This window comes from Plectropomus leopardus, chromosome 21 (genome assembly GCF_008729295.1).
Source record: "Plectropomus leopardus isolate mb chromosome 21, YSFRI_Pleo_2.0, whole genome shotgun sequence".
In the NCBI taxonomy this organism is placed as follows: Eukaryota; Metazoa; Chordata; class Actinopteri; order Perciformes; family Serranidae; genus Plectropomus; species Plectropomus leopardus.
This window is the reverse complement of record NC_056483.1, coordinates 25,932,956-25,993,903: the sequence shown is the minus strand read 5'-3', so window position 1 is coordinate 25,993,903 and position 60,948 is coordinate 25,932,956. Positions and strand designations below refer to the sequence as shown.

General features: G+C 40.8%; 3 protein-coding genes across 3 annotated transcripts in view; 2 read left to right on the top strand and 1 right to left on the bottom strand.

Moving 5' to 3' along the window:
- Window positions 1-12,257: 12,257 nt before the first annotated feature.
- On the bottom strand, window positions 12,258-27,168 carry plag1 (pleiomorphic adenoma gene 1). Its single transcript, XM_042510470.1, has 3 exons — window positions 27,050-27,168; window positions 15,250-15,606; window positions 12,258-15,043 (listed from the first exon to the last, which is right to left on the bottom strand). The coding sequence occupies exons 2-3, from the start codon at window positions 15,495-15,497 to the stop codon at window positions 13,888-13,890; spliced, it is 1,404 nt and encodes a 467-aa protein (XP_042366404.1). The 5' UTR covers window positions 15,498-15,606; window positions 27,050-27,168; the 3' UTR covers window positions 12,258-13,887.
- Window positions 27,169-27,552: 384 nt separating this feature from the next.
- On the top strand, window positions 27,553-34,276 carry chchd7 (coiled-coil-helix-coiled-coil-helix domain containing 7). The gene is made up of 4 exons (XM_042510803.1): window positions 27,553-27,829; window positions 28,947-29,006; window positions 29,124-29,222; window positions 33,631-34,276. The coding sequence occupies exons 2-4, from the start codon at window positions 28,953-28,955 to the stop codon at window positions 33,733-33,735; spliced, it is 258 nt and encodes an 85-aa protein (XP_042366737.1). The 5' UTR covers window positions 27,553-27,829; window positions 28,947-28,952; the 3' UTR covers window positions 33,736-34,276.
- A 25,266-nt stretch (window positions 34,277-59,542) lies between these two features.
- Window positions 59,543-60,948, top strand: part of alg14 (ALG14 UDP-N-acetylglucosaminyltransferase subunit) — an 11,629-nt gene continuing 10,223 nt past the window's right edge. The window contains exon 1 of the mRNA XM_042510649.1: window positions 59,543-59,978. Coding sequence (XP_042366583.1) covers window positions 59,834-59,978 — 145 coding nt within the window. The 5' untranslated portion in view covers window positions 59,543-59,833. The remainder of the gene's footprint in view (window positions 59,979-60,948) is intronic.

Genomic DNA, 60,948 nt, shown 5'->3' with positions numbered 1-60,948 from the left:
TTATTTCTGAGGTAGGGTATTAATGCAAAACACAAACTTTGCAAAGAATACATTTCTGGACGTTCACAAGGTCCCCTGCTGTTAAAAAAAAATTTTTTTAAAAATCACTGGAACAGAAGTTGCTGCTGTGGAAAGGTTTGCTTTTGCTTGAGGGGAAAGCAGAGAGAACGAGTTTGAAGAACTAGGCTAAGTTGGTCTTTTCACACTTGTGGGTGATAAGTTGGGCTCTCAATTTGGCTGGGGGGGTTGCAGCTTGTCAGTGTGGTTTGGCTGTGTAGTTGTTCGTTACAGAGTAACATGCGTAGGCTGGGCTGACAGGAGCTCCTCACTATGATGCCGGCTCACATGCAGCATAATGTTAGTTGTACTTTTTGTGTAGTTCAACACCCTCTTTCAGTATTTTCAGACTGTTTTTGTCTTTTCTGTTATCTTTGCGCCTTTATTACTATATGACTGAAGGAAGTTCAAATGCTGCAACACTGCTGATTTGAAACTGGAAGGTGCATCTTTTTTTTTTCAATATTGCCTGTTGCGGAGCCTTTGCGGAGTGAGTTGTCTCTTGTGTCAGACATGATGTAGGACGTTGAACACGTAGTGACGTGATACGTCGAGCAAGGGAAGTCAAAAGTAGATTACACCCTGTGCTGTTCAAAAAAAGTGTTGCCGTTAATTTTTCATTTAACTGATTTGATTCTCACATATTTTGAGTGGATTTTTTAAGTGCCTTGCGATGCATCGTTACATCCCTAATGAGCAGTGATAACACAGAGAACACAAAAAGTATGTCAATCTACCCTCACTCACACCCTGCAAACACTCATCATCCCGATGTCACACAGCCATCACACACACACACACACACACACACACACACACACACACACACACACACACACACACACACACACACACACACACACACCACACACACACACACACACACATCTGTTTACACAGTTTTTTACTGGACCTCTCTTTTTGCCTCTTTTCCTGCACACTAATCAAATTGAATGCTTGTTGTTTCCCCTTTTTATTGTTTTGTTTTTGTTAAATTCTGTTTTCACTTCACTTTAGTTTTGTCTGTTTATATGTCCCTGCACTTGCCTACATGTATTTTACAATTTAAAAAAATAACAGAAACTGTACTCACAAACATTTTGTGCAAAAATGGAGGTTCATTTTGAAAAGAGAGAATGCATGTTATGATCGTCAACTGACATGCTATTCTGAACATCCGAAAGACACTCAGGTTTTTTTTTTTTACATGAAGGGCCATTTTCCAAACATCAGTGGGCCTCTTTGGTGACCTGGAAGTGAGAATGTGATGCAGGAACAGATGATCACATTCTTATCAATACATCAGTGCAAGATGCTGATGACAACGTGGGATAATACTCAGAGTGCTGCATCATCCAATCAGTCCACTTGTGCTTAACTAAATGACTCTTTTGTTCTGTTCCTTTGTGGCTGATCAAGATGTAGCTGAGGAGAACATGGAGAGAGCTAAAGAGCTCAACTCCTTTTTCAACCGGCTACAACTCCCTGCCTGCCCCCACCTGGCTCAGGTGAAATTTGACTCAGGGCAGCTAACGGAACTTTACCCTCTTTACCTGTCAGACTGCTGACCTGTCATGCTGAAATAGTAAAAAAAAAAAAAAAAAAAGATGAAGAAGAATTCCACACAAATATCTAAAAGGATATAATGATGAAGTTTTGACATTGTATATCCAATAGGTCAAAGGTCAACTGTGACATCATAATGTTCTGCAAAGACATGTTTCTGACCATTACTCAACATGGGGCGGCAAGGTGGTGTCCCCAAGAGGGTCCCCGTTTCAATCCCGAGTTGGATCGAGGTTCAGTCCGTGGCGGAGTTTGCACGTTCTTTCCGTGCCTGCATGGGTTTTCTCCGGGTTCTCGGGGCTTCCTCCCACATTCTAAAGACATGCAGGTCAGGTAAAGTGGTGACTCTAAATTGCCCGTAGGTGTGACTGTGAGCATGAAAGGTTGTCTATCTTTATGTGTCAGCCCTGCGGTAGTCTGGCGACCTGTCCAGGGTGTACCCAGCTTCGCAGCCAATAAAGGCTGAGATTGGCTCCAGCCCCCTGCAAACCTTGCGAGGACAAGCTGTTACGGACAATGAATGCATGAATGAATGAATGAATGAAACTTAACACTGTGTTGATTGCGTGGATCTGTGTTGCCAGGGGGAAAATGTGTTTTCACTGACATGGACGTAAACTGTGAATGCAACTTAACAGGTAGGTAGCTTGTAAGTATTTCTGAACTAAATCTTTAAAGTCATCCTGCTGCTGTTGGATATCAACACAAAGAGAAGTCTGAAAAAGGTGTACACTACTTCTCACACAAAAGTTGTGACCTGAAACTGACCCATGCATATAAAATTTTGGAGACCGGGTATATTGGCGACACAGAAGGTGAGGAGGTGACTTTAAGCCAGACTGTAGGAATTAAATGTGAGAGGCATCATTATATGTATAATGATGTCAGTCACACATTGAATTTTACTTCATATCACAGGTTAAAGTGTATACTGTAAAACTTCAGATATAAGCCTAGTCCCATTTAAATGGCCAGTCCTTTTTATGAGCCCAGTGTGGCTCCATATTTTGACAAATACAGGCCTGTCTCAGATCGAGGCCCAGTTACCACGCAGTTCATTTTTTATAGAAGATATTTGGCCTGCTGATGGTGCTGCTCAGACAATGCATACATATATAAATGTTTTAAACATTTGTCAATATGGACATGCTACACACATGGTTGGCTATGTAAGATTCTCTATAATTCAATTATTAAGTTTGTTTTACTTTAACCATGAGCACCAAAAAAGAAGTAATACAAGCATACAACAAAAGATGCAAAAAAAGGGGGGTTTTAAAAGAACAATTTAAATGTATTTCCATCTTTGCTGAGCAACAGTTTTTGTGTAAAAGGAAATTAGAGCCCATATAGATGCCTGTCCCAAATATAAACCTGTTGAGTTAAGTGGATTTAGCAAATTATAGCCCGGGCTAATAACTGAAGTTTTACAGTTGGCTATATAACGTATAAGCTGAATTTCAAACCGAAACCGAAACAAACCGTACCTAACCTGCTACTGACCAGGTTAAGTATGCTGCAGAAGTTACCATGGCGACCTAACCAGTTAAAAAGAGAGCCACTCTTGTAGGGTGGACAACATACTTCGCTACAACACTAATACTTCGTGGTACAGCCCTCTGGTGTCTGTTGACCCAACGTGTGGTGAAAAACTACAATAGGCTAAACCACAAAGTAGCAAACCCAGCACTTCCTCATTTAATAGGATTTGTTGACAATCTAGGAGTGGAGAAAAAACTCAAGACTAAACTCCAGTTAAGCCACTAAAGCAAGTGGGTTTAGGAGGGTATAGCTCAAATGCTGACTTAGCTCTAACATCTCAGTAGCAAGACCTGCTGTTACAGTGACATTTCAGTATAAGTCCAGCTGCAGATTCGGTTTAAAATATAACATCCAACCACTACCAGTTTAAGCAGAATTTAATCTCATTGCATTGTTTAAGGCTGCAGACATTTTGTTTGGATAGTTCTAGTCACAAAATCATATTTAATGTTTTTGGCATAAAAAAATGTCACTTTAAATGTCCTTGGCATCTGAGCCCAAAAAGATCCAAAAAAAAAAAACCTACCAATTTACACACAAGCAAACATACACAAAATAATAGTAAATGACACATTTTTTAGAAATGACCAAAAGACCTATAGTTGGACCCTTCTCTTGTGTTTATTGAACTTTTATCACATTGTGTAAAAACACTGGAGTTGATGATTGCAGCTCCTCTCATTCATAGCAGCAAGGTATGTAAATCAATCAGGTTACACTGCCAGACAATAAATAATCTGCCTCTTTGGATGTCAATGTTTCAAAACACAACTGTTGAAGTTATACACATATATATATATGTATATATATATGTATGTATGTATGTATGTATGTATACATGTGTGTGTATACATACATACATATACACACACACACACACACACACACACACACACACAAACACACACACATATATATATATATATATATATATATATATATATATATATGGTACTGTGTTGATACCCTCATATAACATACATGTTTTTGGCCATTTACACTTAGGTCCATTATGTTGCAATATAGCCAGGGCAACAACACCAACAACACTGTTGATTCTGTGACGTGACTTTCTGTTGAGTGGCTTTTTCGAGGCCTTCCTCACACAGTTTTAATCATCTCTCCCCACAAAATAATGTCTGAAAATATTGTTTTCTGTCATTTCTGTCAAAACAAAATTGGATTCACAAAAATAGATGAATCGAGGTAAATTTTAAATTGCTCAATGTACCTTATTTGACAATTGATTCATAGAAAATTGCTAAAATGTTTCCTTGAAGCAACATCGCACCATGATGGAATCTCACCATGACAGTTTTTGATTCTGTGTATTTAAAGTCATCATAATTTGCTTTTATCTTGATAAATTCACCTAGATAAGTTTAATACTATTAATTTCACATACGTTGGTGCTATGAAACTGTATAGTTAACTATAACAGTGCACTTTGTGAGCCCTCTCTGCAGAGCACACTGTATGCTTCCATTACAGAATGACTGCAATATTACTTTATAACTCTTCAAAGGAGAAAATCACTACCAGTTCATGATGATAAGGATTCAGATAATTTAGAAGTTTGGAAGACAACAAGCTGCTAACAAAACAGCAGCAACAAAGTAAATGGTGGCAGCATACAGTCTGTCAGGAAAGATGCATACAGAAAACTGAAAACAATATTCAATGATCTTGTTTTGGAGATGGTTCAGATTGTTCTGTTTGATCAAGTGTTTAAGTTTGCTGAAATATACGATGCATTCATTCCTCTGGGCTGTTTCCCAGTGCTACAATGCTGTCTGAGGGCAACGATTGGACAAACTTATGAAAGAGTTAATTCTTAATGGGTTTTTTTTCAAATGGCATGAATTTAACCATCATGAATATCTTCCATAAGTACTGTATAACATCTAAAATTTAAAAAAACAATCCTCTTTTGTAAAAATTTCTTACCATTTAATACAGTGTTGCTTTAAGCCAACATACCAACCAAGTGTACATCCAAAAAGTATATTTTCTGAAACTATATTTTAATTTTGTTTACTTGCTCAATTTTATAACATAAAACATAACAGCAACTGGCATCATAATGTGTACCATAGAGGGGGTACCATATATATATATATATATATATACACATACACACATTTATATACATATATATATACACACACACACACACATTTATATACACATATATATAATGTGTGTGTGTGTGTGTGTGTGTGTGTGTGTGTGTGTGTGTGTGCGTGCGTGTGTTTGTGTTTGTAAGAATTACTTTTCCTATATTAATAACAGTAGTATTTAAAATAGATTTGAAGTAAAACATTGACAGTTAGTAGTGGGTCCATCATTGTCACATGCATTGTTGACAAAACAATGACAATAACAAAACCAACATGGCTGGAATGCAGTTCATTTCTGATTTTCCTCAGCTCACTTTAAATGGGGTTACACAGAGTTGTGTTGCTCAGCATCAGCACCGATGTCTTCATGTCATTTCACCCAGTGCACTCTCCCACCATGACTCAGTTCCCCAGTATTGCAACACATGGGGGAGGGGTCATGTGATATTACAGGCATGTCTGTAAAAAGACTACAAAAGTCACAGTACAATAAAAATACATGTCGCTATATGGTACAACAAGGCACACATGCCAACTTTTCAGCAAAACTGGATAATTTGTACAAACGATACATTTAAGAACTAGAACAGAGGTCTGTAGCACCTTAAGGAGCTTTAGAAGTATGTTAGCAGCTTGATCCAATACCAAAAATATATTGCAGTATTGCAGTGTTTCTTACATACACATTCAGTAAAGTTCACTGGTACCACTAAAGCTTATAAAGAAGTTTGACATGAACGGTTAAAGGTCTGTGCTTCCCACTGAAGAGCATCTCCATCCCATCAGCGCACGGCGGGGGACGAAATTCGGCTTTGTCCATTTGTTTTCCCCAACACAGTTTAGATAAGCTATAAATGATGATGTTGATCTGATACCACACTCCAAATCTGGATCTACTGTTTCCACTGTGTATAGGTTGTTTTTCTCTTAACTAGTCCCAGGGTTTATTGCTTTTATAAGTCCCATATCAAATCAAATCCCTGGCTTCTGTCATACTGTCCACTGAAGTTAAACATCAAGTTGAAACTAAAATCAGCTGATTGGAAACTTTGTAATCATTAACCAGCTTTCAGGCAGAAAGCACTAAGACATCAAGTAATATTCTTTCATCATGTCACACTGAGGTCGAAGGATAACAGAAGAGGACAGAATCACCAGGAGTTATTGACCATACAGTATAGCGTGTTTGTCTTTTGAACAAGTAATTAAACCACCTATAAAAAGTTGATCATTAAAGTCATTAAGTTCTATGTAACCATCCATTTAAGCTTTATTATTGTCTGTGCTCTCTCCTAAACCAACAGCTGAAAAGTCAAAGAAGGCCTCCTGAAAAATAAAGCCAACTAATGTCCTTTTTTTGTTAAAAAAAATCCCTCAATGAGATACACAGAACACTTGTGCAAGTAAAGCAAAAATGACACTTTGATAGGAAAAACACTGTCAAACTTGTACCTGTAAAAATAAAAACATTTTATATTGTATTTACATGTTATTGTTCTCTAAAAGAGCTTAATATATCTTCTATACATTTGTAATAAAAGTTTTAAACAAAAAGTATTGGAGAAAATATATGCATTCAATTTACAAAAAGTGCTATGATTACAAATACAGTTTGCTAACTTTTCTTGTAAAACCACAAACCTTCACAAGAGACAAAGAGCAAACCTCCATAAATGTTTTGAAACATTACACATTCAACTCTACATTTCACATAACCTTGAATAATATTGTCTCCATTCATGTACTGTCCTTCACCTAGGAGAAAGTTAACACTTGTAGTTCATCATCATTTTTGAATTTCAGAGCACAGAAAGAAGAGAAGTATTTGAGGTATAATAGAAACACTATTGGGTTATAAATGCATCAAGCATTTCATGGAACTAAGATGCCCCATCTGTTAACTGTGGTGCTGAGAGGCAAAAGGGGAGGGTGCAGCTGGAAAGTTCACATTTTTGCCATATAATGTGCCATCCAATGTCTTGGGAAAACAGAAAAAGGAGAATTTACCAATATGATGTCAGTGAGATTGATGTTTAATTGTAAAACCTTTTCTTTTCATCTTACTAAAGAAGCAACAATACTGTTGAGTATATGTGTAATGTTGAGCATGAGCATTCTTGATCTTGGGAAAAATAGTCAGATGAAATTCTATTGACTAAAGGTCCACTTACTAGATTTTGTGCCATCCTTAAAACAGCACGTCACAACTTCATCCGCAATTTGAGTTTGCTCAGTTTTTCAGGTCACTAGATGACAAGGGAATCAAGTATGGGATTTTTGCCACATGATACATTGGAAATGTCAAATGTTGTCCAGACATAAGATGCCTAACAAGAACGTTGTAAAAGCAAAACATAGTCTAAAGTTGCATGCTATGTGACCGAACCACAGAGTAAAATACGAGCTGCTGAGTCACAACAAGGCTAACCCCAAAAAAGCAACTGCAGAGAGAGATAACAGCAGCTGCTAATTACATGTCAACGCCATGCATCAGTGCTAACTGCAGTTTAACTATAATTCTGTTGGCAAAAATATCCTTTGAACTGTAATTTTTAACTCAACTGGCCCTCTTATTATCACAGAGGTGTTCTGCATCTGCTTGTTCCAACACGTCATTGAATGTGTATGATGTTTGTGCAGTCCAATATTTAAACCCAAATCTCCGTGTTTTTAACAGCCAATGTCTTTCAAAAATTCTAGATGTCTTGCGCTTCATTCCAGCAAATATCTGTCGAAATGTTGGAATGGTGTGAAAGGCAATGCCAGTGGATGTTACAGTTATGGTTAACCTGTGGGAAACAATGTAAAATATATGGTGTGCATTTGTGCCATTTTTCATATTTTCCACAAATAGCAGAAACATTTATGTACTGCATGAAAAAATACTTCACTTCTGCTTACAATGTGTGATTTGAATAACATTGTGTCCAAACTGATGACTGAGCAGTGAGGCAGCTGTGCATGACTTCAAGAGCAATTTTAGCCCCAAATCAGCATCACATATTTTTCCTCTTATATGTAGTGCTGTTTATCGATCTAGATTATTTTGTTATCAGTGTCAGAGATATTATCCATAGAGATATGTGCCCTCTGGGCTTGTGGTGCCTGTGGTGTTTTTTTTTTTCATTCATTTAAAAAACACCATGCCACTTCCAAATAAAAACTCAAAAAGCTTTTTGTGTCTCGCCATTTCATTGCAGGATGGGTCATGCTGTCACATGTGTGTTAGCATTATCAATGTGTTTCCATTCAAGTGTCCAAAACGTTACTGTTCTGCTCTTGCATCTAAAGGCTGCTTTACAGCAGTGTGGCTAAGGTTTTGGGCCCAAATGTGCATTAGCATGTTGGCTGTGTTTGCAGTCTCATCCCCTACAACAATGGAGCAATGTTTACACACCATCCAATTTGCTTGTTGTGCTAAGCTCAAGAATTCCATCCTGTGTTTCATATGACAGGCCTGCAAATACTGGTCCCTAATGGTACCCAGACTCAGATACAGAATTCATTCAGAATACCATCAGTCAAATTAGATCTGGCTGTCCAATGGAAATATTTGGTGATTCCTTCAGTTTTTCATGTAAAGTTTTGAAGTTTGAACAGTCTCTGCTTTCACGTCATATAGTATGCTAAACAAGCTAACGGCTCTAACGAGGGGTCGGAAATGTGCAGTGTTTTTTGCTGACACTAGATATCGAACAAAAGCCAGATACTATGTCAAATTAAGCTGCTCTGAGCCTTAAATTCAACACTTCTAAGAAGAGGGTCTCTCTTCTCCTCTGTGCTGCTGTTATTTTTACAATCCCATAGCCAAACAAGACTGCTGATATTGTTCGATTTTACAAAACCTAGATTGTTATTATTATTATTATTATTATTATTATTATTATTATTATTACATCAACTGAAGGACCAGAAGCATCAGATCAAAATCAGAGACCTAGTGGCAATAAAAGCCCCCTGCTGTGTTGCTTCAAGTCGCTGTGTTGGCCAAAAAGTTGAACATGAACACAACAAACTGACTGCCAACCAGCATGTATATTATGTGCCTCTGTGAGAAGAAACACCCCTCCATACCAGCAGACGGTGATCGCCTTTGATTGTCATTCAAACAGAGAAACAGGAGAATGGCCATAACGTTAGTTCACCATTAGTACTTTAACAACATCATCCAATATTGACAGAGGAAAACTTATTTAGCAACAGCTCAAACCATCAAGAGACGTTTCCGCTGAAGAGCTCAGTGACTCAAGTTTTTCCAGTTTAGCCGTTTGTTTACTTTCATTACTGCTGTTTCTCTTCCTGTGCGCTGAGCTCAACTGACAATCAAAGTGATTTCATTGGCCGTTGTGCTCTGCTGTTGCCGATGCTGATTAACCATGCTGACTGAGGTCATGGATGGTCACCATCAGTCCAACACTGACCAATGGCCGACTGTCAGCTTGGTGTGTCAGGGCCTTTAAAGAGCAAACAGCTACCTTAATGTGTGATTTGAAATCATCCAACATGGACGCAGTTCCTATTCTACTTCCTGAAATACTGCTATGAGTTATTACGTGCTTTGAGTACCTTTCACCTCCAGTATGTTAGAGTGAAGGCAGACATCTTAGAAATTGCTAATTCAGCTCATACTACTAGGGCAGCTGGGAAAATAGATTCATGGGATATGTATATAAGCTTTGAGCTGTGGGAAGGTTTTACTAATCCCAAAGCAGCTGAATATTTCTCCCACACATCCAACTGCATTTGAAGTGACAGTCCTTTAAAGTTATAAGTAGGAAAGACGACCTAGAAGAACAATCTAACTCCAACTTTCACCTCATCAATTTTAATTTTACATAATTCAAAGAAAGGTTGCTGTCAGTCTCGGCTCTTTCCAAGCACTGCCATGTTTACGTACTTCTACTCATCTCCACCTGGAAGATGCCCAAGCTCTTCTATCATCTGTCCATGAGGGCTCCAGAATATACAAAACAAAAAATCATACTGTGATTATTTTGACAGATATGCAATTGTGTTATGAGCATGATTTTAAAGGGAAAGGTAATTTTTCCATTTCATGTTCACAGAAAAAAAATTAAGTTAAAATGATGATTGTGTGATTTTTTTTCTGGAGTCTGAAACAAACAATCATTCAGTCTCTCTTTCATACTCAGTGCAGACTGATTGGGATTAATGTTATAGTGCTGCTTAGGAGGAGATGGACGGTATACTGCCAGCGCGTCATTGCATGTTGCAGGTTAAGGAGCTAAAATCAATGCCATAATCTGGGGGTTGTGTTTCCATCAATGCCCATCAGAGCCAGAGGCAATAAATAGCCGTGACTTCTGCAGAGTCATTTGACCCAGGTGTCAATGCCAATTGCACTTGGCTTTTAGAACCCCACATATGATTTGATATTACAGCAGTGTTCTTGGAATATGCAATTTTTTTCTAGCAGCAGAGTTAGCATACTCTGGGATGGTGAGTTGCCATTATTGCTAAAGAGCAATTACTGAATCCATTTTCACATTTGCATGAAAATCAGGAATCAAAAAATTTCTTTGTACTTGTACAACCAGTAGTTTCTTTGTTTTGGGGGTGACTTCCACTTTAATTTAAACACAAAGTACTGTGGAACCATACCAGAGGAAGTCAAGTCATGTGGCTGAGGACATTTACTTTCACCATCACACTACTGAGCTGATTCTTCACTGTGAAATGGTTTGGAGCTTAGTGAAGTTTACAATTTATTTGTATTATTTGGGATTTGTGGTTCAGGAGACCTGCATATCTTATTTTAGTGGAAGCAGAACATACTAACACGTTTTCCATTCAAGTCACACGTCACAAGCATCTGTACAAGTTGTACAATACTAGGTTAAAAGCTAGTATTTGGCTGGACCGTGTACAGTGGTTCCCAACCTTTCTCCTTCAGGGACTTCACTGAGTAAACTGATAACATATCTTAGGGATATTTAATATCATATTAAATTCATAACAATAATGGTAGAGAACAATTTATAAACTGTACAATTAACATAATTGCCTTACAGCACAGCAGGAAGTTTGTGTTAGATTAGATGTTATGATGTATTTTGAGCAAATTATTTCCTTTGCATATTGCATCAGAGATGACTTTTTCTGATATTTGTTGAAACTTTTCATAGGATTCTTTGTATTATGTACTTGTATTAACTACTTTTTCTTGTGTTAGCAAACCAATGCACACTGTCCAGGTAAATTCATATGTCATCAAAATGTGACACAAGTAAACTTAAATATTCTTGTGGGGACAAAGCAAAAGCAGATGAGTCAGTGTGTCGGTGAAGGAAGAGATCAAATAATTTTAAAGTATAGGAGTGGAGGTCTGTCAAATGATTCCATGCTCCCTTGATTTCTACAGACAAAAATACACTATCAAAAAATATTTTTTAAATATTTGGCTATCTCTCTTTTCATTCCATATCTAGCTCTTGGTTCCACGATTGACACTGGCTGGAATGTTTGATCACATTTTTGTTATATTTGAAATTGACCAAGCAATTGCTAATTTAATGTGCATACAATTGGTGTACATTGTAAAAATGGTTTTCTTGTAATATTAGATTTTTCAGGGCATCATCTGACACTGTATATGCTTTATTATCTGTGAGATATTGGGCAGAGGGTGTTATTTCCAAAGTCAGTCAAAAGGGCTCCAGTCAAAATAATAATTAATCTATGGAGACTCGCTTTTTCAAAAAGCACTGCGTTAGATTCAGACCTCATACTAATCTCAATCACTTTTCTAGATGTCAGTTTGCATTTTAATGCATCACTTTTGCACATCACCCTTGCAGTGACCTTTCATGGTACATAAAAACTGTTTCAGTCAGTACTTTCAAACAAAATAATTTAGCTACAGTTTTTACACTTTTAAGTTTGATGATTGGTAAAATACTTTTTTTGTAACCATTGAGAAAATAAGGCACAATGGCATTAGCATCAGGGAGTGGAACATCTCAGCAGCCACTTATTAAAAAAAGAAAATTAAGGCAGATTAAGGCTGCAGTAAACACAACTCTACTGGGAGTTGCTAAGTGACGTCCTCATACAAAGTGAAGGCTTATTTGTCTGTCTTTGGTTTCGTGTGCGGGGGTAACTCCAAAGACACACTTCAGCTTTCATAAACTGACACTACTGTTGGAAAATAAAGACATAACTTCACCAGAAAATAAACCAACTACCAAAATTACATGTACAGCTGTAATCCTGTTGTTCCATCGTTCCTACTCAGCAGCTTGTCTGGCTTTACAGATTTATCAAAAGGACCACATCAATGTTTTTGCATGTTTAAGCCTATTTACTATTAACCACATATACTTTCACTTTTTTTTAAATCATTTGAAGCAGTTTGAGATGTTTGATTGAGTGTTCTCCAATTTCAGGAAGTCGTCAGTCTTCTATAATGTCACTATGTATTGGAATTAAATTTTCAAAGACTTGAAATCTGGCTTCGTAATCCAGTGGAGTGAATATTAGGTCTGCTGCTGACAAGGCACACAGTACAGTAATGTTAGTGACTAAAACACAAGCACACACGACTCCTGGAATGAATTATATAACTCAAGTAAACTGAGTTCCATACAGATTAGAAAGTAATGAAACATAATAGCTGCCTGAGGCATTGCAAAAGAAATCATCCATAATCTGGTATGCTTTGTCAAATGGTCAGCTGTCAATTGTAGCACAGAATGCATTGTAGATGAAAATAGGCAAAAACATCCCAAAACTACAGTTTGGTCACTACCATATGTAAGACAGACATAAAATAAGGGTCAGCTACAATGGCAGGAGTCAGCATGCACTAAAAGTGCTGTTGGAACAGCAGGAACAACACAGAATCTGTTTTCTCAGGTTCATCTATTCTAAGGCATGGGGCGGAGTGTGGGGGGGGGTCCTAAGTAAATGTCACTGCAAATTCCTATTAGCATTCATCTATGTGAAAACTTCCAACAGACTGATTCATGTTTAAACTGACACAGCTCCTTCTGTCACATCCTGCCATCTCCACATTACTGCTCCATTCATGTCTGTGGTGGGTTTCTGCACTGCAGTGGGACACGTAGAGCTGTGCTGCACCACAACTGTGACGCAGAGCAGTGCTGACATTTGTGAGCACAGCCCCTGGCAGAATTTCAAAAGCTTGTGCTATGATTAAAAATGTTTAAGTATGATGTAACCTTAGGGTCCCCACAACATTTCTCTGGGCAATCAGAACAGATAATGTCAGGCTCTGAAACTTGCAAACAGCAAGAAGCTGAGGATTTGGATATTCTACCTGCATATCCACACAGCACAGAGGATCACCGGATTGGGATCGTGTGAACATGTCATTAGGTCAATGGTGGTGGTGAAGATTTGACAACTCGTCAATAAAAAACTTAATAGGTTAAAAAAAAAGATGTGTGTGTGTTTATGTGTTCATGTTGTCATATTAAATGAACTAAGTGCTAATATCTTGTGTTACCAGCATCTTGTTTGGGTTTTTGCTGAGGAACCTGTGGAGCTGGACATGTGGTGTAGGTGTGTGAGGGTGTTTGTGGGTGTCGGAGTGTGTGTGCCTGGTGCAGTACATACTGGATCACTGAAAAGCGTGGTGGAAGCGGGGCAGTGTGGTGGGTGGGTTGGATATGAAGGAGGAGGCCTCTGAGCCTTTGGGAGACTGGCTGGGCAGCTGGACGAGAAGTGTGGGCTCTTCATTGGGTGAGTAGGTTACACCTTGTCCCCCGTTCCCCCCTGCCTGGTTGTACGGGGGCCCATTGTGTGGCAGGAAGTTGAAAAGCTGAGAGAAGTCCATCAGAGAGGAGGACGAGGCCAGGGAGTCGCCTGTGGTGACTGCTGTCATTGGTGTGGAGATTTTGGACAGGGATACCACTTCGCTGGCTTCCTCCACTGAGCCCACTTGAGGCTCCAACTCAAGTTTTGAGGAGGAGAGGTGTGGATCCTGGGCTGCAGAGGATGAGGTGGGCATGCTGCTCTGCAGCTCCATCAGGTAGGTCTCCAGTTCTCCCTTTAGATTCTGCTCCCGCTCCTGTGGTGAGATGCTGTATGAGGTAAAGTTGGAGCCCAGTGGGAACTTAAAAGAAAAGGGGTGTGTGGGGGTGAGAAATGGCTCTGTGTCCAGGGTGGGGCCTGTGCACATGCTGAGCTGATGCAGCCTTGGTGGGGCCATCGCCGGGAGCTCGCCCTTGATGCCCCCAGACACCAAGTTGTAGACACCTGTCTCCAGCGAATCAGCTGGCTCAGTTTTTACCCTCAGCAGCTCCCGAGCATGACTCTTTTTCACATGGCGTGTCAGGTGGTCCTTCCTACCAAAGCGCTGGGCACAGTACTGACAAAGGAAGTCCTTGCGTCCAGTATGCACCACCATGTGTCGACGCACATCTTTTCGAGTGTAAAATCGCCGCTCACAGTGCTCACAGCGATGCTTTTTCTCTTTGGTTCCGCCAGAGGACTTGCCAGCATGTGTTCTGAGGTGTTCCAGAAGAACCCCGGTGCTGGGGAATGGCTGCAGGCAAACTTGGCAGGTGAGGTCTCCACTGTTGGCGGCATGGAGGGCAAGGTGGCGTTTGAAGCCAAGCTTGGTGTTGTAGCTCTTGCCACACTCCTGACAGGTGAATGCCTCCTTGTATGGGTCGTGAGTGTGTAGGTGATTCTTTAAGTGATCCTTGCGGTGGAACATTTTCTCACAGTATGAACACTTGTGGTTTTTTTCTGGCGAGTGAGTTGCCATATGCCTTGGAACACAGACACATTCTATGAGCACTCAGAATTGTTACAACCATGTTTACGTAGGCATGCTTTTCATTATACATAAACACAAGAGCTGAAAACTAGTATTCATCAACACATCATGGTGATTATTACTGAGCACTATGTTAGCAGAGGTCTAAAGAGAAAAACAACATGTTGCAGCATGTTGTGTACTGCAGCTTGTCTGTACCGTAGCAGCTTGTATTTGGAGACAAAAGCCTTGGCGCAGGCGGGGTGTGAGCAGCGATAGGGTCTCTCTCCTGTGTGAGAGTACGAGTGCACCTTCAACTTCTCCAGACTGTTGAAAGCTTTCTGACACTCCTGGCAAGGGAAGTTTTTTTTTGGCTTCCCCTCTGCTCTCCTGCGCCTCCCCGTAGATGGTGTGATCTTGGCTTTCTCCAGGATGTTGTCACAGTGGCCCTGGGTTCCCGTGGCCATGGCACTCTAAGGCTGACCAGCTACATGGACAGGGGCGCAGTGCCCAACTGGTACTGATACAGTTATTCTATCCAGTATAATGTTTTCAACACTGGCCGGACCCAGGGGCCTGAGGAAGAGAGAGAGGAAAAAGGTGATCTACTTGCTTCAGTTTTCTGTTGCTGGCAGTACAAACTATACTGCCATGCCTCCAAACACAGATCAGGTTACACTTACAGTTGACATCTATGTCAGTGAAAATATGAATGCTTCACACACATCTTCCCCCCGGCAGCACTGAAGATCTATACCAGCTCAGTTTCGAGTTGGGCATCCATGTTGTTGAATTATGGTCAAAAATATGAATTATGAGGTCACAGTGACCTTGACCTTTGACCTTCAACCCCCAAATTCTGACCAGATAATCCTTGATCCTCCGCTTTCACAAAAATGAGTTGAATGCAACGTCACCCTGGCCTTGGCCTTTGACCACAAAAATCTAATAAGTTCATCTTTGATTCCGGTTGAACTTTTGTGCCAAATTTGAGAAAATTCTTGTTTTTGAATTATTGTGTTCACAAGAATGAGACCAATGTAAGGGCTGCATAATCTTGACCTTTGACCTATGACCACCAAAATCTACTCAATTCATCCTTTAGTCCACTTGAATGTTTGTTTCAAATTTCAAGAAAATCCATCAAGGTATTATTAACAAGAATGAATAGTAAATGATAAATGGACTGTACTTGTATAGCATTTTTCTAGTCTTCTGACCACTTAAAGTGCTTTAACACTACATGTCACATTCATGCATTCACACACTGGTGGCCGAGGCTACCGCACAAGGTGCCACCTGCTACTCAGTAACCATCCATATGCACTCAAAATCCAATAGTGCAGCATCGGTTGATATTTGGGGTTTAGTATTTTGCCCAAGAATTATTTGACATGTTGACCTAAGAAGCTGGGGATCAGACCGCTGACCTTCCCATTAGGAGACAACCTGCTCTACCCCAAATCCACAGCCGTCCCATTATACATACCAGTCGAATGCAAGGTCAGCGTGACCTTGACCTTTGACCTATGACTACCTAAATCTAATCAGCTCATCCTTGAGTCTACTTGAACTTTCGTGCCAAATTTGAAGGAATTACTTTAAGGTGTTCTTGAGATATCTTATTTACAAGGATGAGACAAATGCAAGGTCACTGTGACCTTGACCATTGACCACCAAAATCTAATCAGGTTATCTTTGAGTAATACTATAATGTTTGTGCCAAATTTGAAGAAATTCCCTTAAGGTATCCCCTTGAGTCCAAGTCATGGTTTGTGCCAAATTTGAAAAAAAACCCCCCAAAAACTCATGTCTTGCGAGGTGTCCGAGTGCTTCGAAACGCACCCATAAATAAAATGTATTATTATTTCACCAAATCCTGCAAGAAAGTTTGTAACACTGGGCATGGATGACACTGGGTACATGGTGTAGTCCTTAGTGGCTCCCTCTTGTAGCACCACCTGCTGTTATGGAGGTACAATTACTGGGGACATTTGTGAGAAAATCCTCAGCATCATTCATGGTGGAAATTTCGAAAACAACCATAATAGCACAGTAAATACAGTAGCCTAAAAAGATGCAAGTAAAGTAATATCTCAAATAAGGCTTACTATGTTGAGTAAAGCCATCACTTGAAGATGAAATAAATTTACCAGTAAAACACCTATTATAATGGCATCAATTGAAATCATGTGGAAGAATCTACATTTTTTGCTTCATCAATTTTCTAAATTTATTCAGGGTCAGTATATCCAGCAAAAAGAGGCACAGCTTCTTCACACCATGCAATGACAAAGATCAACCTCAACTGTTCAAGGTCACAGCCATCAATGGTTTAGCTACACATGAATTCAGCATATTGCTTGTTCTGTGGGGACAGTGTCTTTATGCACGCTCGCAAAAACTGTTACTGCCATTTTAAGAAGGAGAAAGACGAAGGCAATAGAGTCAAATGATTCTAGTTGTAAGGTTCTCAAATTACAAGCTTAACAGTTTGTTTAAAAGGGACCTGATCCTGAGGTTTGGATCAAAGTGGTTCAGTGCTGGGGGAAAGGGAATAGAACATTAAAGCAGGTACTGGAAGACAAATATTATGCGAGACGAGATGACTGGTCTCCTGAAGTGTCTCTAATATTACACAGCAAAGTCAAACAGTTGCTGAGGGCAGCAGACATGGCCTTTAAATCAGGAGAAACCTCAGCCTACGGTATCGCCAGAGTCGACCTTAAGAAAGGTATCAGTTCTGTAAAACACCCTAACAAACCGGGTTTAAGAGTTTTTGCACTAGCATGCACTTGCAGCCCAGCCTGTTCTCATTTACAGGTCATCAAATACCAACTGGTTGTGTTATCAGCAACAAAAGCACTCTGAAGCATCTTTCTGAGACACACTGGGCTTCAAAAAAACTCAAATGCAAACCCATCCACAGCAACACCTGTCGCTGAGAACTGTAGTGTAAAAAGGGAGAAAGATTATGTAAGCCAGGAGGAGGTGGATGGGTAAAACAAATACAGGACTTTCACCCTGGCGGTCACAATTCGTGTCCTGTGTGAAACCAGAAGTCAATTTTGTTTTAACAAAATGTTGCATAACTCACATACCTACATCCTGTGTGAAACCAAAAGTCAGTCAAGTTGTTTTAACATAACGTGAAATAATTAACATTAGGTTAGCCTGGGTGGCTTCAGGATCATATGGGTAGACAGAACCAAAAGCTGGGGGAAGGTGCATGGCAGTGGTGTGTGAATGTAAATTAACTGTCTTTGGTGTACTAACATCAAGGTACACGGGAAGGTCTGCAATCCTGACCTGGAGTTGCTCACCCTTTCCACCCATGCCTTTTACCTACTGAAGGAGTTTTCATCTGTTGTGTGTAGCTGTGTGTATATTCTACCAAGCGCCAACATCAGGGCAGCAGCCCAGCAAATCACTCAAAACACACACATTATAATCAGTAAATCCTCTGACACCCTGGTGTTCCTCTTCAGTGAGTTTAACAGCTGTAGTCTCGATCAAGCTTTTCCAGCTTTTAACCAAGACTAAGCAAAATTCTGTATGGATACTCTCATACCTGTTAGGACTATCAAAACATACCCCACCTCAAAGAAGAAAAAACATGCCCTTGAGCAGAAATTCACAGGGCAAAAATGAATGATAAAAATAAACGAAAAGAATCTGCAAATATGAATACTTAACAAGCCTGTTTTTATGCATGTGCTTTATTAAGTTTCACGCAGTTTTATAACAGGCAGTCTGCTGCATCAACATGCGTAACCAGTAGCTTCTTCCATCTACAACATAGATCTGCAATGCTGGTCTAGTTAAATAAAGTTAATAAAATCAGGGATTTCAAAACTTAAGATTTTTTAAAGATAACTGATACAATTGAACTGTAATAACATAATAGAATCACATGATTTGATCACCTGCTATGATAATTTCACAACAGCCCTTTATGACAGGTAGAACAAAACATGGATGAGTGGCCCAAGAGCTCCCTTGTGGTTTGGTCAAGATATCTGGCAATTAATGAAAAAACATGACTTCGCCCTAAAAAAGTCTCTTGTCACAAAGGCTATGTGTGAAATACATAAAGCTAAGATGACTTACTTCTCAAAACTCAAAACTGCAAAGGGTAGTAGTTCCAAATTGTTGAAGCATATCAATTGTTAATCTAATTCAAACAATCCTAAGTATTAGAGAATAACAGAACTGAGAATAAACAATGATCCTACTTCTGATAATGCTACAGTTGCAAATGAATTCACTGAGTCTGTAAAGGAACTTAAAAACAATTTTAAACCGGTAGAAATGAAACCCAGTAAAGTGGACCAGGATGCATGCTCAAAAACTATTTTACATCAAAGAACTTAACCTTGAAAAATTAAGCAAAATTATTAATCAACTTAGCAGCTCAAAGGCCAAAGACATCCATAATCTTGATTCTGCACTGAAAAGAAAGTACAGAACACAACTTCTTGAGCCAATAACTCATCTTGTAAACTTGTCAATTAAGACAAGAACTTTCCCTGAGACCTGGAAAACAGCTGTTATCATTCCAATCTTTAAATCTGGTGAGCAAGACTTGACATACAGTTACAGACCAACTGAAATCCTTCCAGTTGTTTTCAAGACACTGGGAAAAAACGTAGCAGAGCAACTCATAATATAAATGGGACCCAACGACTCTGAGATTTTGGCTGGCCTCCATGTTGCTTTCTGCTTATTATTAACCCTGTTTTCTTGTGTGTTTGTGACATTCAAGGTAGAAGTTAGATTTGTTTTGTAATTTTTCTTAAACATGGTTTAGAGAGGATATGAAATTAAAGTTGACCCAAAATCCCGCTACATCTTTTTGGCGTTGAAGGAGGAGTTAAGGAGTCTCACAGCCTGGGGAAAGAAGCTGCTCTGTAGTCTGGTGGTTTGCCAGCGGATACTTCTGTATCTTTTTCCAGATGGCAGCAGGGTGAACAGGCTGTGGCTGGGGTGGCTGCTGTCTTTCAGTGTCTTTTGGGCTCTGTGCAGACACCTCACTTCACCGAGGTCGCTGACGCTCTGTAGATGGGAACCAGTGATGTTCTGGGCAGTTTTAATCACTCGCTGTACAGCCTTCTGTCCTGGGCCATGCACGAACCATGCCTGTTTGTGATGTTTCCAGTCAGTGTGCTTTCTATTGCTCCTCTGTAGAAGTTAACCAGGATCTTGTTCTGGTTCTTGGTCCGTAGAAAGTAGAGCCTTTTCTGTGCTTTTTTAAGCTGGGCGTTGATGTGTGATGACCAGGATATGTTCTCAGTGTTTCCAAGGAACCTATAGCTGTTCACCTGCTCCACCTCGGCTACACTGATGTAGACAGGGGTGTGTGACTTTGCCTGCTTCTTCCTAAAATCAACAATCAGCTCCTTGGTTTTACTGACATTGAGCAGTAGGTTGTTCTCTGTGTACCACTTTGCAAGATTGTTGATTTCCTCCCGGAATTAAATCTCATCGTTGTTTGTAATACGGCCGATGATGGCGGTGTCGTCAGTGTGTCAATGTGGCACAACAGAAAAAAATGCAAAAAGGTATAGTTGTCCACTTGCAATGAGAAAGGAGTCTAATGCCTATTTTTAGTAGGTTTTCAGTGTTTAACAAAAGCCTGCATATACACACTAATTTTGGTGGAAACGGGGTATAAACACCCCAAACCGAACTAAGAAGAAAAAGCAGCATTGAAAGCCCCCCTGCCGCGTCACCTAATGTAACAATAACCTTTGTCTCTGCCAAAAAGTTGCACCTGAACACACTGCAAAGACTACAGCCAACATGTACATTATGTTCTGCCCTTCTGTCAAAGGAAATACCCCTATATAGCAGCAGACGACAGTAGTTTGTGAGCTTAACTAATTCTAAGCTTGCTTTAAGGCCATCGATAGTCAACATATCTGTTATCAGGCTCACCGCAGCTGTGACGTTAGCAAACTTGATGGAAGTCTGAAGAGGCTACAGAGTGTGTGTGTACAGGGAGTACAGCAGGGAACTCAAACACAGTTCTGGGGTGCTCCACTGCTCAGGATGAGGGTAGAAGAGGTATATCTGCCCACTCTCACCACCTGGGTCCTGTCAGGAAGTCAAGGATCCACATGCACAGTGAGGTGTTAAATCACAGCTCCTTGAGCTTTGTGACCAGCCTGGAGGGAACTATGGTGTTAAATACTGAATTGAAGTCAATGAACAGCAGTCTCACAAAGCTCCCTTTCTTTTACAGGTGAGACAAGCTGGTGTGGAGGATGTGTGCTATGGTGTCCTCTGTAGATCGGTTGGGATCATAGTCAAACTGTAGAGGGTCCAGTATGCTGGTTAGTGAGGAGCAGATGAAATCCTTAACCAGCCATTTAGAGCACTTCATCTCTAGAGGTGAGTGCCACTGGGCGGCAGTCATTCAGGCAGGTTGGTTTTGTTTTCTGGGCACAGGAATGATGGTGGACTTCTTAAAGCATGTGGGTCTGACAGACTACGCTAGTGTGCTGTTGAATATTGTTGTGAACACTGGCATTAATTGGTCAGGACACGCCCACTTATACCCTCTGGACCAAGCCCCCAGGAAGTGCACCACCCTCTGAAGCAAAATTTACATAGTGGCCGAAAGTAGAACTACAGCGTCACGTGATGCACACTGGCCCAGAAAGACTTTTCTCCATTTGTTAACATTGGGAGAGAGACCTCCTTAAATCACTGCATAATTTTTTTTGAGACATGTTGACTTTTCAGAACGCATTTTTTTTATAGCCATTATTAAAAAATGTAAGTCCTAAAGACGTAAAATGCGCTATTTTCCGAATCAAGATTTGGAATTGTGAAATTTTTCCAGACATAAAATGAACACGCATCGGACCCGTGGGACTCTACCGCGTGAAACGCATGTAACTCTAAGAGTTTCTGACACAGCACAGGCTTCGTACCGGCCGTAGTAATGGATATTTTTGCTGTAATTCATCAGTTTTTAATCACAATTCATCATTTTTACCATTTTAAAACACATCCATATGCTGTTGGCTGTAAAGCTGTAATATGGACGTCTTACCGTGTCTGTATCAGAGACCGTATATACAGTCTACGGTCTGTATTCAAACTACCGGTTATCAGTGAGCAGCGCGGAGCACTAGTGACAGTTACTGAAAGGTACTGAACGTAGTATTTTTAAAAGTTGAGCTGTGTGATAAAACACGGGGCAATATTACAAGCAGCACCTTTTATTACCTTTTTATGGGCACAACATGTTCTGATTGGTCGTGATTACGATATGATTTCCTGATGTGTTGTATGTATATGTGTGTGTGTGTGTGTAGAGAGAGAGAGATAAATATACCATTATTTGATAATCACGTAAATATTAAAACCGACAGCGCTATCGTTATACCGCCGATTAGCTACTGTTGCTAATAAGCTAAGCTACTACGAGAGACATGCTCATGCATCTGCGCTGTTCGCTTCGAGCACTCGGGTCATCTGAGTGAGCCGTCAGTGAGTCGAAGTCAGTGCCGGGTACACTCGGCCGCGTTCAGCTGTCGTTAATCACTTCCACGCATGCTCTATGGGCCAGTAGATCCGGGTATTTTACACTTTTCTAAACCCGGAAAAAGAGTTTTCTCTGCTTCATGCGCCACTGAGCAGCTCTCACAGGAATGAATGAGGCCCCGCCCCCACAGCTGTGTCCAGATTTCCTTATAATACATCCATGCTCTGGACATGCTGCTTTTTTGGTGTTTATGTTTGAAAGCCTCCTGATATCATGCTCAGAGAGGGAGACAGGTGTCAGAGGAGCACCCACCCATCCATCAACCTCCGCTTCTGCTGTTTCTGCTTGGTGACTACAGGTGGCCTCAAAGACAACATAGAAATTGTTAAGTACTTGACAAGGAGGGGTGTGTGGTCTTGTCATATTCATCAGACCTTGCCACATGCTTCGGGATTGTCTTCCTAGAATTGCTGTTCCACCTTCTTCCTGTAGTTCCTTTTTGCCTTTTACTGCTCTTCTTACATCATAGGGTGCTGCTTCATATAACTGTCTATGTTTCCAGATCGCAGTCCTTATTTGATGAAATCACCAAATAGAAAAATAAATGGCGTTGGGCTGTAGACACACCTGATCTCCAGTGCTTTTCTTTTTTGTGTGTGTCAGAGCAAAGCCAAAGAGACAAAAGTCATTAAATCAACATCAACTCCCTTTGTGCTGCCACATTTGCTTCAAACTCCCATCTAACTGTTTCTCTTTTTCTACCAAACCTTGAACTAAAACTCAAAAGTACAAATTGAACTTAAATTACAAACCATATTAAAAAAATGCAAAACACATGCACATGCACACACGCACACACACACACACACACACACACACACACACACACACACACACAAATGCATACATACAAACATATTAACATGGTAGGTACTGATATGGTTATTGCTGCATTGGAGTGACTAACTTTAGGCTGCATTTAATAAAGGCCTACATTTAGGAAATACAGGAACATGCAGGTAATGATTCAGAGGTATTAATATGCTAACACTACAGATACTAATACCACGTATGTAAACTTTTCATATTTGAAGTAAATGGGCTACAAAGTACAAAAAGTACAGGTATGGTCTTTGTTCAGTTACTCTGAAACACTTGTAATTATCATCACATCATTTCTCTGGTTTCTATGTGCAGGTCCACCCAGCTAGCGGGTACTTGAGCAGGTAGGTCAAAGATGCCTTTCAAGCACAAAATCATCACATGACAGAATGGCCTCCATGACAGACTAAGAAAATGGCTGTCAGATGGGCTTTATTCATAATAGCTCTGTAGTTAAACCCACTTCTGTGTACCTCCCTTAACACTTTAGAAGCTGTGGTGGAGAGCAGGACACTGGACAAACTGTTGTCCATTCTCGATAATCCTGACCACCCTCTCTACCTCCCGCGAACAGACAGTGGATCTCTTTCTCTGACAGACTGGTGCAGCTTCACTGTCACAAGAACAGAGAAAGGAAATCTTTCCTGCTGAAAGCAATAACCATGCACAACACCTCACCTCTGTCTGACAGAGAACTGACTGCTGGATACTTCTGATGCCAAACCACATGCTCATTTGCACATCTCATTTTATCGTAGTCTTATATTGTATATGCTATAGATTTTCTATAGGAACAATATGCAGCTTAGCTCCTTGACAACAAACCAGCTAGAATTTGAATAAAGTTAGAGCACAAATAGATGAAACTGTTCGACAAACAAAAACAGGTCGAAAAACTCCATCTCCAATCTACACATTTTCACTTGATATTATTGTTCAAAAATTCACTCAGTCAGCTGAAGTTTACATGATCAGGTCTCATTATGGGATATCCATCAAATATGAAAAACAGTAATACATACATACCTGCACAAATTTTGAAGTAGTACATTATCCATGCAGCTTATGGCCTCATGGCAATTGTGGAAAGGGCTCATACTGTAATTATATTAAAACCGTTTTTTAAATTTAAAGCATAAGAATTGTTAGAGAAATCAAATTTCAAGACTTTTCTCTATTTAAATGTTTTTCTTTGCAAGTAGTTGAGTCTGAAGTGATCAATGCATTTCTAACTGAACTTTACAAATGAGTGCAAATAACTAGACTGATAACAACCCACTGTTTTGCAATTATTAAAACTCAGCTCTAAGCACTGTTGAAATTTTTAAATTGTTTTATTGTAACACAGGATTTTATAAATCATAATGTGTCTATTAAAAGCCATTGTATTCTGTTTTTAATAACTGAATAATAATAATAATAATAATAATAATAGTATACTGCGTTTTTACTTACTTTCATTAGCTGCTTATATTTAATGTATTAAATATTAATGTATCAGTAGAGACAGAAAAAAAACTAAATATTTTGCAAATTCAAATTATTTTGTTTAAATTTTTAAGTAAAAATGTACTCCGGCTTTTACAACAGTATATGCTAGTTAATATTCATTTAGGGGCAAAAAATAGCTAGTACTGGGTAAGACCATGGTTTGGACAGAGATTAAAAAAAAAAACACTCCTCATTGCCTTTTCCCCATGTATTGAAAGAAACTGCAACAATTTGCTCGAGTTCAAAGGTTTAATACTTGTGAAAGCAGCACAAGAAAAGTGATGTTGCTCCAAATTTCAAAGGGTGAAGCATCAACTCAAAGCAGCAGGTAAAGTCTCCTGAAGCAAACATCTGAACCAAAAAAAGATGCTTTAGACAAATATTTGTAACAATTCAGTGCAGGCTAGAACAGACCAGAGTCATGGCTGTCTGTTACACAACTACAGCAGGAAAATTCTGTATCCAGAGGTGGAGGAAGTATTCATATTCTTTACTTGAGTAAAAGTACCAATACCACACTACACAAATATTCTGTTACAAGTAAAAAGTCCTACATTTAAACCCTTACTTAAGTAAAAGTATGTAAGTACAATCAATCAGCAAAATGTACTTAAAGTATGAAAACTAAAAGTTCAAAACAAAACCAGGTAGTTTTACTGAAACACTGGGGCATTTTGCAGCTGTTATTCTGTCGACAAAACCAGGTATTTTTAATGAGACGTTGGAATACTAGTGTTTTCCTGGAGATTTAACCAGGTATTTTTAATGAGACGTTGGGATACTTACGTTTTTCTGGAGATTAAACCAGGTATTTTTAATGACACGTTGGGATACTTAGCAGTTGTTTTCCTGGATGTTTCAACAGCCATGTTTCTTGCAACAAAACCAGGTATTTAAAGCCAAAAACAAACAAACAAAAATTGTATTTTGAAAAGTAACTAGTAACTAATGTTTTTGAATAAAAAATTCAATATTTACCCCTGGGATGTAGAAGCAGAAAGTTGCATACAATGGACATACTCAAGTACACTACGAGGCCCTGAAATTTGTACTTGTGTTCAGCACTTGAGTAAAAATACTTAATTAAATTCCACCAGCGTGTAGCTGTCAGATACAGAGTTTAGGTCTGGTTTAAGACAGATGTACACAGAGACTGGAGCCAACACTGACAACACACATCTCCTCTCAGGAACTCTTTTAGTATCAGCTTTCTAAGCAGCCACACAAACAGCCTGCTACTTCCAGTCAACACCAGAGCTGCCATATGTGTCACAGAGTCCACAGACACCAACTAGATTCTAATGCTCATTACACTGACATGACAGGCTCCTGCACGCACATCATGGAAACACAGATATCTAATGTGCAACATCATACACAGCAGTCAAACTCAACACAGGTTCACTTTTGGTCTGAAAAGAAGCTGTCTGTGACACGTTGGGATGCAGGCTGCACGAGCAAATCTGACTCAGAGCAGAATGAGTTTGCCTCAGGTTCTCCCTCCATTTTGCTACTTTATTGACAAGCAGTCTTTCGTTCCGCTCCGTGTTTACAGCGGCTCAAAGCCCAACTGTCATCCGTTTGACATCGTGATCCAATCTGCTAATAGCTGCAGTTGGTGGCTCAAAATGCGTTACAGCATATAGGCTAACGAGAAGCATGACAAAATGTCAGTGCAGACACTACATGGTCGCGTTTGGCGTCATAATTTGGAGAGGAGATGCTTGACTCGATAGGACAGGCTGTCTGCTCAGGATGAAGTGTGTATGTGAGGCAAAACTCAAAGGAAATGCAGATATTGGCATTACATGAAATTGGCATTAGCACTGAATCAAAGTGCGCCTGTTCCATCGCACTGCCGTTGTTATTTTATGGGTATAAAAAACTTTCCTTAACTTGCCAACCCTGCTGGTTCCTGTGCTCTTTAATATTCGTGAGCACGCGCCGTCACACTAATATCACCAGTGACATAATTCTTTTTTTTTTTTAATCAAAACGCGTGCCTTCCCCTGCTTTTCTGTGTGCTCCCACACGGGGTACTGATTAACACTAACTTTTTCCCCAGCTCACCCCTCTCTCATAATTTTAAATAACCCCGATATTTTAATTCAACAACTGTGTAACCGCTGACTTATTTTACATCAAACTTACCCTGGTCGCTTTAACATTCTTTCTGTTGGGTTTTTCTTCACTTTCAACTATTTTCCGAATTTTTAATAATTTTTTTCTCATATTTTTTGCTAGACGCGGCGGGCCTGAAAATTGTTTGCTTTCCCCTCTTTCGAGCAGCCATTGTGTATGCGCTGCGATGCAACCGAACTATGACTTAGCCACGCCCACTCAAAATTCAGCCCCCTGTGCTTAACGAAGAGCGTGAAGAGCGCGAGGCGCTGCTGCCCTCACTTCAGCGTCACTTACTCTTCTTTAGAGTCAAACTCCATTTTTGGACTTGCTTGATGTTGTGTCAATCGTTTAGACTTGCTTTAGGGCATGTTATCGCCACAGGAAAAGTGACTGTTAGCAGAGAGCTTGTATTGGCTCATTAGACTGTCAATCTGAGGTATCAGTTTTGCGGGGTTTCTATTGGCTGTTGCTGCTGTCAGTTGTGGGTGACGGTGTGTGTGATTTCTGTGGTGCGCTGTTGACTGTGGACTTCTGTTAGCATGACGAGCAGCTGCTAGCCTGTGGCTGCTGGAGTACTCACGGTTAGCCACATGTACGCTAGTGTCGAGCTGTTCACTGACTTGTCAGAGAAAGACTCTCGCACGCATTCACCGGGATATAAGTAACAACACCGTTTTTGAAAAGCTATTATTAGCATTATTTCTGGTCTTTTCTAAATCTGCATCGCCCTTACGGTGTCGATATCAGGCGTATCCACAAGTGATTGGGCTCCAGCCGGATCCACGCTGCTAACGCTCTCTGGGACAGGTAGATGTTCACTGTGTGAAGTTTTATCTCCGTTTACCGTCACATTAGTCACTGCATGTGAATGAGAAGCCGCCACAGACTCTCCGCTAGCTATTAGCTAACACCGGTGAAGGTGAACTTGTCCCGGTCGCAGTGTCCTGTTCGGCGGAGGACACCGGGGTCTGTAGAGGAACCATTTCAGGAAGACGTGTTTACTGTTTAACTTCCACCACTGGTCCATTTGATTTACATATGCTCTGCTAGGGTATTTATTTGGATAGAGTGAATAGATGGTGTTGTGTTTCCCCACGCATCAGCTGTACGCAGAGAATCAGGTCACAGAAAAGCACCAGCTCGTTTCGATGCTCCGTGAAACCTCCGGACGTTTGTGAAGTCCAGATGATCCTGTCCTGTTTCTATTTCATTCACAGCTACAAAGATGCAATAGCTGGACATGTTTGTTGAAAACTGATTGGAACAGAAGACTGTATTGGTGTGAGGATCGTTTGGCCCAATCTTTTTGCGCATGGAGATGCAGCTGAAAATACAAAAATTAAATAAATAAAATTGGTGGAACGGAGCACTTCAGTAGACTGCCAAAATGACTTTCCCCAATTAAGAACATCACATGCATTAGTATCAGCAAAAATGTTGTCTGACAAGAGACCACAGTGCAGAAGAGTCAAAGCTATGTTTGAGGTGACGAAAGAGTACCAGTAAATGAAAGATACACGATGAATACTGAAAGATTAATTAAATTTTAATTTCCTCTCAGCATAGGTTCTAAATATTTGTGATGTTTAGGTTTTGAAATATGACTTATTACTGTAAATATAAAATAAATGTTATCTATGTTAGTATTTAGAAGTTTACAATATATATACAGTATATATATATATATATATATATATATATATATATATATAGGAGATATAGAGAGAGAGAGAGAGAGAGAGAGAGACTTAGACTTAGGTAGATATACACAAGCCAATTCAAATTCCAGAAAAGTTGGGGTGCTGTATAAAACATAAATAAAAACAGAGTGCAATGATTTGCAAATCCATTCTGACCTATATTCAGTTAAATACTCAACAGACAAGATATTTAAATTTCAGACTTTTTTTTTTTTTTTTTAAAGATTCCAATGGATAAAAATGCACGAAGAGTTCGGAATCAGGACGTGAACCCGTGCATCGAGGTAAGCTTTGTGAGCCTGTGTCAAACATCAGACTGCTGCTGGCGGGGGTGGGGGTGAGGGGTTGTGGGGGGTAGTGTCCATTCCTGCTCTGTTGTTGGAACCTTTTGTCTTTTTCAGGAGAGCGATGCCTCCCAGAAGTGTTTGGATGCCTACAACTATGATAAGGGCATGTGTTCAGCATATTTCCAGACATACAAGAACTGTAGGAAATACTGGGTGAGTGTGTGTTTCCAGCATCAAAGAGAACACGCTGATGAAAAAAAAGTCGGAGATCTTTAACCCTTTAGGACCTGAGCAAATTGGCTTGATTTCTTTAAAAAAACACAGGAAATGTTTTTTGTTTTTTTTAAAAGAATATTACCTAAAAAATATTTGTTTTGTTAATACAGTAAAACAAAACAAACAAAGAAATGATCTGGAAAGCGTGCTTAGAACTTAGTACGGACTGCAACAGAGAGAACATGGCACATAGCGAGTTACCTAAGGTTAAGACAATTTGAATGGGGGGGGGGGGGGGTATTAAGCTTTAACTGCCCTTTTTTTTTTTTTTGGTTTAGGGATTTTAAAAAAATTTAAAGTCAAGTTTACATATAGAAATGTTCTTTGTGAAAATGTGATAACATATTGCACTTCCATAAAGTTGTAGAACTCACAAGAGTCAGATCTCAAAAGGCCCTCCCTCCATTTTGCTACTTTATTGACAAGCAGTCTTTCGTTCCGCTCCGTGTTTACAGCGGCTCAAAGTCCAATTGTCATCCGTTTGACATCGTGATCCAATCTGCTAATACCTGCAATTGGTGGCTCAAAATGCGTTACAGCATATAGGCTAACGAGAAGCATGACAAAATGTCAGTGCAGACACTACATGGTCGCGTTTTGGCGTCATAATTTGGAGAGGAGATGCTTGACTCGATAGGACAGGCTGTCTGCTCAGGATGAAGTGTGTATGTGAGGCAAAACTCAAAGGAAATGCAGATATTGGCATTACATGAAATTGGCATTAGCGCTGAATCAAAGTGCGCCTGTTCCATCGCACTGCCGTTGCTATTTTATGGGTATAAAAAACTTTCCTTAACTTGCCAACTCTGCTGGTTCCTGTGCTCTTTAATATTCGTGAGCACGCGCCGTCACACTAATATCACCAGTGACATAATTCTTTTTTTTTTTTTTAAATCAAAACGCGTGCCTTCCCCTGCTTTTCTGTGTGCTCCCACACGGGGTACTGATTAACACTAACTGATTAACACTAACTTGACTCTTGTGAGTTCTACAACGTAGAACTCACAAGAGTCAGATCTCAAGAGTCAGATCTCAAAACTTGAAACCTCCATTACACATGTGCCTTGTTACATAAATGTGATGCTAATTTCATATGTTGGTGGAATGTCTGAATAAGAACTTGAGTCACCTGTGACGAGCTTACAGCTGCAGCATCTGTCCTGCTGTCACATGAAAGCTCACAGCAGCACAAGCTTCAATTCACAGACTCACATGAAATGCACACCCTGAAGAGATTAATCAGTTATCATTGGCTGAAAACCAAGGAAATGAAAACACTCTCATAACTTTGAAATACTTTAAACGTGCCAGTTTGAATTTGTGGAGGAGGTTCGTTGACTGAAAAAAGCCATCTGTGAGCAGACAGGAGCAGTCTTACTGATTCTGTCTGCAGAGGGAGTGAGGCAGCAGTTGGGAAGGTTCCTCACTGAGTGAAACGAACAGGAAGTAGCTGAGCGGCTGCCATAATACGAGCTGTTTGAATTTCCTTATATGAAGGAAAGAAGCTTCAGTGCTTCCTTTATAATCTCCTGTAGCATAGGAGACACTGGACCATCCTTTGGCTAAGGAAAGGAGAGAATTCTGTCCCACAATTCTTTGCAGCTGCAACATTTTAAGCGAAGGGCCACATCGGTTGTTCTTAAGAATATCGACAATTTAATGATCCATCATCCACAGTGTGTATGAGCCATGTCAGCTTCAGAACACGTTGACATCAACATGAAGCTGTTCCCTGCTGTGCGGGTTCTTATACACAGGCTTATGATCACATCTTTGCCCTGAATAGAGGCTGTGTATTTAAAAAAAAAAAGTATTTCTTATTGCTTCTTACATGCTTATTAGGGCCCGAGTACTGACCAGTGCAAGGGACCCTGTTGTAATTGGTCCGCTTTTTATTCTTCTTATTATTTTGCCAAATGAATTGCTTTTTTGAGGGCTTTATCATACTCAAAAACTCATGAAACTTACTTAACGCTTATGGTTACGCTTGGTGAAAATTTTTGTATTTTGTAGGTCTCGTGTATAGGTGTCAAAAAATGAGCTCAGTAGCGTCCCCTAAATGACAGCCCCGGCAAACCATTTCATGTAGAAGTATGAAAATTTGGAGGTACAAAGAACATGAAGATAGTTAAATTGCGAGCCGTTTTTGATTTCATCAAACGCTGTTGCCGTTCTGCTGCGTTCTTCGCCATAAAACAGGATGTTATGTTTGAGGGGCTAAAGATGCTTAAAAACTCACGAAACATGGCAGACACATCAATAGTCCTATGGTGTGTTATTTGATCTGATTTTTTTTTTTGCTGTGATGTGCCAAAATGTGCTCTGTAGCACCACCTTCTAATTTTCAGCCCCACAAACCATTTAACCTAGTGCTACGAAACTTAAGAAACTAGTGTAAAAGCCCAAGACCTACAAAAAAGCCTCTTGGAGCCATGTCCTAAAGCCAACAGAAAGTTCATAATTTTTAATTTTATTTGAAACTTTGGGCAGTTTTTTGCCATTTCTGCTAGAGCCTGACTGATTTTTCAATATACCTATATCATCAGCTGATATGAGCTTTTTACAGACATAATGGAGCAAATCAACCTCTGCACATATTTTTTTCCCAAATGCGCTGAAAAGAAAACTCTGTTCACAGACCATATAATGCAGAAAATGATGCTGGCTGGATTTGAAATAGTTGCATTCTATAGTTTGTCCAGCAGAGTGCGGTCTTACTCTATTGTTTACACTACTCTCAGCACTGTCAAAGCAGCATATTAGACCACATAGGGTTCTGCCACAAGCACACAGGCTGGATCCCTTTTCAAATGTATCACATCTGCTGCTTTAGCTGACCCTCACACACACACACATAGAGACAAAGAGTCAGAGAGAGAACCAAACACCACTTCTAAAATACTTCAAAAGTATCCAGACTCCACCACTACATGGAGGAAACACTAATTAACCTAGAGATTAGAAACTTGAGAAACATATTTAAAACCCCATGACCTACAAAAAAGCCTCTTGGAGCCATGCCATAAACCCAAAAGAAAGTCCACCATTTCTAATTTTTATTACATTTTTGGCCAAATTTTTGCCATATCTGCTAGAACCCGACTGATTTTTCATTGTACCTATTTTAGCACCCGATTTGAGCCTTTTAACAAACAGCTCTAAAAGATCAGAATCAGCATATAACATGAAAAGGGGACATTTTAAGCCATGTGATGTTTTTAATTTTACATGTTTGAATCGAATAATGATATTAAATAGGGCTTGGGGTAAAATAATTCACACAGCACAGTATTGCAGTATTTTGTGTGCCGATATTTATACACAGACACCAATTATCGGTGGTTTATTATGCACATTATTCACTTTTACAAATACACATCTTAATACTACTTGAATAATAAAATCCCTGTCTTTCTCAGTCCACTAGATGGTGCTGAGTGTTTATTTTCTGGTGAGGTTCGTAGAGGTCTCGGTCAGCAGCATTTGGCTGGAAGTTAATCAAAACAAAGATGGAAATACCACAGAAAGTGAATCAGAAATGCACTGTCAGCATTTAAATCAAACATCTGGACTTATTTTCGACTCTCAAACACAGAAGAAATGACAGGTTTGGACATGATATGGGATGTACAAGGAACGTTGTATGACAATAAAATACTCTGGGAACAGCAGGGCTCACATCACACACCACTAACTCAAGATAACCTTAGCCGCTGACAGCCAAGCTATCACTAAACCCGCTCAGCCAAAAAATCAACCAACACAGGGCACACAGCTTGACATAATTACTGTCCAACTCTGAGAGATCTCAGAAGATAACACAATCCATCACCTATGGCATGTGCAAAGATCTGCGTCCATACAGTTGTTGAAAAGGAGGGATTTGTTTACATGTTCAAAAACACTGGAGCTCAGGAATGTGACTCCCCGGCGGTTTGTCAGCGACACCGTCGTACCCATGCTCAAAACACCATACCCGCGCTCCACAGAGAAGTAAAGCATAAAGCTAAGGGATCTTTGAGTACAGCGGGAATGTTCCTGCCATTCAAAGCGTACAGTCAAAGTCTGTAATGCAGGCTCCCAGGCTGAGATAACCCTGATGATGTCCTAGTGATGTCATTACTTTCTCAAAAAATGACAAAGCTCTTCCAGAGGTGTTGAAAACTTACCATGACATGGTAAACTGGTGGAGTGACTCTCAATATCAACAGGCTCAGCTGCATCTGCATGCAGAGTGACTGGAGTATCTTTTGTCAGGGTTTCTGCTCACAGTGGAAACGGGTGGCAGCAGCTTGTTGTATGTAAAGTATTTTTAAATTAGCACTTTGTGTTTGTGTCCTTCTAGCACAACATCATGCTGCAGAGGAGGAGAGACGGAGTGAGACCTGACATGCCCACGGCTGCGGAGAGGCAGGAGATGCTCACTGCCATTGGAGGCAAACCGTACTGAGAGACATCGGGCTCACACAGAGACACTGCAGAGAGCAGCGCCCAAGTAGACTTGACCTGTCTTCACACTCAGGTCCAGTGTCTCCACCGGGAACTGGTCTGTTCATTAACATGGAAAGAGAGGAAGGTCACAGAGAAGATATATGACTTGAGATTTATTAAATCATTTGATATGAAACTGTCACAACATGAAAAGCGTTTGAGGAGCTTTTCAAGCATTTTTGTTTTGATGGAAGAAAGTACTGTCATGGTATCACTAATGTCATTTTCCACTGAAGTCACAACTGCTGAGATGGTGTTTTTGTGGATTTTACCATGAATATTCAAAGTCCTCAACAAGTAGACAAATGCTTGAACCCACAGGCTGAAATGTGTGATTCACAGTGTTAAACAATCTGTGTGGAGGACTTCTTCATTTCTGAAATCTGAAGCCTGCTGGGCACTAACTCAACAGATTCCAGCTCACAAGCATGGTGAAATGTGTAAATTGTGATGGACATCTTGCATCTGTTTATCTTTAATAAAAATAATTGAGTATTGTATGTTTCCCCGCTTCTCATTTTCTTTTGTGGGTCTTATTTTGTTTGTTTTTTTGTGTAATCTTCAGTCCTTCATTTCTTCTTTTTCTGATTCCATATACTTGTTATGAGTGATGGAGGAAGTGCCCATGACATAAATGAAAGTGGTGATACCACAAGTTAAAGATCTTATTTTTACTGTATTTCTATTTTATGTGCTTGTACTAATTTCTGCTCTCTATAATTCTCTGTGCTTGGCATCAGAGCGACTGTAACAATCCACAATTTCACCATAAATTCCACTTGAGCAAAAATGAGGTCTTCCTCACAATTTAAAGGATTTAAGACAAAGATCCAGTTTTTCCTTTTCTTTCAACTCATTTATTTACACATTTTTAGGTAATTTTCTTAAACTTTTACTAATTTCTTACCAATTTTGTTTCTCATTGCCTTCTTCCCATGTTGGGAAAAGGGAAATGGCAGTGGAGTGCTGCTGTAAGGAAGTGGTTTTAAGCGCACTTTGAGCTACAAATCAGCCCAGTGTCTCATAGCTCTCACTCTACGCTGTGCGCGCGCCCGCGAGCTCCATGCAGATGTCTGCGAGCTCACGCAGCTCAGGACTGCAACAGATCCATGGACTACACCTGCTGAGCTTCTGAGTGTGTTTCGTGGTGTGTGTCTCTACCTGTGTGCAGCACCGGGCGGCGCTACAGGAAACACGGCAGCAACACACACAGAGGGGACGAACACACTTAACCATTACACGGACAAGAAGTGTTGCAGGTTGGCTCAGCCTGCAGCTGGACTCTCAGTAAAGGAACCTTGTGATTCATGAGATGAGAGTACTAATGCTAAAACACTCTCACGCGGATGAAACACTCTCAAACGGATCATTCAGAGGAGAAAGTTTCGGGATATTTTCCTTCTGCTAACATTAAGCCTTCATCCTGCAAACTGGCTGGTTGTTATCGGTGATCCATTGAAGTAACGTGTTGCACTTTGTAACTGCCCTCACACTGGGCTGATTCGTGGAGTTTACAGCATGGATGTATTATAATCATCCTGACTCGTTGCAGAGTTGGAATCATCTAAAAAAGAAACCTACTGGTGACTACGGTCAGTTATAACATCTCAAACTGCAACAATCAGAAATGAGACAGAACCATAAAACTCACGATGCACATGGTCTGTGATGATCCCTCTCTGTTCACCAAAGGACAAACTGATATGTCATATTTGTCAGAGTTTTTCAGTCAAGACTCGTTTTTAAGGTACAGTATTTTTACACTTACAGTACTTTCCTCATAGTGAAAACGGCTCACTGCACGCTGTGGGAGAATGACTCGCTTTCTTTTTGTATCGTTCTGCTGTAAAGTTGGAGTGCGCTGGATTTGTAACACAAGACAAAACGAGAGCATCATTGTAAAACAGAGTGTGGCACAATAATAATTCTAACTTATTTATCTTGTTTTTATAAGCACTGGAAGCCCAAATTGTAATTGAATCTAAAACTCCATTAACGGCTTTGTCCTACTATAGGGCATCTACTCTAAAATCTATTCATACATGTGAAACAGAGCGTTCTTTGTAAATCAAGACAAATTTAGAAAATCTGACCATGAACCTCAATAATGATATCTAATCTAATGTGCATAATGCAGGAGTCCAGGAACAGTGGTGTTGTTTGTGCTCAGGAAGAAGTCATTGAACTCATCTCTCCGTTAACTCTTTCTCAGCAGCTGCTGTGTTTCACAGGACTTTCCCTGATTTTCTGTGTGGTTTTTTTTCTCTCTCTCATTGATCTAAATTGGACTGGAGCAGAGAGGCGACCTCACACACTGTCACTGCCACTGTCAGACATGCTCTAAGTCATGTTTAGATAAACTCTGTGTTTTGGTCCACAGACCTAGTTGCCCTCCATCACCCCTCACATGGACCTGTATGTTGAGCTCTGCTGTTCCTTTGGGTAAATTGAAGGGTTCCTGCTTCTCTCCCAGTCCTCAGCTCAGGATGGACACATTAAAGTCTGCCAAAGTGTATGCAACAAGTGATACATATTTCTAAACAGCTGGCTCTAAAAGAATAATGAATTGCAGAGAAAGTAGCTCAAAGACTTTGCACTGTTTTTTTTCTCTAAAAATCGAGCTGGCTGTGGCTCAGAGGTAGAGCGCGTTGTCCTCTAATCAGAAGGTCAGCGGTTTGATCCACAGCTTCTCCAGTCAACATGTGGAAGTATCGTCCTTCCCACTGAATCCCATATTGTTCCCGTTGCTGCGTCATCAGAGTGTGAGTGTGAAAAAGGCCAGGGGCCTCATGTACAAAGGGTGCGTACGCACAAAAACGTGGCGTACGCTCTTTCTCACGGCAAAGTTCAGATGTATCAAGAGTGAAATGACTGTGGAAATGTGCGGTGCCTCACGCCAACTTCATAGCTGGCGTACGCACGTTTCTACAGCCGTTGATACTTTGGCGACACTCAGGTGATCCTGGGAAACATAAAATAAACACGTGTAACCAATCCGTCCTCTGAATGATGACTTAATGATGTGCACATCAGAGACACATGAACAATTAACACCAGTGAACAATTAACACACACACACACAAACATACGTGTCTCCAATTACATGAGTGGATATAAAAGCGTGCGCAAAGTGGTGCAAAAAGTACCGCTGAAAACAATGGCAGCTTTAGCAGCATTAGAGGACATTGCAAATGGTGCAATTAGAAGAGAGCGTGTGTTTCGAGACAGAGACGATGTACTGGCACACGATGACGACTGGCTCATCAGCCGCTTTAGGTTCCCGAGGGCAATCCTCGTGGAACTGTGCGCAGAGCTGCGGCCGGCCTTGGAGCGCAACACAGCCAGGAGCCATGCGCTGCCTGTGCCCATACAGGTGCTGACCACACTGGGGTTCCTGGCAAGAGGGAGCTGGCCGACCGATCGGGACTGTGCCAGTCGACCCTCAGCCGAGCCATGCCAGCCGTATGGGACGGAATTATCCGCATGTCAGCCAGATATATCAAATTCCCATACCATGCAGCTGAACAGGTCAACATTAAAGCGCAATTTGCAGCGAGAGCCAGTTTTCCTAATGTAATCGGAGCTATCGACTGCACACATTGCTATAAAAGCGCCGTCACATGATGAATTTGTATACGTGAACAGGAAACACTTTCATTCCATCAATGTACAGATCATATGTGATGCGCAAATGCAGTTAACCAACATTGTGGCGAGGTGGCCTGGTTCAACGCACGATTCACGCATTCTGAGTAACAGCATGGTTGGGAACAGACTACAAGCTGGCACTGTGCGCGATGGGTGGCTTCTTGGTAAATAAATTTGTCGTGTAATTGTCCTAATATTAGTCCCTGTGATGCGCATTGAGCATGTGCGCCCCCAAATCATATCCCGTCTTCACCGCATCATTACAGCGGTTAGAGTTAGTGACTTGCTGTGTTTTGCTGGTTAAACTACAGTTTCAGATCTTTCTAACAAGCCCCTATTTGTCACTGTGCGCAACGTACTCATGTTAATAACCCCGTGCGTAAAGTGTGCATAAAGACTTATCAGCCTCACCTTCTCCCCGGCGCACTTCTGCACTAATTTGCAACAATAGTGTGTGATCCGTGTAAGTGTATAAACTTAATGAATGGAAGCTTAAAATCCCGTCTTATGGGGGCGTGGACAGGGAGTGGTCGGGTACTCCAACATGTGCGCTCAATTCCACGCTGATTGGGATGTACAAAGGGAATGTGCTTGGATTCATGCGTGCGCACAGATTCATACATCAGGATTTTTTTGTGCGTACGACGTTTTCTGGATTTGAGCGTACGCCATGTTTCAGTAGGAAATCCACGCAAGTCTTTGTACATGAGGTCCCTGGACTCTGTCTCACTCTCTCCAGAGACCCCGACCAATCAGTGATGAGACTTGGCGCATCTCCTCTCTCATTTGTCACCTGCACTCGGGCAGAGCCAGAGGAGGACGGCAACAGACGTTAATGGACTTTTACGTCTTGGTGTTCCCGTTTTGGACTTTTTGAAGTTGTGTGTGTAACCCAACACTTAAGTTATGACTGTTCTATCGCTATGGTGAATCTACTTGCCTTACTATTTATGCCCCGTTTACACGTACACGGTTATTTTTAGAAACGGAGAAATATTCCTGCGTTTGCACCCTTCGTTTACACGCAAACGGAGAATTCGCCTCTGAAAACGATGCTTTTTAAAAACTCCGGCCAGGGTGGAGATCGTGGAAAACGCCGGTTGCCCGTTTGCGTGTAAACGGAGCAAAACGGAGCAAAACGGAGAAAACGCAGGCAGTAGACGTCACAGTATGCGACAGAACTTGCACTTGCGTCAAAAGTGCGACCTATGTTTACATGTTGCTATGGTAACTATGGATCCCCCTCAGAGTAGCAGCCGTATTTATGTTGGTGCAAGCCCTCTTCTCATGCTTACATTTACAACTACAGCTGATTTATTACATGGAGGAGCAGAGACGGATGAGTGTTCGGAGGACAGCAATTTTGCAACAACTTCTCCTCCCTCCAACACCAAGAGCCTGTCCGCGTCGGGATTCTGATTGGCTAGCGTGGGCTTCAGCTTCTCGTTACACTGCCGCCTACAGTTTTGGAATGTCCTGGCAGCAGACATACACGGGTTCGTGTAAACGCAAAGTTTTCTGAACACGGATACGTGTGCACGGAATTATTTTTGAAAACGGAGAGGGTGAAATGTCCGTTTCTAAAAATAACCGTGTACGTGTAAACGGGGCATAAGTCTGTGAGTAGCATGCTGTGTGCAAAAGTTCCGGTGTATGCTAACAACATGATAACGAGGAAGAGAGACTCGTTATCCAGCTCTGTGTTAACCATGCGGTTCTGTGTTTCGTTTCTGTTGATTCCTGACGTCATGTGGTTAGTTTGACAGAAGTTGTGCATGAAGTCAGTTGTAAAGCCATATTTGTATGCTTCCTTAGGTTTAAAACCCTAATTACTAGCGTCCATGCATAAGCAGTTTTGAGACAGGCGCCACTGGCAACACGCAGCCACACGTGACATATTAAAGGAGCATATCACTGTTCACACTGTAGTGGCATTGTGGTAGCTAAATCTTATTTCTATGACAGCCATTTGCTTATCTTGGATATGTGTGTATACAGAGTAAACGTAAATGCTATGTACATCGACATACCGTGGCCTGTGTAATTATTATGCTGACACGTGTTAATGTACATTCTTTATTGTTTTCTCATATTTCAGAACCACACATAAACGTCAAAAACAATCTGCTTGGACTGTAACGACATCTGGTTAAGTTCTTATGGGACACCCTGCAGCGGGCCAGTTACCCTTCAACCAGTCAGAATAGTTTTTACAGTGAGTGTGTGTGAATAGCAGGTGGCACCTTGTACAGTAGCCTTGGACACCAGTGTGTGAATGTGTGTGTGTGAATGGATGAATATGACATGAAGTGTGAAAGTGTTTTGAACAGTTGGAAGACTAGAAAAGTGCTATTAAAGTGCAGAGCATTTACCATTTAAAAATAAGCTGAGCACTGAGTGGACCTGTTAGAATTGTTAGACTGTTCAGAGAAATGTCAGCTCAGGTAACTTCAACAAACTGTTTACAGCTGCGTCAATGTTAGTATGCAACAGCTACCAACTACATGCTCTCTGTCACATGGACACATGTTCAAATGAGCCTGTTTTCCAAAGATATGTGCTCTGTAGTGTCTGGCCTATTTCCTTTTGCTCTTAAATTTGCCTAATACATGTTAGACAGTTTAAGAAAAACAGAGCGTTCAGAAACCCGACCCTGTGAGGCAGCCAGGGGGGCTCCTCCCATTGAAGTGGGTTACACTCTGAGAAGAAAATTATGTCCAGGATATTGTTTTTCAGATGAAAGCTGATGTGGGTGGGGTACTGTGCAATACATCTAAAGAGTGTGAGAGAGGCCCTACCTCTGACAGTACATCTACAGCACCGCTCAGGCACACACTGAGTGACTTTAACTGCACTAAGGTCAGGTGCATCACTTTATGTGTCATCTGGCCTGAACCCTCTGGCTAAGCATCCAGCTAACATGGTCTGCACTCTGTTTACAAATAAAGATGAAATAAATATTGGGTACAGTGAAAAAGTGTATCTAGAGTATCAATGATGATGATATGGTGATAAGTGATCAACCATCTAGATACATTTCAGATGTCTCTCCTCTCCTCAGACTTCTTGTGTGGATAGCATCACTGCTTCATGTTGCCAAACTCCTGAAGAGTGACCTCGCCCGTTGCGGGAAGGTTTACAGGCTTCTGCACAGGAAACTGGTCAGTGCTCATATAGTAACATGAAAATATGTATTACAACCATAGACTATATAAAGATGGACAACATGACAGTTCCCTGTAAGTGTAGCTTTTCACTCTGGATTGCCTCCTGGTGTCTGTCTGCAGTATAGGTCATAAAGCCCACCCCTCCATGTCAGTGAATGATCACAGGCCAAACTAAAAACACAGAGTACAAGCCAAATACATTTTTCCCAAAGATGTTTTCTGTCACTGAAGGTAGTTCTCATCACCCTGAGGTTTGCTCAAGTGCTTGTTTTCATGATCAGTTTGGTTTGGTTTTAATTATTATGGTTTTAGTTAATGCATTCTACAAAAGGAGGATTTTCTGCTATGATTGACAGCTGTGACAGCCAATCCCTGTCCTCACATTCAATGGAGCTGCTCTCGATTGGTTGGACAGGTGTTTTGCCAGAATCTCTCCTACTGTGTATACCTCTACGATGCTGATTCCGGCTCCAAAAGACGTCACCAGCGTGAGATGACAGCGGCTGTATCATGCATGGGTAAGTGGGGTTACGTCGTCCATGTTGATATACAGTCTATGGTGACAACCATTGGTCTTACATCTTACAAGTTTTGACCAGATGCCTTTTTCAAAATTCATATATTCATATAGCATTAAACAAGACCATATGAGGTTGTGTGGTAGGCAAAAACAAATGAGTTGTTCAACCATTATAAGTACCATATTATGCAAAATGCAATTTTTCAGGGCTTAAGTATTAGACATGCATCCATCGATCAGCCGATGAATTAGCCGATATTCAGCTTGAACCATCATAACCTGTGAGCTGCTGGTCAGTCTCTGACATCGCTGATCCATTCCCAGTAAAATTTAGTGTGCAGAGCGACACAGACAGGCACCTCCTGCTGTCAGCCGGTTCCGATTGTCAAAAGGGTGATGTTTCATCAGACCTCCTTCTCAGTCCCTCCAGGATTTTGTGAGCTGTTTTTGTGATTGTTGCGGCCTCAAATGCCTGATTCCACGGCAGCTTTTATGGAAAACTGCAGTTGAAGTTGATATGTTTTTGGACATTTTTTTTCTGTTAGCTTTCTGATCTGAGAGCTATGAGATGCTGAGCTGATTTCTGTTGAATTAAATAAATACACAACATTTTTAGTTTTTAAAAGTTTACAATTACAATGCACTTTCAGAGCTAATGTTAAAATAAAACCAATATTAAAAACAATCTTTGCTAGTTTAATTTGTTTTTAACATCAGAACCAGTCAGGAAGATTTATAAAGCAACAGTGAGGTCAATGAGGATGAAATGGGCTGACCTGATAGTAAAGACAGAGAAGGACAGAAGTGTGTGCTAGGTAACATACACATGAACAAATAAACACACACAAATCCTCACTGTGTTACATTAACATCATAAAAATTATGAGCTTATCGTCGATTATTTAAAAAAAAAAACACAATAAAAACAGTTGACAGAAAAGACTGCCTGTTTTTATTTTGAAACTGAAATGCAAAAATGAGGTCAGCAGCGGGCCATCATGTGCCAACCGAAAATAGCCAATCGACTCAAGTGTATTTTGGTTGAGATTAAGAGAGAGTTTGTCCCAAAGCCCTCTGGGTCTCCATGACACGTGAGCAGAACCAATTTGTGTATTAAGTGTTTGCAGAAGGAAATTTACACGTATTCCATAATTCATTAATATGTTATAAACTCTGATCTTTTTGTAGGTACTAACAAAATCTACAGCTGCCTCTGAATGGTTGTAGTTCTTGTGTAAATAAGGAATGCACATAATTATTATTGCTTGTCATTATAGGAAATCACAATTTTAATTCATATAGTGCTCTGTTATGTTCACACCACGCAGATGCCTTTGAAATATGTTAAACATAACGAAAGAGTAGAAATATAAAACATTTGGTCAGCAATTAGCAGATTTGGTCAAAAATCAAAACAGATGAGTGATGGCTGTCAGAATGTTTGGTGATTTATGAAATCATCACATTGCTGAAAATACTGAGCCTGAACCCGACCAAGCCTGAACCCCCCCCACAGGGTTTATTCAGTTTCATTCAAAGGGCTTGACTGGCATTTGAAAAGTTAAATTCACATTAGCTAAGCAAGTGTAAAGTAAAAACAAAAAAACTATGTACAATAAGTAAAGATTTACCAGAAATTAGTTTATGTTACGTCGCTGACACACCTGGGTACACCTCTGACACACCCACCCATCAGAAAACGCAACTCAAAGCCTGTTGTACTCTGTTTCAAACTGTAGCTAAACGCTGCACACCATTTTTAGATTGATCGTGCCCAAGAAATTCCCACAGAGTTCATGACTTAGGTGTAGGTTTTCAGTATCAAGGTGCAAATCTGCTCAAAGATTTACTTGCATTTCATGAATGAGAGAGTGTGTGTAAATCTCTAGTCCACAAAATTAGAACTGAGATCCACAAATGCCAAACTGTAATTCAAATCCAAAAATGCCTTGTTGGATCACAAATAGTAAAAAAAAATATGAAAAATCACAGGAAAAGTCCTGTTTGAAAGTGGTAAATGTTAGAAAGATGTTCAGATATTATTTATTTGTGGAATTTGGTAGTGTATTTTCAGATAAATTTATTTGCAAATTGTTTTAATGAGTTAACAAATCTTTTTGTATTTTTTTTAGGTATTTTATATTTACAGATTCCATAACACAGTCTGTTCACACAAATGCTAATGAGACAAATTTATCTAAGTGTTTTTTGTTTTTTGGATGGATGATGGGTGGGTGGGAGGATGGATGATGGATGGATGGTGGATGGATGATGGATGGATGGATGGGTGGATGGGTGGATGGATGGATGGATGGATGGATGAATGGATGGATGGATGATGGACGGATGATGGGTGGGTGGGAGGATGGATGGATGGTGGATGGATGATGGATGGGTGGGGGATGGGTGGGGTGGATGGGATGGAATGATGGATGGATGAATGGGTGGGTGGATGGATGGATAGCTGGATGGGATGGATGATGGATAGGTGGGTGGGTGGTATGGATGGATGATGGATGGGTGGGTGGGCGGATGGATGGATGATGGGTGGGTGGGTGGGTGGATGGATGGATGATGGATGGGTGGGTGGATGGATGGATGGGTGGGTGGGGGTGAGTGGGTGGATGGATGGATGATGGATGGGTGGGTGGGCGGATGGATGGATGATGGGTGGGTGGGTGGATGGGATGGATGGATGATGGATGGGTGGGTGGGTGGATGGATGGATGGATGATGGATGGGTGGGTGGGTAGATGGATGGATAATGGATGGATGGGTGGGTGGGTGGGTGGTGGATGGGATGGATGGATGGATGATGGTGGGTGGGTGGGTAGATGGATGGATAATGGATGGGTGGGTGGTGGGTGGGTGGATGGGTGGTGGGTGGGTGGATGGATGGATGGATGGATGTTGTCATCAGATCTTGTCTCAGCTCTTGCTCTTGTTGATCTCCACTCCACTCCACTGTCACTTGAACCCCAGATGTCTCACAGGGTGGGTGTGAAGGAGGGGAATCCTTGCCAGCCCACATATGTTTACCCTGAGGAGGTGAACATGTTGATGCGTAGTGTCTTCATACAGGACGTCTGTGACTACCCCAACCCCTGCCACACTCAGGTTAGTATGGGCTCATTTTGTCTCTGTAGTCACTAGAGATGTGTGTGGAATCAGCTCAGCTCAGATGACAGTGGATTAGATGCTCACTGGCTCTCTGACAGCTTTCACCGGAGTCCACAGGCACCTGGCACCTCGCACCAGGCGTGTTCTTATTAAGCCAGGACAGTGACAGTTAATTCTGGCATTGAAAACAAGAACTGAAAAGGAAACAGAGACACTGAAACAAGTGGTGAAAAAGTGGTATTGAAGTATTGGCATTAAAAAAAAGACATTCACCGGAAAACTAAAACACATTAAATGATTCCTTTTTTCAGTTTAGCCAACATTTACTGTCACTGCCCCTGCCCAATATAATCTCAGTGGACAGGATGTATTATGAAGTTATGCAGTTTTATAGGAAAGTCTGCAACACACATGTGAAATTAGATAGATAGATAAATGCGGTGAGCTGATTTTATTTGTACCCATAGGCAGATGTAATAGATAGATAGATAGATAGATAGATAGATAGACTGTACTGTTGATCCTCATCTAGATAAGAGGGGCAAGGAACCACATGTGGGTTCAGTCGGTGTGTTGAGCCCGATTTTAACAGACTATGACCTGGTGGACACATGGAGGGTTTAACACCCAGACAAAACGGGATTCACATGGGTGAAAGCAGGGCCTGATAGGGTTAGTGCAGCTCGGTTGGACAAGATATATAGTTTCAGCAGACATGACAAAAGATTGGTGCTGTCGCAGTTGTCCCTTGCTGTGTTTTCAGAGCACGGTATGGTCCATTGTCACTTGAACATCTCCTTAGGACGAATGCAATCTGTGTACAGAAATTTAAAGTGAGGCTTTTACAAGACACCCAGTTTTGCTCTAGTTTCAAGGAATTTTGGGGAGTGTGAGAGAGAGGAAGGAAGAGTTTGAGTCACTCAGGTTATGGTCGGACTTTGTCAATTGTATTTAGGGTCTGCTTCTGCTAGGATGAAGAGGGTGGTTGTCAGGATGGAGGGCAGCATAAAGGAGGTTGAGAACAGAGTTATGGAGCAGAACACTGTAGAGCGGGGTGTTAGGGGGGTGTATAGTGCTGGAATAAGTGTTTAGTGGACATGTTTTAATAAAGGTGGTTAAAAGTCAAAAGTCTCTCTCTGCCTCTCTCTATCTTGTATAAAGCAGACAACTTCAGATTTGCAGTGGACTGAGTACTACAGCACTTAATATGAATAGTTTCCCCTTGGTCTACTGTGGCTTGGATTGTGCTTCATTTGTTCATTGCTTTTAAACAAGTTTGACAAATGGATATAATATATGAGTGTAAAATGTAAATGAATAAAAATGAATGTCTGTGAATGGAACTGTTCATTTTTTATATCACTTTTTCATTTTTTTCATAGTCATTGCTACATTCAGCCTTTTACCACAGGGGTCATGATTTAATGATGTGTAACTTTGTTATGTTTCAGGTGGTGTACGTCACTGTGGAGCACCTCCATAGAGTCCACATCAGCTCAAGTGTGTGTCTCTTCATTAGTCATATCTATGCTCATGTACTTAGCAGTACCAGTTTTATGATGCTGGTAAGTTATTTCTAGACAATATCCATTCTGTTGTTTTTCTTTTTAAGATGTACGACTTCAATCTGTTCTGTCATTTAAATATAACAAAATCATAAAAAGCACCGGTGGTTGTTGTTATGAGACAGTATGCACTGACTGTCACAGATGATCTGCTGTATGTTTCAGGGTTGCATTTTCTCTTGTCTGAGATGGTCCTCTGTTCAGGCTTGCTGTAATTGGACAGAAAGAGTTTGAATAAAAAACATAGTTCATTCTCTATTTATCAATATCGCTTTCTAACAGGCTCTCTGCATTGAAGCATTTCAACTGAATGTTTCAGTTGTCCACTTCAAATAAATCATGCATCTCAAAAATGCACTTACACATCTGATACCAGTTTGTACAGTCATGTGATAACAAAGGTATTACAATACAAAGAACAATTCATTATACTGACATCACCTGAAAAAAAAACACCAGGCTGCTACAGTGCAACCATCCAGACCTCTTCACACACCAGACTGGCTGGCTAGAACTCAATAATCTGCTTTTTATGGCTCTGCTGAGGCCCAAGACATTATGTTTTTTGGGTTGTCTGTCTGTCTCCTTCTTGTGAATGGAACATCTTTAGAACGCCCTGAGGGAATATCTTTAAATTTAGTGTAAACATCCACTTAAACTCAAGGATGAACTTTTTAGATTTTGGTGATAGGTCAAAGGTCAAGGTCACTGTAACCTTTCTGTCTCATTCTTGTAAACACGATATCTTTAGAACACCCTGAGGATTTTTTTTTTTTTCAAATTTGGTACAAACATCCACATGGACTCAAGGATCAAGTGATTAGATTTTGTTGGTTTAGGTCAAAGGTCACGGTCACTGTGACCTCGTGTGTCTCATTCTTGTATTTGTGATATCTCACAAGAACACCTTGAAGAAAGTGTTTGGAATCAGGCACAAACATTCACTTGGACTCAAGGATGACCTGATTAGATTTCAGTTGCCAAAGGTCAAAGTCCCTGGGACTCCCTCTGCCTCATTCCTGTGAACAGGATATCTCAAGAACACCTCGAGGGAACTCTTCAAATTCGACACGAATGAACGAGTGGAGTCAAGGATGAGCTGATAAGATTTTGGTGGACACAGATCAAGGTTATGCTGACCTTGCATTTGTCTTATTCTTGTGAATGCAAAATCTGAAGATGGCCTTGAAGATAAATGTCTGTTTGGACTCAAAAATGAACTGATTAAAATCTGGTGGTCAGAGATCAAAAGTCACGGTCATAGTGACCTCACAAAACATGTTTTTGGCCATCATTCAAGAATTCATTATGCCCAGAATTAGCACAAATGCCTAATAGGATATAATAATAAAGTGCTGACATTTTATATCCAAGAGGTCAAAGGTCAACTGTGACATCATAATGTTTTACAAAAATACTTTTCTTTCCATGACTCCACTCCATATCTCAGGAACAGAGGGGGAGAAAACTGGTCAGAAACTGAATTGGTAACACTTTAAACTGTACTGATTGCAGAGATCTTCTGTGCTGTTGGGGGGAAGATGTGTGTGAAGCTTTCATGTTTTCACAGTCGAGGATTTAAACACCAAGTACAACTTGACAGGTGGGTGGAGGCATAAAAATGTGTAGCGGTAATTTTAGTTTTAATGAAGGAGACCAATTACCAAAAGTTGTCTCTAACTTTCTTTTTAGAAAAGTGTCTTATGTTTTGTCCTTGAAACATAGCAGTGTGAACGCTGTTGTGTGATATTTATTTCTACACTCTGTGACCATGTACCACTGAGATACATTAATTATTGCTTTTATACTACATCTGTCTTTGGGTGCAGATTTGTAGTGATGTGTGTTCATGTAGTGACACTCTGAACCAGGCACAGCTTTCTCAAAGCCATGAGACCAATGATGTGACTAGCTGAGAGTATTTGTCCTCCGTATGATTTGCTGTACTGTTTTGGGTTATTTTCTTTCCTTTTTTTCCCTTTATCTTTCTCTCTTTAATTCATTGTCTGTCACCTGCCAAGGGACTACAGATGTAAATTAGCAGTCCTGCTAACTCTGGCATATTTAAAGTTGTATTATCTGATGTTCATTAATGTGCTGTGTAACTTTTAAATAAACAAAAAATAAATAAAATAATAAAATGAGTATTTAATAATCACCACAGCCACTGATCCAGGCTGTTCATACCTCCACCCAGCCCTGTGGAAGTTACACTTCTTCAGGGGGTTGTAGACTCCAGCAGTTCAGGAGAGCCTAAACAAATCCCACAAAAATCTGAACTCCCTCCAGAAATCCTCATCTGGTTTTGTCCAACGGAAAGACGTGAAGAAAGATAGCCGACTGGAGCCTTTAGTTTGGAAACAGGACTGAAGCTTCAGGTATTTGTGGGTACCATCACTCTCACACACCTGCTGACACCTCCATTCCCCTCAGTGGTCTATTTACTCTGATATGCACCGAAGAGGAGAGGAAATGGTGTGTATCTAAACAAAGATGTCTGTCATACTCAGCATTAACAGGGATTGTGACCTGTGTGGTCCTGCAGAAGCTCACAGGTACACACAGATTTTTTTTCTGTAAAGTCCATCCATCCATTCATCCATTGTCGTCTGCTTATCTTAGGCTAGGTTGCAGAGGCAACAGGCTGAGCAGAGCACTCCAGACATCCCTCTCCCCAACAACACCCGAAAACTTTCCAGCTCCTCCTGGGCAACCCCAAGGTGTTCCCAGGCCAAACAAGATATGTAAACCCACCAGCCTGTTCTGGGTCTGCCCCAGGGCCTCATCCTCTGGAGCCAGACCTGGGCAGGGAGCTTGCGGCAAGCATCTAGTGGCCAGGCCTTTGACAGTGAGGCCCAGTTAGGCTCAGCCTGAAGACATTACATGGAGTTGCCATCCTGTGGGCCCACCTCCCACAGGGAAAGGGATCGTGGTCGGGTGTAGCAGGCAGGGGCGGGGAACCAGGCGTGCTGACCCTCGGCATCGCAAACTGGTTCTGTAAAATTTTCTGTGCTAATTGTTTGAACCATGTCAACCTTTGCTCAAAAACATGAGATACTACAGTGGAAAAAGGGTAATGCTTTTTCCACAGGATGTGACCATTAGAACCTGAAACAGCCTTCAAGGTAAAAGTCATCATTTGGTGCAATGACTGGATGATCTGGTGACTGAGCTTTGGAACAGTCCAGATGTTCACTCTGGACTTGCAGACTGAGCCCTCGCAGACTTCAGTCATGAGTAACTTGAACACCCTGAACAGCTCAGGACATCTTAACTAGTTACCCCTTAAAAATCAATCTCCATTGTCCTGTCCACTTGCCATATGTCTCTATCTATGGTATCTCAGCTGTAGAACCACTGTTTAGGCTGATGGAATAAGTTAGGGTTATGGTAGATACATTTTGGATTCTTGGTCGCTCCTAAGAATTTTGATAGTTGTAACTGTTACTGTAATACATGCACTCTCTTTTCTTAACTGCCTGTTAAGAAATACATAAAACTTTTTGCTTGTGTCTGTGCCTTTATGAGGTAGCATATCAGAATGACCCTTTTCACATCTTCATGTCTCATTAACTGTTCTTTTGTCTTTTAACTGTTGTTTGTTTTTTGTGAATAAATTTAATTGAACATGTTCACTGTCATCAAGTAAAGTCTGCGAGCACGGTGATAGTGTAAATATGTAGATTTATTGGTATGTATGCACATGGATATTTAATTTGAATTTATTAAAGGATAGCCCCTTCAGATCTAGCATCTCATTTTCAAGGAGGTCCCTAGACAAACATATACATTGAACACAAGACACATTACACTACATTAAATTATAAACATACATAACATATAACAAATACAGACATCTTGCTCACCCACTCCCAAACACAACCCCAACCCACATAGGCCTAATGTACAAAATAGACAAACTGATTAACAAGGATCAATGATGTGAACATAAGAACAAAAAGAGTAAAGAAAATAATTTAGAAACATGAGCAATTTGTTTTGAGATGGGAGTGTCGTGAGATCCTGAAACAATGAGAGGAAGTAATAGAATGCAAAGAAAAAGGGAGGTTATTCCAATCCGATGGAGCTTTATATTGAAATGACCTTTTACCAGTGTCTAAGTGAGTATGGGAATTGTATGGAGTCATGAGTTCTTTTAAATATGGAGGACAATGGAAATAAACAAATTTAAAAAGCAACTGAAGCCAATGAAATTGCTGTCTTGATTTGGGTTGTAACCAGTTCAATGAATTGAACATAAAACAGTGATGAGTTCTAAAAGGAAATCTCAAAACAAATCTACATAGAGAATTAAATAATACAGTCAGAGATTTAAGATGAGTGTCTGAAGTGTTTTGGTAAACAATATCTGCGTAGTCAACAAGTGGTAGTATCAGTTGTGAGATTAGCCTTTTTCTAGCATGAAGTGTGAAACAATTGAACAATAAAGTGAAGCAAGACAACCATATGCCTTTTTAACAATGTAATCAATATGTGGTTTGAAGGTGAGTTCTGGGTCAATCCAAAGTCCAAGATATTTGAGTCAACTTTATCAATAGGAAATCCATCAAAGAAATTAATATGAAAATCCACTGGATGGGATCGAAGGTGACCAAAAATCATACTGCAAGACTTCTTTTTGTTCATTACAAGTTTGTTCTTACTAAACCAGTCTTGAACCCCATCAAAATCAAACTGTAAAGAGTTCTGGATTTGTGATATATGAGAGTTTTAGGTGTATATATGTAACAGGGTTATTTATACAGCAGTAATTACATAAAATGTGTTTCTGTTGTTATTACCTGACATGCTTAGACCTCCATAGTCATTATGCGGAACGTTTGATACTCAGTTTCTGTACCCCTACGTCCACCTTTGGGGGTACCCCTCCTATAGAGGGGTGTCTCCCGCCTTACCTCGTACTCCACGGGAGAGGTAAGCATCATTGCTCTCGCTGTAGCGTTGGTGCTTTAACGCTGTTAAACTATGTTTATAAGTTCATTTTTCAGCCTAAACTTGCTGTACAATATTCTAACATATTCCTGTGTCGCTTAACTTGTGTAGGGGCTTGAGCTGTGGTAACATCGTTGACAGATGATTTGGGTTTTTACCTCTTGCTGTCAGATGTGTTTTCTGTGTTTTACTGCACTACGTTGAATATGGCCTCTATATGGCCCTTTTGCTGTTGTACTCCACGGGAGAGGGGCTCGAGTTGTGGTAACATAATTGACAGAGGATTTTGGTTTTTAACGGAGACCACCTCTAAAGACATCCATGGTTTGGGCTTTTTCCATCACAACCCAAAACAGACAACACTAGAGTCCACCAGTTACATATAACAGTATCGTCAGCATATAAGTGGGTATGACAGTTGAATAGATATTAGGTAAATCATTAATAAAAACAGAAAAAAGAAGCGGACCTAATGTGGAGCCTTGCGGAACACCCTTTTCAATAATTAAAAAGTCAGACTGATGACCCTGAAAAACAACACATTGACGACGATTGTAGAGATAGGTGTTAAACCAAAGGAGAGCATTTTGATCAAGACCAATAGCAAAAAGTTTATCCAGGAGTAAATAGTGGTCAACCAGATCAAAAGCTTTAGACAGATCAATGAAGATTGCACCAGTAAATTGACCCCTATCAAAGGAAGAGAACTCATCATTCATAAATTTCAGTAGAGCTGTGGTAGTAGAAAAATTTGGTCTGAATCCTGATTGAAATGGCGATAAAATATTGAGTGAATTTAAATAATGTGACAGTTGGTTAAAAATAAGCTTTTCAAAAATTTTTGCAATCGTGCAAATAATAGAAATAGGAAGATAATTGTTTACATCAGAGGAATCTCCACCTTTGAAAAGTGGGGTAACCTTCGCACATTTCCACATCTTGGGGACTGAACAGGTAGACAGAGACAAATTAAATAAATCGGGGGATACATCAAAACATGCATGGCAAGTTTGATAAACTTAACTTCAAGGCCATCTGGACCAGCACTAGTGTTATCTTTCAATTGATGCAAGAAAAACTTCATTAGGTAAGATTTTTTTAAAGGAAAATGAATGGTCAGAGAAAGTACTATATGAGGGACTGGCTGTCCAATAAGAGTGAAAGTGATAGGAGCTCCAAATGGAAGAGAAATGATTATTAAAAGCATTACAAATAAGTGATGGGTCAGAAATAAGCTCATTATTAAACTGAATTATTAAACTCTGGTTTAAAGCATTTTTGTTATTTCTGTTAAGAACATGATTCAATCTTGGATTGTGAAAATTTTGGGACAAGCTATCTTTGTAGTAATTAGACTTTGCATTCCTGGTTTTAATTGTACATTAATTTCTAAGTGATCTATAAGTGTTCCAGTCAGTAGAGTCTCTTGATGAGTGGTATCTAGCCCATATTTTATCCCTCTGTTATATATAACAGAGGGATTAAATAACATATAACATATAACATATATATTAAATAATGAGTTCAGAACTGATCCAGGGCAAGTGTCTTCCTTTGACTCTAACAGTCTTAATTGGAGCATGATTATCAATAATTTTGTTTACTTCAGAATAAAAGAAGGTCCAAGCTTCCTCAACCTGAAATCTATCCCAATTAATTGAAATCAAATCATAAATATAGTTGTCTTCATTGTTGTTCTTACATTGTCTGCATGTAATAAATTTGGGGGGAGAATGAGGAACTTTTATTTTCCAGACACAGAATAAGAATGATCACTTAAACACTCTGACATACCATGTCAGGATTTAACTATTCTGTAAGGATTTGAGACCAAGATCCAACAAGCAGAGATGAAGATCTATAATCAACTCTTGTAGGTTCATTAATGAGCTGCATGAGGTGTACACTATCAAATAAGTTTCTGTCCCTATGAGAAGAACAATCCAACCAGTTACTGGTGAAGTCACCAGGAATGATTAGTTCATTGTGCCTCCCAAGAGAATTAATAGTAGATAGAATACACATGGTAGAATCAACAGGAGCTGAGGGAGGCCTGCCACTTGTTAACTGTTTGTTTTCATGAAAGATTATGTTAACAAAAAGACATTCAAAATTAACTGGCCCAACAAAAGGAATGATGTGGTCAGAGGCTAATTTGGCTGCAACATAGGTAGCCACACCACCACCTCTAGAGGACCTCTCAGCTCTATATAGCACAAAATTTTCAGTTTCAATTTCATCATCTATGATGTTATCATGAAGCCATGTTTCAGAAATAGTAATGATGTTAGGTTTATAAAGAGTGACCCAGGCTCTTAATAAATCAATTTTTGAGACAAGACTCTGGATATTAAGGTGAATAATTTTTAGACCCTTTGCTAAATCAGTTGTATCATATTAAAAAAATGACAGTTCAAATAAAGAAATTCGAATGGGAAGAGATAAAGTGATGAGAGTGGGAGCAAGAAAAAAGAAAGACAGGACACATACAAACAGACACTCACAAACACACATCACACACATAATACAACAGCAATTTAAATAGCTCTTACAACAAAGACAAGATATGTGAGTATAGTTATTGTAGAAAAGGCCCCAAAATTATGTTACTGTTTGTCAGTATTCTGTGAGATTTATGTTCTGTTCATATGGTGCTGCTAAGATAATAGGGGGAGGTGCTCCACCTGCAGGGGATAGAGTGAGTGACATCACACACATGAGCAGTGTTGGCTAGAGTGTCGGTCGAGTGATGGACAATCAGTGTGCAAGTGCAATTACTCCATGAGAAGTTAGCTGTGCGTGAATGGAAACAAAAACCACAGCAAGAAGTATGATTGTACTACTGTGAGAAAGAGAGCGGAATTAAACAGCCCTCAACCCACCCTCAACTCTCTTCATTCATACTCTGACCAAATCGGGCCTTAAGCGGTGTTCTGGCCGACACCCCTGGGTGAACCTAGTGACAAACACCGACCCAGTGCGTTGTCTGAGCCCCTTTCCAACATCTCCACTACAGTTATACTTTGTATACGAATAGTTAATTGTATATCCGATGTATTGAAAGAAGAGCGGGGGTTAAACGAAAGATGAAGAAGAGGAAGTTTAAACCCTGCATCCCTGCAGTCATCACTGGGAACGTACGGTCCTTGGCTAACAAAACGGACGAACTGGAAGCCGTCGGCAGGCAGCAAAGGGAGCAGCAGAGAGTGCAGCATCATGTGTTTCACCGAGACCTGGCTGCACGACCAGATCCCGGACTCCAACGTGACCATCCCTGGCTTCCACACAGTCCGAGCGGACAGAGACACCACCTCGACCGGTAAGAAGAAAGGAGGGGGGCTTGCCGTGCTTGTGAACTCCAGGTGGTGTCACTCTGGACACATCTTTGTCAAAGAGCGTGTCTGCAGCCCGGACATCGAGCTCATTGCCGTCGGACTTCGTCCTTATTATTTGCCGAGGGAGTTTACCAGTGTAGTAGCCATCGTCGTTTACATTCCTCCGTCCGGGAACGCAGACGCCGCATGTGACGTCATCCACGCTGTGACTGCCCGTCTCCAAACCAAGCACCCTGGTGCCTTCATCACAATCACCGGTGACTTCAATCATGTTTCTCTCTCAGCCACTCTTCCTACCTTCTACCAGTTTGTTAAATGCTCCACACGTGAAAATAAAACTTTGGACTTGCTGTATGCAAACGTGAAGGATGCATACAGCTCCACTGCCCTCCCCCCACTGGGCAGGTCAGACCATAATCTAGTCCTGCTCACACCATCATACAAGCCTGTTGTTCAGCGGCAACCAGTAACAGTGAGGACAGTGAGGAAATGGTCTCATGAGGCCACAGAGACACTGCGTGGTGCGCTGGAGTCCACTGACTGGAATGCCCTGTGTGAGCCTCACGGTGAGGATATTGATGGCTTGACTGACTGTGTCTCTGAATACATTGGGTTCTGTATGGACAACTCCATCCCCACTAAAGAGGTCCGCTGTTACCCAAACAACAAACCCTGGGTTACCAGCGAACTGAAGGCTCTCCTCAACAAAAAAAAGAGGGCATTTAGATCAGGGGACCGTACAGAACTCAAGCAGGTACAACGTGAGCTAAAGCACAGCATCAAGGTGAGCAAGGACGCCTACAGGAAGAAATTAGAGGACAAACTGGAGCAGAACAAGGCCAGGGATGTTTGGAGTGGGATGAGAGAGATCACCGGCTTCCAAAGGAAAGGTGGGCGTGCTGCTGAGGGGGACGAACAACGAGCAAACGAGTTAAACCAGCTCTTCAACAGGTTTGACTCCTCTGCTCCACCCCCGTCATCACCAACCCCAGCCCCCAGCTTGTCACACACCACAGAACTTTTTCACACCCCACTGCCGTCTCCCACCGCACCCTCCCCCCAGACTGGACTACACCTCACAGCCGACCAGGTGATGAGAGAGCTGGAGAGGCTCAACCAGAGGAAGGCTGCAGGACCTGACGGCATCAGCCCCCGGGTGCTGAAGGCGTGTGCCAGCCAGCTGTGTGGTGTACTCCAGCACCTCTTCAACCTGAGCCTGCACCTTCAGAGAGTCCCAGTGCTATGGAAAACATCCTGCCTGGTCCCAGTGCCCAAGAAGAGACATCCTGTAGCACTGAACGACTTTAGGCCAATAGCACTGACCTCTCATGTTATGAAGGTCATGGAGAGACTGGTTCTAGCACATCTCAGACCACTGGTGTGCTCATCACAAGACCCCCTGCAGTTTGCATACCAGCCCCGAGTTGGTGTGGACGACGCAGTGCTGTATCTGCTGCAGAAGGCCTACTCCTCCCTGGACAGACCCAACACCTCAGTCCGCGTCCTGTTCTTCGACTTCTCCAGTGCCTTTAATACCATCCAGCCCAGACTGTTGAAGGCCAAACTGGAGGACATGCAGGTGGACGCTCCCCTGGTCACATGGATCGGTGACTACCTGACAGGCAGACCGCAGTTTGTGAAACTGCAGAGCTGCGTGTCTGAGCGACTGACCAGCAACGTCGGGGCCCCCCAGGGAACGGTGCTGTCCCCCTTCCTCTTCACCACCTACACTGCTGACTTCAAGTACTGTACAGAGTCGTGTCATCTCCAGAAGTTTTCAGATGACACGGCCATCGTGAGCAGTGTAGAGAATGGACGGGAGGACGAGTACAGGGACCTGGTGGACCGCTTTGTCAGGTGGTGTGGGGAGAATCACCTGCAGCTGAATGTGACAAAGACTAAAGAGATGGTGGTGGACTTCAGGAGGAACAGGCCCCCACCCTCTCCTGTCTGCATCAGTGGGACTGATGTGGAAATTGTCACATCATACAAGTACCTGGGCGTCCTTCTGGACAACAAACTGGAGTGGTCCACCAACACTGAGGCAGCCTACAAGAAGGGCCTGAGTCGGCTTTACTTCCTGAGGAGACTCAGGTCCTTCAATGTCTGCAACAGGATGCTCCTGATGTTTTATCAGTCTGTTGTTGCGAGCACCATCTTCTTTGCTGTGGTGTGCTGGGGGGCAGATTATTATTATTACTACTATTATTAATACTATCACTACTATTATGTGTGCGATGCCTTCAAACTGATGTTATTACCATTATTAGTATTATATGTACACCTCTAAATATTCCCCCTATTCTGCTGTCATCATTACCATGCTCATGTGTATCCTTTCCATCATCAGATTGCACCTTACCACTGCATTTGCACTACCTCAGTACTCTTTTGCACTACCTCAACATTCTATTTATTCTATTTTTATATATTTATGTTTATTTCTATCTTCTATTATTCTTCTTATTTTTCTGTGTATGTCTCTGTATGTCTTACGTGCCAAGCTGCTGTGACAACTAAATTTCCCTCCGGGGATCAATAAAGTCGTCTAAGTAAGTAAGTAAGATGGTGAATATTTGTAGTGTAAATGTTGAGCTAAAGGTGTGTATATGCTGGTACATGACAAGATTAGGATTTCTATACAGGGGGGTAAATGATATTTTAATTCTTGAATGGCGACTACAGTCATGTACGCAGAGATGTTGCCAGCCCAGCTGATGAATATTTTCTGCTCACAAGATATAAATCATAGGCTTTTTTATGACTAAAGAGAATAATATTCACACAGTTCTATATAACATATTGGCTGCACATATTTTAATACAGAACATAATAAGTTGGGTGTTACTGACACTCGAATACTTTTTCGGTCACTTTTCTTTGCCTCTGTAATTGGCATTACACTGCAGAGTTTTTAGCCTGATAGGTTCAGCTGCAGTAATAAAATGCATTTTGATGGTGTAAACTACAGATTTCTGTTAATGATTCGAATGAATATTATTTGTGGCCTACATGATTCAATGTTTCTATACAGAAATTTATAATAAGTTTCTCTTATTTTTTTCTAGTCAGCAGTTGAAAAAAATAGTGTCATGTCCATTTTGCAATGGATTATGGGTAATTGAACCTGTGAAGTCTGGCAGCCCAACAAAACAAAATGTAGCAAAACATTTCTTTCAACAGAAACAGTGGTGCTTAGAACACTATGTTGTGTTACGCAGACACACTTCCTTTTAATGTGGCAAGATTTCATTCAATTCAGTTCAAAGGGGCTTCACTGGCATCACAAGTAGGTGTGATGTTAAAACACAAAATGTAAGTGACAGGATTTGATATAGCCAAATTAAACTTCAGCCCAGCAGTGCCATTCAGCATTCCACCCTATATACTTCCTGATGCCACACAAGATCTGACATTATTAGAGAAGAAAAACAAGGATGGTAGGTTTATTGTTTATTTACAATAATCACAGACATATTGATGGTGACCACAGCTGTGTCCACATCTACACAGATGCATCAAAGAGTTTAGTTAACACAATGGGAAGAGCATTTACTGTCCCAGAGTTTAATGTCAAAGTAGGAAAAGGATCAGTGATGATGTTTATAGGAGAATTGCTTGCAGTGTTGTTAGCAGCGCAGTGGATAGATGATGCAAGAACCTTGAGAGCATTCATTGGTTCATACTGCAGCTCATAACTCATCAGCACATCAGTCATGCAGACAGCACAGCAGACAGTTTCATAAAAGTACAACAAACACTTTACAAAATTCAAATGATGGGACTTGGGATGGATAGAGGCGCATATTGGTAGCCTGTCAACGAAATGAAATAGCAGTTACAGAAAATAGTTGCATTCATATGACATTTACACAAAAACAATGAGAGGAAGGGAGCAAAAGACGAAAAATATTTTTTAGTCATCGTTTCTAATTTATTTCTTGTAAACAACAGGCCTATTTAGAAACCTAATGTAATTTTTATACAGGATACATGGTTAAAACCACAGTTTGATTTTATTATAAAGAGATATACTGCAGTTAGAAGGGATAGGGAATCTGGCAGAGGGGGAGGAGTTGCAACGTTTATACAGACTGGAATGAGTTTTAAAGTTATACAAGTAAACACAGATCAGGAAGCAATTGTGATTAAGGTATGGATGGACAAAGGTCCCATAGATATAATTAACTATTATAATCCATGTGAGAAATTAAATCAAGATATAGTAACCAATGCTGGGGGATCATTGCAAGTAAATGAAATATGGTGTGGGGATTTCAACTCGCATAACTCATTATGAAGAAGCAATAGTACAGACGCGAATGGTATAGTTGTGGAGGAATTTATTGATGATCACGGTTTCGTGTGTTTTAATACTATAGCAGGGACACAATATAATAGCACGAAAAACACAAACACAGCAATCGACTTGACGTTTGTAAATAGTGTAATAGCAGGTGTAAGCACATGGAGTGTGTTAAAGCAAACAACAGCGGGTAGCGATCACTATCCTGTGATGACTATAGTTGGCACAAAAATTTGTTTTTAAAAGGAAAAGAAAATTCCTTGATGGACATTGGGAAAGGCTAATTGGGATTCTTTCCAAGTAATCAGTGCAAGTAGATTTAAATAACTTCAAGAGGAGAACCAGGTGCATGTAAACATATTTAATGTGTTACTAGTTAATGGAATAATTCAATCTGCAAAGGAAGCAATCCCTAAAAGTACAGGAGCTAGACGTACCAAGAATGTACCCTGGTGGAATAGTGATTGTGACAAAGCCATAAAGGCTAGAAATAAGGAATTTAGGCAACTCAAAAAACTCCATTCTCAAGATGCTCTGACACAGTATAAAAGGGCCCAGACAATAGTAAGGAGAACAATAAGAACACAAAAATGCACATTTTGGAGGCAATATTGCAGCAGCATTGGAAGGGAAGTGCAGCTGTCAGATATCTGGGGCATGATTAGGAGAATGAGGGAGAAAAATGAACTACCAGTATTGAACAGTGGGGACAAAATGGCTGTCAACAACCACAGCTCAGATAATCTCACAGAGGAGGCCATGCAGAATAGAACCTGTATGTTACAAAATGGTAGAACACCTGACAAAGGATGCACTAGTAATTGTGTTGAGATTGATTAACAGGATTTGGGATTCTGGTCAAATTCCCTCCGTGTGGAAACAAACAATAATAATACCAGTTAAAAAAACAGGACAAAAACCACTCTGATCCATCTAGCTACAGACTGAGTTAGATAAAAGAATCTAGTTTTTTATTTTTTGTTTATTTTATTTATTTATATTTTAACTGCCTAATCGCTTGCTACACACTCCAGTCCAGTTGGTGGCGGTAATGCACCGGAAAGTAGGTTTGCCAACCGCCAATAAACCCCAAAGAAGAAGAAGAAGAAAAAGCGGAAGAAGAAGAAGAAGAAGAAGAAGAAGAAGAAGAAGAAGAAGAAGAAGAAGCAGAAGAAGAAGAAGAAGAAAATGCAGCTTCCTTATAATACATCCATGAGAAGAAGAGGCCTATTTGCTATTCAGATCATGGATGTATTTAGATCTGAATCAGATGGATCCAGTGGATCTGATCTACATTCCACCAGCTGGTGGTGGTGATGCGCCAACAAGTCTTGCCAACCGCTAATAAAGCAAAAAGAAGAAGACACACGCGAACTCCACCGCAGCTGTTTCATACATCCGTGGTTTTAATCCTTTTGAACCTTTTGAACTGCCGTGGCTGTCATGATGTCCCTGTTAGGAGCCGTGTTTGTTGTTTTGTTTACATGTTTGTTATTTATCCTCCGGTTATATAGTGTAGTGAAGACTGGATCCAGCTGTAAACCCGGAACGAGACGTCCGGTTACTATTCTGGTTGTCGCAGGATCAGGTAACGTGTCATTCATGACTATCATACATGCATGTACACTTCAGAGCCTGCTGGTCTCGTCTCTGCTGTCGTCTGCTGATCTCTGTTGATCTCTGTGGTACTGTGTCATTGTGTCCTCGCTAAGCTGAATGACTGCTCTATTTTGAACGTGTTTGTTCAGCTCAGGAGCGAGCCCACAGCCCGGGCTCCAGCTCTGTTAGCTTACACTGTTAGCATCCAAGCTAACAACACGGAAGTTTTTGGTGCTGAATTCTCGGGTGAAACTTTTTGAAGCGACACTTTCTCCAGCCTCAGTGTTATTCTGCTCAACCGGGACAAGCCCAACAAACAGTGAACATGACAGAGAACTTGTAAGAACAACAACAAAAGAGACAGTTTGCTCTTCTTTGCTCCGGACATGAACATTATTTTAATGAAGGGAATGAAAGTCCCAGCACACAGCAGCGCGCTCAGACTGACACTGACTTCAATAACAACTGACATTAAAAGCAGAAGGTGCGAGCTACGTGTTTGAAAGATGGCTTCCTCAGATTCCCTCTGTGTTTCATCCCTGTCAGCTGTTCCTCTGAAACCATCACGTGCTCATCAGCAGAGGATGACACAGCTGCACTGCATCTACCATCAATATAAAGTATAGTTTATAAAGTATATACAATTCATAAATACTCGCATAATAATAAGATATCAAAGCCTAGCATATATATAACAATACAGTGAAACAATAGAACCAGTTAAGTCTAAAAAAAAAAAAAACAACAACTTTACAATAAAACAATAGAACCAGAACAATTAAAAAATAGAACACATTTTAATAGTCCCCAGTGTTCTCTAATGATATCTTTCACCCTTCCAGAGATAACATTATATTCAGACACAGAAGAAACTGTTGTCCAAAGATCTATTGGATGGTCAGAATTATTGTTCTCTATATAGGGCACATGGTTGAATTTTTGTAAGTTGTTGCAGTCAA

Bases quoted from the DNA above. Each gene is read 5' to 3' on its own strand.
- chchd7 (XM_042510803.1), top strand. From the start codon at position 28,953: ATGGATAAAAATGCACGAAGAGTTCGGAATCAGGACGTGAACCCGTGC. The intron at 29,007-29,123 runs GTAAGCTTTGTG...TGTCTTTTTCAG, and splicing joins ACGTGAACCCGTGCATCGAG to GAGAGCGATGCCTCCCAGAA. The intron at 29,223-33,630 runs GTGAGTGTGTGT...GTGTCCTTCTAG, and splicing joins AGAACTGTAGGAAATACTGG to CACAACATCATGCTGCAGAG.
- plag1 (XM_042510470.1), bottom strand. From the start codon at position 15,497: ATGGCCACGGGAACCCAGGGCCACTGTGACAACATCCTGGAGAAAGCC. The intron at 15,044-15,249 runs GTACAGACAAGC...CTGTGTTCCAAG, and splicing joins TCCAAATACAAGCTGCTACG to GCATATGGCAACTCACTCGC.